The sequence below is a fragment of the Rhinolophus hipposideros genome (assembly GCF_964194185.1).
Source record: "Rhinolophus hipposideros genome assembly, chromosome: 7".
Classification (NCBI taxonomy): domain Eukaryota; kingdom Metazoa; phylum Chordata; class Mammalia; order Chiroptera; family Rhinolophidae; genus Rhinolophus; species Rhinolophus hipposideros.
Genome location: NC_138053.1, coordinates 100,127,014 through 100,196,236, shown reverse-complemented (window position 1 = coordinate 100,196,236; position 69,223 = coordinate 100,127,014). Strand labels below are relative to the sequence as shown.

The 69,223-nt window shown below is 54.4% G+C and overlaps 3 protein-coding genes across 5 annotated transcripts; 2 read left to right on the top strand and 1 right to left on the bottom strand.

Annotated features, from left to right (window-relative positions):
• Positions 1-34,456: 34,456 nt before the first annotated feature.
• MRPL36 (mitochondrial ribosomal protein L36) lies at positions 34,457-36,642 on the bottom strand. 2 transcript variants are annotated; one of them, XM_081053284.1, is made up of 2 exons: positions 35,549-36,642; positions 34,457-34,887 (listed from the first exon to the last, which is right to left on the bottom strand). In XM_081053284.1, the coding sequence occupies exon 2, from the start codon at positions 34,873-34,875 to the stop codon at positions 34,546-34,548; it is 330 nt and encodes a 109-aa protein (XP_080909410.1). In that variant the 5' UTR covers positions 34,876-34,887; positions 35,549-36,642; the 3' UTR covers positions 34,457-34,545. The 2 variants fall into 2 exon arrangements, with proteins under 2 accessions (XP_080909410.1, XP_080909411.1); XM_081053285.1 differs by lacking the exon at positions 35,549-36,642 and adding an exon at positions 35,184-35,542.
• Positions 36,643-36,822: 180 nt separating this feature from the next.
• Positions 36,823-42,427, top strand: NDUFS6 (NADH:ubiquinone oxidoreductase subunit S6). Its single transcript, XM_081053283.1, has 4 exons — positions 36,823-36,980; positions 37,570-37,623; positions 41,506-41,628; positions 42,251-42,427. The coding sequence occupies exons 1-4, from the start codon at positions 36,846-36,848 to the stop codon at positions 42,314-42,316; spliced, it is 378 nt and encodes a 125-aa protein (XP_080909409.1). The 5' UTR covers positions 36,823-36,845; the 3' UTR covers positions 42,317-42,427.
• Positions 42,428-42,477: 50 nt separating this feature from the next.
• LOC308499613 (uncharacterized protein) lies at positions 42,478-61,766 on the top strand. Of its 2 annotated transcripts, XM_081053281.1 has the most exons (6): positions 42,478-42,575; positions 46,069-46,347; positions 51,125-51,186; positions 52,502-52,681; positions 60,715-60,866; positions 61,654-61,766. In XM_081053281.1, exons 2-5 carry the CDS (start codon positions 46,203-46,205, stop codon positions 60,823-60,825), a joined length of 498 nt encoding a protein of 165 aa, XP_080909407.1. In that variant the 5' UTR covers positions 42,478-42,575; positions 46,069-46,202; the 3' UTR covers positions 60,826-60,866; positions 61,654-61,766. The 2 variants fall into 2 exon arrangements, with proteins under 2 accessions (XP_080909407.1, XP_080909408.1); XM_081053282.1 differs by lacking the exons at positions 42,478-42,575; positions 60,715-60,866; positions 61,654-61,766 and adding an exon at positions 55,215-55,347 and having other exon boundaries at positions 45,779-46,347.
• The last annotated feature ends 7,457 nt before the right edge of the window (positions 61,767-69,223 follow it).

Here is a 69,223-nt window from a genome sequence, read left to right as displayed (position 1 = left end):
TCTCTGAGGTCCTGAGGAATGACTCCAGTCACCGCAGGAGTGACTCCAGTCACCCTCTTCAGCCTGCAGCCCTGAGTGCCCCTCCTGGGCCCAGGGACTTGCCCTGAGAAGGGTGTCAACCACTCATCTATACCCACTCACCTTGCGATGCTCAGGAGAAGGAAAGATAAGGCTCTGACACACATCGTGAGCATCTACTTCTAAGCTGGCACAGAGTGGGAGGTCCTGCCCAGCACTTGTTAACTGACTGTGCCTTGGAAAAGACAAAGGAAAAGCTCAGCGTGGAGGCATCTGTTTGCCTGTGAACTGTGACAGAGACACGGAGAAGCATTTCCCTGTAATCATCAGCCCGGGGAGAGCTGTTTGGAGGATGGAAATGCTAGCCATCAATCTCCCTGCGCATGCAGTGTCTCTGTTTAATAGCTGATAGAGCCTCTCCAGCGGGCTATTTTTGCTCTTTGTTTCAAGTGACATGGAATGGGCCTGGACTTATCAGTGTCTCTGAATTTGTTTTCTGTGCTCCGTCCCCACCAGAGGATTTGGTCTATCCTAATGGATGTGCGCAGAATTGATTTTGGGCTTGGTATAATTTAATCCATCAATTTAACATTAAATGAATATGCAAAGGGAGTCTCTTTGTGGATGAAAAACAGAAGAGGGACGTTCTTATTAATTTGAAGTGGACTTGAGAAATGGAAATAGTCTGCTGCTATTAGTATCTGCCATAGGGTCCCACAGGGCGGGGATCAAGGCGTCAGGAGGCTGCGTGACTCCTGAGCAGCTAAACCCGCCGTCAGCCATTCAGATTCCTGCAGCTCAGTGGACGCAAACCCCTCAGGAACGGCGCAGCTGCACCCCAACCAGGAAACCTGAACCCAGAGTGCTTTGCAACATTTAAATCACACCAAATGCCCACGGTTGGACAATAGGGTTAATTCAGACCCTTTGATTCCAAAGGTATGTGAGAGGCTTTGAAGATTGGACCATTGAACAAAGCTGCAGGCGAAACAAAGACCCACATGGCAGTCAAGGAAATGCAGAGGGATTTCCACTGACGCCCCAAGGCCAGAGGGAATCAGAGTGCCCAGGTGAGGCCGTGGAGCTGTGTGGAACCCACGTGGCCTTTGGGAAGCCACGCCTGGCCCTGCAGTGTGGTCACAGACAAAGAGGCAGCCTAGCATCCCTGGGGGACATCGCGGCCTTGCTGGGCGCTGTTGGGATCCCTGACTCCGCTTGGCAGGGACGGGTCTCTGCCTCCGAACCTTCCTCACCCTCTCACTGTGCGTTCACCAGCCAAACCACGGTGGTTTTGTTCACCAGAAACCGGCAAACGTTTCCGCTTGAGTCATTTTCCAACCAGGTCTCACTCCACCTTGTCAGGTGCACCTTGAGCCGCCCATTGTGGGTCGTCTCAAGCGGTGTGTGGCTTTGCTATGGAAACCAAGCATACTCCAGGGGCCTTATTAGCCTCATTGGATGACGACACTTCACACGGACTGAGTCCTGAACAGCCAATAGTAAACAGGAGACAGCCGAACCTGCGATTATACGAACCACTGCTGCACAGGTTACGGAAACCCACAGTAACCTTCAGTCTCCCCAGAGGTACGAGCTCCAGAGCAGGGGCCCCATCCCTTGGTGCAAAACACCGTCCTCTGCACACAAGCTGATCACCGTGCTTGATTGACTACTGCCTTTGCACCAACTAGTGCAGACGTCCTGCGGGTCCCGGCAAAGGTCTGACTGTTACAGCTGGAGACTTAGTCTGAACCATGCAGGGAGAATTTGGGGGGCAGGCGACGTCCTCAGAGACTGAAGAATCGTGTTATAATGACCTTCACACCACACTAAGCAGGTTAGGAACGGGCCATGACAGTGTGCAGGGTCATCATTGCCCCGTCCCCAAATTCCTGCTGAGCAACCCTCGTGAGTGTTACCACTTCTGTCAAAAGCGTCACTTAGCGCAGCCGCTAGCAGAACTGATATGAGCCTGCCTCTCCTTGGAAATCACGATTTCAGTGTTCCCACTCTCTCTTCTCCTGCTCTGTCTTGTCACATCTGTGATCAAGCTCTTTAATCCTCATGGCACAATGTTCACACAGCAGCCCCAGGACCCAGCATGCACGGCCTCCCTCTCGTCACAGTCTGCAGGGCCCTCAGACCAGCCAGGGTCTCCAGGCTCTGTGACTCCCCTGGGGTGCCCTCTTTCCAGGTCTTCGGCCTGGAGGTGAGTTGGACTGTCCACACTTGAGGGACACAGTGCCCTGAGTGTGGCCGACTCATTGTCACATGGGCTGGACCCATCCTGGCTCGAGGATCTTTCCTGGAGACGTGGACAGCTGCAGGCAGTGTGGATGGCGGGGGGCCTCCCCATCCCAGCCATTGCCCCAGGTCAGGCTGCCACAGTGCCTGGAAACTTCAAGTTCAGTCTGTTCGGAAACAATGACACCTAATGGCACAAGCACCCCCTGAACAGCAGTGAACTTTGACCTCCATGAGTGCAGGGAGCTGGCTGGCCTGTGTGGGACAGCAGGGACCCAAGCCTGCCTCCGCCCTATTCAGCACCTGGGACAGCCCCTGCTGAGCTGAAAGCAATCTTTGGAAAACAGGGTCTTTTGCTTCCTACAATTAGTGACCTGGAGCTCTGGCCAGTGGACCCAACAGGGACACTTAGAAGAAACAACAAGTTATCACTGTCATCATTAGAGAGCATGCCCCATGACACTGGAGAGAGGAGGGAGGAGTGCTGACTCATTCCAGTGATTCCCCTTACCGACTGTCAGCAGGGAGGAAGTGGGCAGGGCAGCCCCTCCAGCCTCACTTCCTCCCAGGAAATGTAAACCTGAGTGTCCCTCCCCCGCCCCCGTGCTCTGGTAGCTGAGACTCCTTCTAGGACCAGGGGAGCAGGGTGCGAGGGGAGCCCTACAGACTTAGACCCTCTGTCCCCAGCCCCTGCACCTCTGTCTGGACCCTGGGTCCTGGGCAGACCTAGCCGGCTCCCTCAGAAGCAGCTCTTCCCAGCTCACCACAGAGGAAGAATGGGCCCTGGGCAGACCTTGTCTCCAGGCTGAATTGCATTTTGCAAGGCAGTCAGTGAAGAAACAGGAGAGAAGGGAAAGTCATCCTCCCGCCGTTGCCTTCCTTTTGCTCCTGGTGCATCTCCAGGTGCCAGGCATGCGTGAAATGAGCAGGAGCTTCTCCAGAAAACTGACTGGCACCACATCCTGGTCTCCGAGGTGCCACGACCTTGCTGGGAGTCCCCTCAACTCCTGGGTGTTGCACATTACAGTCCTGGCCTGCAGGCCACTCGTGGGACCTTCCCCACACACAGTGCCTCCCTCCATGGGGACATGATCAGTTCCTGGGGCGAACAGACCCTGGCGGTCAGCCAACTGCCCTTCTCTGGGCCTCGTCTCGTAAGGCAGCGTGGCCCTGGCTGGGCCCAGCGAGATGCCTGCGTACCTCGCAGTGCTTCAACATGAGATGGTTTGTTGTCCAGACACACATGCACAGGTTCTTGGACTATTGATGAAAACATTGTCCAAAGTGATGCTGATTTTTAACTTAGGTAGTGGGTACAGAGGTGTTTGCTTGACATATAAATTCCCAAAACAGAACTATGTTGCCAATACCTGCACAGCAGGAAACCCCAAATACCACCCCCCCCCCAAGTCTGCGGAGAAGAAGTGAACCAGTAAGAGCCCCCTGTCTCGGCAGGTGGTTGTGGGCGGGGACTGAAGATTCTGATGAAGCAAGTGTCGCTGGGAGCTGCACACACCGTATTGGGAACCCTGGTTTTTACTGCGGGTCTCGTGGAACAAGGGGACACAGGGAGAGCTGCCTGGGTCCTCGTTGTGGGTGGGCCAGCGTGTACAAGAAGCCCGTGGGGCTGGCCTCAGCCGGGGTCTCAGCCTGTGTAAATCGGCATTACGAGAGGTGAAGCCAAGGAGACCTCTTCTGCAGAGGGACCCACTTTATGAGCTCTGAGGTCCCGGGAGCTGCCTCATGCCTGTTTGTAGATTCCTGGAGTCTTGTGGCCCCTTACCCGTGTCCCCCTGCCCTGACTGCTGAGTCTTTGCAGGTTTGGCTGTGTAAAGACTAAAGAGACATTGCAAAACCTCTGATTTATTGCTGGTGCTGTAACAAATGGCTCTTCCTCTGCGAGCTACGCTCAAGCAACCATGGAAGACATTTCCTTGTTAGCCCGTCCTGGAAAGTTCCCAGAGCTGACATGGAGACTTGCCCCTTCAATGAGCTGGACCTCTCAAGTCCCTGAGGCCCCAAACACCTGGTGTGTAAGGTGGGACTTGCGCTGGTACAGGGTGTGGGAGGGAAGCTGTTGGACCCTGAGGTGTGACGAGCGACCTGTACGGAGCGGGGTGCAAGGCCTTTCCAGAGGCAGAGTGTCAGGTCTGAGGATCCCAGGAGGGAGACCCCACAGCCTGAGACAAGGGCTCCCCTGTCTGGGGGCACTGGGGCCAGAGCACGATGTGTCCAGCACCCTCAGCCATGTCCTCTGGGCGCAGACATCTGCTGTCCCCACGCCGAGAGGGCACAGGGTACCCTCACTGCTCTCAACAACCCCGGCCTCCTCAGGAGGAGGGGCCTGAGCCCCTTGTGAAGTTTTTTTCTCCTCTTTATGGAGAAAAAAGTGTTTACTTTACATTAATAGGATGTATGGAAAATGCTTTCGGAAAACAAATATATTTGAGGGCTAATGTTTGTAGCTAAGTTTCTCAGAAACAAAGTTTACTCGTTTTATTATCATCTTGCTATGTGCTGCATGTACGTGGTTGGGTGTGTGTGTGCGCGCGTGTGCTGTGCATATGGTGTGTGTGTGATATGTGAGTGTTGTGTGTCCACGTGTCTACGTGGTGTGTCACTGTGTGTCTCCCTACGTGGAGTTGAGTGGGGACTGAAGGAATCAAGTTAATCTGGCCACTCTTGATCCTGAAATGACAACCAGATGTGAAGCTGCGTGGAGATGGAGAGTGTGTCACCGCCTGGCTGGGTTCGCTCGGGTCTCGCCCACCTGGAGAGGGAAAGGCGGCCAGCGTGATTGATGAAACAAGGCTGAGTGTGCTTTCCGCTGACTGCTGTAGTCACGGAATTCATAGTCAGCAAAGACTTGGCGCTTTGTAAGTTCCCCTCCTGTTGTCCCAACCTAATCACTTGTCCCTTCTCGTCAGATGTTAGCACTCGGGAGGTTATCTGAATGGGCTGATTTTCATCTGGAAGAAACAAAAGGCTGCGTCGGGTGGAATTGCCTCCATCCATCCGCGCCCGTCACACCCAGCTCTCCTCCCCTGAGCCCTGTCCAGGTGGCTGCATTCAGACGGGCAGAGGGACCAGGGCATTCGAGGATGACCAGAGGACAGTGGGCCGTGGGGATGACCCCACGCCCCTTGCTGGAATTGTCTCTGCCAAAAGCCAGGTGAGGACCTGCCAGTCATGTCCCCTCTGTCCTCCTGAGTAAGCTCTGTGGTGCCCACAGCGTCCACCCCTGCAGCCCTCACTCTCAGGACCGGCAGGACCTGGGCTTTCCCACTGGCAGCATCCACCGCTTAGTGTGTCACGCCGTTACCTGCAAGATGCTCATGTGTCACAATGTGTCCCCCAAAGCGTATGACAGAAGCCACACTGTTGTCTAAGATTCACATTTGGGGCCCCCTTGGGAAGACCTTTCTGGTCCCTCAGTGAGCCATGAGGATCCAGGATGTCTGCAGGCTGGAGGTCATCTGGCCTGGGGAGGCAAACCTCCTGGAATGAGTACAACTGGTCGACCCCAGTACACGTTTCTCCTCGCCTCCACTAGCTCCATCATCCTTTCTTCGTTTTACCAGCTGGGTTACTCTGTGCAAATGCATAATGGCCACGCTTGCACGTCTGTGTCATTACCAGATAAGCTGGGGACAGAATTCCTTGTCACTGATCTCCAGGTAAGCCGTCAGAGTTCCAAAGATGACTGAAAACTGGAACCAAATCTCACATCCAGAGTCAAAAGGCATGGCCCAGGGCTTAGATGAAGTTGTGTCTTGTTGGGTTTGTGTGCCTCTAGCAACTTCCATCTACTTATTCTATCACTGCTGGGTGGGGTTTCAGAAAGAATTTTAACAGGAGAGTAAAGAACGTAATGGCCCCAGATATCAGACAGTGCAGGACAGCAGTCGTGAGGGGCAACAAGCCAATGAGTTGAGCCCTACCATTTCTCCAGCTTCCTGCCTTGAGACTGCTTGCAGCCGTGATACAGGAAGAGGGAACACAGACACAGCCCAGCAGGCAGGCGTGTAGGACGCAGAGCTAAGAGCTGTGGCAGTGGAGTTTGCAGGGAGAGGCCTGGAGGAAGAGAGACATGGGGAGAGCTCTGAATAGCTGTATGAGGTCTCCACCGGGTGCCCAGCAAAGTACTGAGCAGTGTCTGCGTGTGAGAGTCCTGCATGAGGCCAGGCAAAGAGCCTCCTGAGAGCACTAGAGGGAAAATGTCAGACACGCACACAGGGCTGGGGGATGCCTGCTCCCAGCACGCAAATTCAGAACTGCCAGGTTTCTGGGGCAGAGGGCAGAGCACATGGCATAGAAGAGTGTTACCTCTGCAGTGCAGGGTAACTGGCCCTGGATTGAACACCACTCAGGTCCTGCCAAAACAGTCCCCAAAACAATACCCAAAAAGATCGCTGCCTCAGAGAAACTCCACTTTGTCCTTGAACAAAGCTCAAGAACATTCAGCTAAATACAGAAGTATCTATCACCTCACAAAATAAACTTCTCGATGTCTGGCATTTTATCACAGATTAAATGGTGCCTCTTCCCCATTCATATGTTGAAGTACTGTGCTATCTCTTCTCTGAGTTACTGTGGTGGATTTTTAATGTTAAACTAATCTTGCAGTATTGGCATGAAATTGGTCATGACATATTATCTTTGTTTTATATTACTGGATTTAAGTTGTTTAAATTATTTTAGAAGTTTTGCACCCATATTAATGAGTCTTTTTTCTGTAGTTTTCTTTTCTTGTAAGACTTTGTATGGTTTTGGTAGCAGGTTAATGCTGATCTTGTGAAATGAGTTGGGAGAAAATTCTTTCCTTTTGTGTTTTATAGAACAGTTGTGTAGAAAGAGCATAATTTCTTGCTTGAGATTTGGAAGAACTCACCAGAAGCTACTGTGGAAGTTTATTAAAGAATTAAACATACATTTACCAAATGATGCAACCATTTCACTCCTAGGTATTTATCCAATAGAAAAGAAGGCATAGGTCCACACAGAACTTGTATATAAATGCTTAGAGCAACTTTTTTGGTAATAGCCCAAATTGGAAACAAGCCAAATGTCCATCAGTAAGTGAATGGACAAACTGAAGATATGTTCATTATTTTGATTGTGATAATGGTTTCATGATTGTATACAGCTGTCAATATGTCATGTTGTACACTTAAATACTGTATTTCTTCAAAAATAAGACCTAGCCGGACATTCAGCTCTAATGCGTCCTTTGAAGCAAAAATTAATATAAGACCCGGTATTATATTATATTATGTTATATTATATTATATTGTACCCATTATTATATTATATTATATTACATTAAATTACATTATATCAAATCATACCCGGTCTTATAATAAAGTAAGACCAGGTCTTATATTAATTTTTACTCCAAAAGACACATTAGAGCTGATTGTCCAGCTAGGTCTTATTTTCAGGGAAACATCGTATGTAAAGTTCATTGTAGGTCAACTAAACATCAATAAAGCTGTGACAAAATAAAACATGATAATATAAAACTTATTTTTATAGACGGGAATGGAAAATATATATAGAAGGGAACAGAAAACAAAATAGTCATGTACACTTCCATGAATAGAAAAAATATAACAATAGAAATAAAAACTCCATAGATGAGTTAAATAGCAGAGATGAAACAGATGAAGAGAGAACAAGTGGACCAGAAGATTAATCTGGAAAAATTACCCAGAATGCAACACAGAGACAAATAAATAAATAATGTGAAATAGAGTTTGACAGATATTAAAGATGAAATAAGAAGGCCTAATATGTTATCTGGTTGGAGTTCGCAAAGAAGATAATTGAGAGGATGAAGGAGAATCAACGTACAGGGAATTCATAGCTGAGAATTATCTAAAACTGAGGAGACACATGAATCCTTAAAATCAGAAGCACAAATCCAAATCAAAGTATATAAAAAAGAAATCTGCACCCAAATGCAATATACTGAATTTTAAAACAAATAGATCTTACAAGTATGAAGAAAAGGCAGATAATAAACCAAAGAACTAATACAATTAGACTGACATCTCCCACAGTGAATATGGAAGCCAGGAGACAATGGAATTACATCTTCAAAGTGCTGAGACTAAAATAATTGTCAACCTTTATTTGTACACCCAGAAAAAATGTTCAAGAAGTTTTCAAGTTTCATCTTAAGAGTGAAAGATTTATTTTCAGACAAATGTGAATAATGCGATAAACGGCACAGTTACCTTTTTCGAAATGATTTCTGTCTCTCAAAAGCCACCATTTCAATGTTGTTCTTCAGTCTACCCTGCTGTTCAGAATATCTTTTTTTCTTCTCACTGGATACAGTGCATCCCAAAGACCTTATCCTTTTAATTCACCAATGTATCTCACTTGCATTATTTGTGAGTAAAGAATAAATAGGTTATTGTTTCGAGAATATGCTTGTTGTATTTTGGGTGCTCTTCCTGACCCCCTTACCTCACTACTTCTACTCTTTCCAGAGAAAACTGAGGGTATGAAGTTGGAACTCCCTCAGCCCCCCCAAATGTGCTAGACACACCTAAGTGGTTTTCCATCTGTTTCCTCTCCGTCCCTTCTCCCAGGTGCAGGAAGGAATTGCGGCATGTATGGAAAGTGGCTGCATCCTTCTGGAACTCCAGGCACTTGCTTCTCCTCGCCTCCTGCAGTTCTCAGCTCTTGCTTTACAGAGGAAGTCTCACTTCTCCCTCTGCTGGTGAAGACTTTCCTGCCCGTCCCCCAGGGCCAGCCCTACACATCTGTCAAGATGACATCTGAGGGCCCACTTCCCTGTGAGGGCTTTGGGACCATCTCTCCTCAGGCTGGAGTGCTGACTGCACTGTGGACCCACTGTCCCTTACAGCGCCCGGTCGTGGCCTCTGGGCTCTTGGTTTGAGTGCATGTTTTCACAGGTCCATCTCCTGTCATTCTACTCAGGCTTCCTTTGGGCAAGTGGCATGTGTTTTCTTCTGAGCCCTCGGGGCCTCAGACAACATCTGGTATTGACCAGTCAGTACATAGATGTCTGGGAATATGGGGATGTGGGAATGAGCATTTCTCCCTCCCTCTGTCACATCTAAACTGGACTGATGTATGATGAAGCACCCGGAATGGGTAGCAGGGTGTAGAAGGACCAGGAGACTGTGTCATGGGCGGGGGGCGGGGGAGAGGAGACGCAGGGGCTGTTTAGGCTGAGAGGCTGGAGGTGGCCCAGCCCTGTTGGGTGCTGCGGTGATGCCGTTGTGGCTGGGAGCATTTGTGCAGTCACATGGCAGGAGTGTTGCCAGGAGCTGCTGGCCTGGGTACTTATGGATTAGATGACTTCCAGGGTCTCCATCGGATATCAGAGGGAATGAATCTTCCTCAAACTCTTCCAACATCATTCCACACCATCGCTCCCAAAAGCCTGCATCGCCTTTCACTGAGCCCCGGTTCTATAAACGCCCTCCCCTGGCTCCCCCGTATCTGCATTATCGACACATACGCACGTCCTGGTCTGGGCCCCTCCTGCTCGTGTCCACAGGCCCGACTCTCACGGTGCCCAGGGTGTGCGCCCGGCACCCAGCCATGCTTAGTCGTCCAGTGTGAGTGTGTCCCGAAGTCACCGGGCATTTCCAGGGTGTCGTGTCCAAACTGAAGGCACGCTTTTCAGGCTGTTTAGCTGAGAGGAGACCTGAATCTGTGTCCCCACGTGGAAGGAGAGACTTCACAAAGGGGCAAGGTCTCCACCACTGGAAGTGTCCGAGTAGAGAATAGACAACCATGCTCCAAAAGTGCTTGAGAAAGGCAAGTTTCACCTCACAGAAGCCCTTCCTGATGCCAAGATCCTGGGTTCCTGTTGCTCTCGGCATCTGCCGCTCAGATGAAGCAAGCAGATCCCTGTCTCTTCTGTGTGTCCTCAAATATTCTTCCTCCTTCTCTGGACACCCACTGTGCCGTCGTCACCGCCCCTCCCCTGTGACTACCCACCTGGCAGCCGGTCCTCCAATAGACCTGTGTGGTCTGAGGGAGAGTCGGCGTCTTACTCACCTTTGCACTTCCACCGCCCAGGTCCTCCATAAACACAGGGCCGACTGGAGGGAGGAGAAGGGGGAGGAAGCGAGCCCCAGGCCATGGGCAAACCCCAGGCAGCAGGAAGTAGTAGCTGCTTCTGGTATATCCTTGGCCAACACTTTCCAGAGGGACAGGCTTTGGGGGACAATTATATGAAAGCTTACTTCCTTCTATGTTTCTTTCCTGCCATTCCTAATAAGCATTATTTTAATTTAAAACAGCAATTTACAGTGCAATTCATTTACAATAACACAATCCATTGTGATCACTGTGCCATAAATTTATGTTTTAAGTAATTTTAATGCTTGTAGCAGCTGGGTCTCTGAAGTGTGGAAATAGCTAGCATTTTTCACCTCATGCAGCCAAGGAAAAAAGCCTCTGCCCTTTAATTATATGACTACCGAAGATAGCAGGCAGCGAGCAGAGTGGATATAAGTGCGAAATGAGAAGCGATGGGCTGCAGAACGCAGCCGAAACTCAATGCAAACATGGCTCTTCCAGGATCCAGCCCGCAAAGCTGGAGCAGAATTCGCCTCCTTCTAATTCCCAGGCGCCGCTGTTGTAAGTCAGATTGATCAAAAAGGAAGCGTTTTCAGGAAGATGGAGTGGAAATACAGCCTTGTGACTAAAAAGGCTGCGTCTGAGGCCGCGGGGAGGGTGGTTTGTTTGTGGACCAGGGAAGCGCTAGCACCTGTGCTCAGCCTGGCATGGGCGTCCAGGACACAGGGACACGCCAGGCCTGACTGCACTGACTGGGAGGGTCACCCGTGCCCTCCACCTGTCCCCGACCCTGATCCTCCCTGGGCTGCTTTCTGATCCCACATCTCCCTCATCTGACACCGAAGCTATAAAGGGGCTCCATGCCTGGTGACAAAGTCACCGCAGGCCCCTATGAAGGGTGACTTATGAGCAAGGCCCTGAAGGGGGCTGTGGGGCCGTATGGGATGAGGGCGAGGGAAGCACTTCTGGGAGCAAACCTTGTCCCCTCCTGGAGCCCTGGGTGTGAGCTTTGAGGGCAATTTCCATCCCTCTCTTTCTCTTGGCCTCCTCTGTGCCCATGTTGGGTTTGGGGCACCTCAGTGTTCAGACTCCCCTCTGACTTAGCCCCAGGTTTGGCCGCTGGCCTCCAGCCTGGGTCTGCCCATCCCAGGGGTCTCCCTCCTGCGGTCCCCTCCCGGCCCCTCTCAGATCCTGCCCTGGAGCCAGGAGCCCTTCAGGGGACAGGACAGATGCAAATTCTGCTGCTTGATATCAGCAAGTGAAGGTCTGAGAAATTAGGACAAAGGAGTTGTTCTCAGGAAGGGAACCACGCTCCCTAAGCACTGCTTTCCTTTTTAAATTAAAAAAATCCTCAGTGCTAAGTGTTTGTTGAATGGATGATGGTGAGAGAAATAGGCGTCAGGAATCACTCTGGTGATCAGAGCCACAGCTGTAGACCTGGTGGGGTCTCCAGGGGAACGAGCCGGGACCAAGCAAAGTGGTTTGGGAACGATCCACTCACGGGCCCAGAGCCCTGTCTGAGCTCGGGTGGGTGGGTGGGGAGGGCAGTCTGAAGTTTTGTGTGACGGTGTTTGAACATGACTGTTGTGTCCACAGAACTAGAACCATCATGATGCCCTGATCTTGGGCGTCCTGCCTCCAGAATCATGAGAAGTACATTTCTCTTGACATCTGAGCATGGTGTGAAGGCAGCACAAGAAGGTGCCCCTACCTCTGACGTCTGTGTGAAGGACAGACAGGAAAGGAAGGCACTCCCACTGCTCCGTCCGCCGACCACGGGCCTTGGGTGGGATCTGCCGCTTCTGGTTTGTGCTGGCGAAGGACAGACAGCCTCCTGCCTGGGCCACGTGGAATATATTCTGTTTGATAAATATCCACGTTTCCACTTCTTTCACCTCAATACAGTGCTGGAGAAAACTGCTGAGAGAACGGAGTCGGGGGAGGAAACCAAACGAGCCCTTCATTCAGTGCCGAACTTGCTCCGGACATTCTTCAGAAACAACAAAGACCACTTCTCTGCGGCCTGCCCATCAGTCTGCGCTGCCGGAGTGGCCTCTCTCCCGCCAGCGCACGGACGGGCCGTGAGTTTGGTGCAATCTTCACACGTTGCACTCGGGCGTGGGGGTACCTCCACATGTCTGCGGTAGAACCGTCATAACCACCAGGTAAGTGCTGCTGACACAGCGACAGGTCACGGCACGCGCCGTAGGTGTGTTTTTCCGTCACCTGCCTGGTGCTGTCACCTGCCTATGCAGATGCCGTCTCTGAGAGCCCGCACCACAGCCGGGCATGCTTCTGTAGGCAGCAGGCAGGGAAGACCCGTCTTGGAGGTCTCTCTAGAATGACCTTCGCTCACTAAAAATGGAACAATAAATGGTTTTTAAAGCAGTTTTTCTTTTACTGAAGGACACCATCAGGATACTGAACCTTGAGAAGGGAAAGACCGGGAGGCCTGCTCTGTGTCATTACTGGCCGCTCCGTTCTTCCACCTGTCATTGATCTATGTGGCATGAAAATAAGGGACGCATGCATAACGTAAGGACAGTGTCAATTGCATTAAGGAGAACGGCGGGCGGTTCCCTTATCTGCATTTGCAGGTCGAAAATCCATCAACACAGGGCTCCCAGCTCAGGACGTTCGGCAGGGGCTGGCGGGTGGACGCGATGCCTCGCATGCTGTGTCAAACGCAGCGAGTTCCATTTAGAAATTCCTATTGTGGGGCAGGGGCAAAGTATCTATAATAATTTTAAGGACATTTCCCAAATGTTTATTGAGATAAAAGATGGATAAGAGCAAAACTGCCAAACCTGCTGCCTGATAACTAGGTTTTATTAATGGCCTGCCACACACTAGGGCTGGATAATTAAAGTTTCTCCCCCCAAAGGAAGAGAGTGGACAAATTTATTTGATGGTTTGATAACCGGGGACACTGGTTGAAAACTATTGATGTAATCAGAGCTCATTGGATTTGCCAGGACAGCCACTCCTATCAGCTAATTTCACCTGTGAATACTTAATTATCCTCGGAATGCATATGGGTGAGCCATTAATAAAATTTGACTATGTCATAGTTTCTTTGTCACCCACATGGGCCTTTTATCTCCCACATCTCCTCCTCCTCAGTCTTTCTTTCCTTTTTTATTTTTTTATTCCTTTCAATTCTCTCTTAAAAAACAATAAAGCTAGGGAAGACAGATGTTGGCCGTGTGGTTTTGCAGGCTGCGGCACAGACGGGGTGTGGGGGGGCAGGCTTGCGCTAGCAGGAGCCCAGAATGAGGCCGGGACCAGGGCTGGGCGTGGAAGCTCCTCCGTCCAGCCGGGGCGGAGCAGCCCTGAACGGAAGGAGCCTGCCTGTAGCTGAACCGGGATGGAGCTGACACTGGCTCATGGGGCCTCCCACTGGACTTCTGAGCATTCGGGCCGCTGGGCGCAGTGGTACAGGGCACTATGGTGTGGGTCGGGTGGCCGTCCCACCGCCCCGCTCCATGCAGGCTGCCGCCTGGACCCCAAGCTGCCAGGACGCACTGAGCGTCATCGCCCCACGTGTCCCTTAGCATGTAGGGACCTGGTTGTGTCTCTAGTACGCATGAAATCCTGGGTCCTGACCTGGAGCCATGCCACTAATTTCTTTGACTTTCCGTTTTCTCACATGTGAGATGGGCTTGATAACATCCGCTGGTGAACTATGGGCTTTTGAGGCCCCCTGAACACGCAAGAGGCATCTCAGAAGACACCCTGTGGGTGGGCGGGAGGAGGGGAGCTTCCAGCTCTTTCTCAGCACCTCCTCTCCCCACCACGTCCCCTGCAGTGTCTGGGGGACGGTGGAGGGGGAGAGCGGGAGTGGGGGGGGCAGCTCTGTGTGATCCCTTAGTGATTTCACAGTTGAACTCTTACCTTCACCCACACCTTCCTTTTCAGGGCTATGTATCTTCTGTGACAGTGGTTGTGCTACACTTCTGGAAGGACATGTGTGAGCCCCTGGGGACAGCTTGGAGCTCCCATCCAGGTGAGGGGCAGGGGCTGCAGTGGGCATGTGGAGCCAGCTGGCTGCGCTAACCCCATGTGTGGGCCTCTGATCACCAGTGAGGACCAGGTGCCGAGAAGGGCAAGGGCGCTGGGGGAGGAGGTTCGTGGAAGCTGTGAAGGTGGGGGGGGGAGAATGGGGGGGTGATGGGGGGAGGAGAGGCTTAGGGGGGCTACCCGCCCATGGCTCCCCTGTGGACCAGGAAGTGCCATGTGCTGTCACTTCCTTAGGCTCTTCTCCAGCCACCGGGACCGGGCATCCCAGCACAGTTGGCCACATGTGACTTGGGTGGCAGACCGCACTTTGTGTTCAATAAAAGACATACAAGAGATCGTTAGTGTGACTGCGTCAGGTTAGATGCATTCTGTGGACAGGAGGCGGCCATCAGGAGAACCGGCACATTGCTTTGTCTTGCTGAAAACAACATTTTCCCCCAACACCCACACACGAGGGCCATTACAAAACGTCATTCATATTGCATAAGCTCAGAAGTGTTCCACACGGACGACAAATGGAGGCTTTGGTGAAGAATTCATGCTCTGCTGCGAGCACGGCATCTGTAAGTCGTGGGCCCCGGGGCACTGGCCAGAGGCCCGCCCCATGGCCCAGCCTCCCAGTTAGAGCCGGAGAGAGTCCGGCTCTTCCCGGCACAGGACACTGCTTCTCTGTGACAGCACAGAGCGGCTAGAATTGGGCCAGCCCTGGGCTTCAGGCCAGCCCTCATGGGTCAGTCATCCACCACACTTACTTGTTTGGAGCCAACTTCAGGGCTTATAAAAGGGAGTGACAACAAGAGAAATGAGCCACACTGTGACATAAGCAGACAATAAAGGACTGGGGTTCAGAACACGTAGGAAAAGTATAGACGACCCAATAGAAGGACATGCAAAAGACTCACAGGGTTTGTATAAATGCTGTATGAGCACGCTGTGCCCCTGAAACTAACATGTCAGCCATACGTCAGTTATACCTCCTCAGTAGTAATAACGAGCATGACTCAGGCCGCCGAAGGGACACGGTCCTTCACCGGGGAGATGGGATAAACACACAGACAGGTGGGGGCCCCTGAGAGGACAGGCAGTGCAAATCAGTGTCACAAGGAAACGTCAGACCCACCCACAGGAAAAGCGCCACCCGCTTGGGCCCAGCAGCCAGTAACGCTGTTGGAACTATTTTACCGCTTTGCTGAGGACGCCCGAGTAAGCCACGTCCAGGATGCCAAGATGGGCCCACAGGCCGCGGCTGGTTTACGTGGTGTAGAAAGAGAGCACGTGTATGGGTGACTTTTCAAGCGAGGTTACCAACTTTGGAGCTGAGCCGCCTTCCAGCGGGGAGAAGCCAACCAGCCACAGGAGGAGACGGAGGGTGGGGCGCTCTGGCCACAGCCCCTGGGAGCCCCCCAGGGCTGGGCTTCCAGCAGGGCTGGCTGCGTTCACCTCAGCCCGCACTCAGGGCAATGGGCGACCTGAGTTAGAACAGCAAATGATGTATTTGGGCACGTGCTGAGGAAGGGAGCCCGGGGGTTAGGACAGAAGTCAGCGACAGTCTCCTGGGGGGTGGGGGACGCCTCATTTGTGCTTTATACAAAGGAGGAAGAAAATTAGAGCAAAAGGAAGAAAAATGCAATCCTGAAAATTGAAAACAAGCTAAAACAAAAGGACCTAATTATGTACCAAGCTGGTGACAAGACCCTGGGGAGAAAAACATTATTTCCAGTGACGTGAAAACCTGTTGTGTTTTGACTATCCTCCATGGGAATGTTAGGAACTTCTCCTTAGGGAGGAGCAAGGGAGGCCCGCCAGAACTTTGGAATTGGGAGAGAAGACGCAGGGCGAGGGAGGGAGGGAGGGAAAGACTTAGGGCCAGTGCTGAGGACACTTCTCTCAGCAGAGAAGGCAAAGGGCAATCCAGGGCTGCCCCACCCGCAGGCCCCAGCGTCCTGTCTTCCACCTGGTCTGCAGGACATTCCCATCACAGTGCCCAGAGGGATCCTTGCAGAGCAGGCTGTGTCCCTTTCCTGCCCAGGCTCCAGAGGTGATTGCATACGTAACTTTAGAGCGCACCCCCCAGCCCACAGTGTCTTCCCCTCTGACCTCCTCCCCAGCCCCTGGCCTCATCTGCCAGGAGCCTCTTCCACCCTGTCCTCAGACCCCAGCCCTGGCGTTGCACTTGCTGCTCCCTCCTCCACTCGCGTCCCCTCAAAGGGCACCTTTCCAGGAGCCTGTGCACCCTCCTGACAGTGGAAAATGTCCCATCTCTTTCCTCCTTTGCTCCCTCCAGGGCGCTCATCCCTGTTAAACAGATTCTTTATTTTATTTCTCCCGTCTGCCACCATGGCACAGACTGTGCCGACACAGGCTGTCAGGGGTCCCAGCAGCTCAGCTCCGGCATGATGGGAGTGGGGCCCTTGCTCCTGGGCCTCTCATACCCTGCTCACCTCTGGAGCTCACTTCACTGGCAACAGGGCACCCTGGTCTCTTTTGAATACATAACCCAATTTCACTGCAAACCTTGGAGCCTGAGGTTTCCCCCGCTGGTCTTTGCAGCTGACTCATCCTCTCTGAGGTGCCAGACAGCCCTTGTCTCTCCTGAGATGCCTGCTGTCTTTGTTGGAAGGTTTGTCCCCAAATCAAACTGATACCCCCACCCCCACCCCCCTGGAGGGATTTCTCTGTTTTCCTTAAAGAAAAAAACAAGTCTGCACTCTGCCCTTGGCTTGGACACCACCGCTGACCGAGCAATCTAAACCATTAGGAAGGCTTCCTCACTCCACTTAGTTTTTGTTTTGTTTTGTGTGAGTGGACGTTTTAATTACCAAAGCAGTGTATGTTCACTGTAGCAAGTCCAATATGAAATGAAAAAGTTACCCGTCTGCCTCCCAGCCCCCAAACCTGTCTCCCTGAGGTCCGTCGTTAGAAACCCTTCATTATCTCTCTGCTTTTCTCTGCGCGTGTGCAAACACACGCACGGCTTATATCACACATATGAGTTGGCTTTTTCTGTCTCATTATTTTTAAGCAAAAGCAGGACCCTCACCCCATCCGTGGTTCAGACATTCTTTTCTTTTCTCATCTGGGCTGCTCCTGAGTCGTTGCCTTTCTCTGATGGCTCACAGCTTAGCAGGGCCTTCTGACAATGCCTGTTTCTACATCAAAACCATGAAAATCTGCATTTTCAAGTGGTTTAACCTGATGTTTGGAGAGCTGACTCTACCAGCTCTGTTCTTAGGCTTTACAGGAAAATAGTTACTTCAAGAGTTATTTCAACTTTTTGCTGCTGTAAACAGAGTTCTAAGAGACAGCCTGACACATGTGTGATCACACGCACGTGAGAATGTTCCTGTGTGATAAGACCCCATGTGTGACTGCTGGCTAAAATACATTCACTTTCAATTCAGGGCACGTGGCCCGATTATCGTCTCAAAATGACCTTTCAATGCTCTCTTTGGCCAGAAGTACACACGAGGCCTGACTGCATCCTGCTCAGCACCGGGTGCAGCTTTGTGAGTGTCACCGTCCAGGAGAAGGTGCTGGGTTGTTGGCACTGCATGTCCCTAAGCCGCGTGATGGCCCTTACTCACCATTAGTACCTCCTCTGTGGAGGGTTATCTGTTATTTTCTCACTGGGGTCCCTGTCTTCTTCTAAATAAAAAGTGAGAGGACTTTGCATGTTAAGGAGCCCAACCCTTCGTCCGCCGTAAGATCTGCAGACATTGTTCTCAGTCAAACCGCTCTGCATTTCTATTGTGGGCCCTTACCGCACAAAAACACACAACTCGACAAAGTAAAAGGTTTTGGGTTTTCCGTTCTGGTTAAGAAAAGTCCTCCTAAATTCGAGGTTATAAAGTATTACCGTAAAATGTCCTTCTGGTGCGACTGTTGCTTTGTCTGTGCTCCGGGCAGCCTTGTAGCCCTTACCGCGGGATGAGGGGCAGTCACCATGTCCCTCCCAGAAGGTCGCCTCCCCGCCCCCCTGCCCAGTCCCCAGGGCACCCTCAGTCCACTGCTCAGAGGCCTCCGCACCCAGCTTCCTGCAGCCTCGCGTGTCCTCAGTCCGAGTCAAGCTGGAAGGTTGCATGTGGGCCTGTGCTGCTCCCCACCCCAAATTCCTGCAAATAGTGGGCAATATATTTAGAAAATGGTAAATTTTTAACCACGCTGGAAGGAGTCATGACTTGTTCCTGAACAATGAGGAAAAATGGAGTCAGATGGAGTCGGAGCGGAACACGCAGCCCAGAACCAGGCAGGGAACCCCGGGGAGCCCGGGGCTGGCAGGGGCAAGGGCGGCCTGGAGGCCCCCAGACAACCTCCCAGGCGGGGGTGTTGCCACAGGCACATGGAGGTGTCCCCCTTCCACAAGGGCCCCCGGTGGGAGCGGAGGGCACTCGGGGAGCAGGGCAGCCACATGGAGCTGGTCACTGGCTTTGCTGTAGTCTCAGCGACTGTAATCCCGCGACACAGGAAACGCAGCGGTTCAGGAGGGCAGCGGATGAAGGCCTCTCGCAGAGTCCACCGCGTCACCCCTGATGCGGTCCCTATGGGGGCTGCCTGGTCCCCGCTCAGCGGGCACGCAGACAGAGCGGATGATGTCCTGTCAGTGTCCCCGGCCTGGTTCTCAGTGACAGAGAGTGTGCCTTCGGGAGGCAGCAGAGCCACTGGCGCTGAGACTCAGCCTCCGTCCAACAGCACAAACAGCATCACCACCGCCCGGCTCCACCAGGGGGGCAACACAAAGGGCAGGCGAGAGTTAAAGGCGCAGAGCAGAGGACTCTGCGAAACAAATAACTAGGGGATCTAAGAAACTAGTACAAATATCTTAGAACCTGTGCTGGTATCACAGAGCCCAGTGCACTTATAATCTTTCCCCAAAGGCACCCCAAAAAGAAACAGAACAATGAAAGCCCACGAAACGTTACAAATATGATTTCCCCCACCCCTCCTAACAAAAAAATGCAAGAAGAAGCAGGTCAGCGTATGGACGCGACTCAGGTGGAATTAGTGAACTGCCAGCTGCTGTCACAGGTCCCCTAGGACACACAGGTCTGAGTCAGAAGCCGTGGATGCCCCCGGATGGATCTGCTCTCTGGCCCCTTGAGACCGAGTTCTCTGCCCGCTGGCTTCACCCCTGCCCCTGCCAGGCCTGGCGCGCAGGGAGCCTGGAGCCCGCCTCCCCCTGGCCAGGGGACCTTTGCAAAGAGAAGTGACTGTCTGATGTTTTACACGAGGTGGGCTCTACGGTCCGTTTAATTGTCCAAAGAAACTGGCAAAGCCCCCACTGTTGGTGTCCTGAGCCCTGTCCGTGATTCTGGTGACACTGTGTTTATTCTGAGAAGGGCAAAGTCTTACTGAAAAGTATTAAAAGGCCACATTAGGTTCCAGTCTGAAAGCGATGGGGGGCAGGTGTCTGGTGACACCCTGGGGACCGAGTCCTGGGGGGCAGGTGTCTGGTGGCGGCTGCTGCCTGTTGTTCTCTCTGTCCTGTCTCTCTGCAATCGGGACCCCAAGCCAGACTCCCAGCCTCCTCTTTAAGTGAAGGTCAGGATGACACAAGGTCACTGTGAACTTCCTGCCCAGTCCTTTTGCTAAGTCAGGAGAAGCTGGCCCTTTTCCAGTGGGGCCGATACCACTCATGCAACTGGGGTTAGGTGAGGAACAGCCCCGTCCAGCCTTCCTCGGGCTCAGGAGCCGGGGAGGTGGTTCATGTCACTACCTGAGTGGTCCGACCTGGCTCTCCTGCACTGTGGGGGCCCCGTTCTAAGTTCTGCAAGTCACAGACACTCTGGGGGTACCCTCAGTGTGCAAACGCCACATGTGAAGAGTGTCAAGGTGCAGGCATTTAGTGACAGCCCTGGACACCCCTCGTTGTCCCCTCTGCAAATACAGTGACCCAGTGGCCGTGTCCCCACCCCTGCCCCCGCAGGAAGTCCCAGGGTGCTTACAACCAGGCCCTGCTGCCCAAGGTGTGTTGTGGGTACAGCCTCGCAATGTGTCAGCATGTTTGTGATGACAAGGTCTGTGCCCCAGCACAGAGAGCTGCTCTGGTGACGTCTCCATGGGACTCCCACCCCCTGGGGCTGTCTTGGCTGAGGCCTCCCTTGGAGGGACCTGGGTGGATGGCTCATGTTCCCAGGCCTATCGGTGGGGACGGGGAGGTGGGGACAGAGACCGGAGAGGCCTGGCCAACGTGGGGCCCCAGCGCCCTGGCAAGGAGACTCATGCCAAAGGCCTCTGCTCGGGGCACAAAGCCTTCTCTCCTAGCGTGCGTGCCGCGCTCGCGCCTCTCCTTAGGGACGTTCAAACAGGACAGCCTTGCTCAGTGGTCCCCACAGAGTGTGGCCATCACACAAAGTGTCCGTCCCTACTGCATCCCTCAGGAAACGTGCAACTGGCCAGTGAGAACCTGAGCTGAGTGACGACCTTTAACAAGAGGGACCTGGCTTTCTGGGTCGTTCGGCCATGGACAACGGCCCAGCTTTTCCTCTTTCCCCATGTCAGACCCCTCCTCCCTGCCCTTTTAAGCCAGCACATCGGGGACTCATGCAGGGCCTGTGTCACGATGTTGTCACTGCACAAAGGGGGATTTCTGCTGTAAGTTTTGAGGACAGCGGGAGTCGGCCGCGGAGCAGGGTGCCCGTGCTGGTGCCGAGGGCTGGTCAGCGCACCCCCGGGCCCGTTGCAGCACATTCCCTGCACCATCCTTTGTGGGGATCAGACCGGCAGGAAGCCCGACTGGAGGAAGGGGTGTCACCACGGCCAAGGGGTCGCCCAGGAAGCTGGGCACACGCAGAACAGCCCTGCTGATGGTAGTAGCTCCTACCCGAGGCCTGCATGGAAGCAGAGGCTGCATAGTTACTAGGGAAGGGTTCCCAGGAGCTTTCCCTGATGTTTCCCATCAGGTCACTGGGCCATGTCTTGTCCACGTGGCTGACCATTCGCCCGCACTCAGCAGGCCACACGTGGGCAGGGCTTGGCTCAGCCCTCCAGGTGGCCAGTGGTGAGTATTTGGGCAAAGGGCTGTGCTCAGGGGTCAGGTGGCCCTGACCTGGCCCTCCCTGGAAGGAGATGGGAGCCCGTGGCACAAGGCTCCGGCCCCCACCCACACAGGGTGTCCGTAGCCACAGGCGGTTGTAAGCCAGGCGTGGACCTGAGAGCCAGGGCTGCAGCCTTTGTGTGGCCTCTTGTTCTGTGTCCCTTCGTGTGGCCTCTTGTTTTGTGTCCCTGTGTCTTGTTCTGAACGTCTGTCGAGCACGCCGTGGGCTTTCTGAGCACCATTTGGGTCTGGGCTTGTCCTCCGTGCAGCAAACACTGTGCCCTGGATTCTGATAGGCAGCAGCCTATCGCTGGTGTTTCAGGCCTGGCTGCTCTCGTCTTTTCTTCCCACTGCTTTGTTTCGAATCGAGTTTGCAGACGTGCCGGAAGCTCTGCTCTCTGGCCCATTTCACAGTGTCTGGACAGATCGCCTGCTCCCTGGGTATTGTGGTCCCACAATACCGCGAAGTGTTAAATGGCAGCGCTCAGCAGCTCTGAAAAGCTGCCCATGGCCACTAGCCATCCCACCGCTCGCCGGGTCTCCCTGACTGTGGATGTCTCTTTGGACATGGTGGCCATGTACTACCCAAGCCAGCACCTTTCCACGTGAGGCCGAGAGCCTGGAAACTGCACTCCTGGTTCTATTCTCACAACCCCTATGGCTCTTTCTCTCTGCAGCCTCGCATTTCCAAATTCTGCCTCTTCCTGAGAGTCTGTTGCCCTTTCAGCCTGAGAGCTCCCATGGGATCCGGGAAGTTACAGGCCCCAGGGCCTCAGATGACGGCCTCCATCTGGGGCTCTGGCTCTGATGGGGGCAGGTGGAGAGCTGCTGTGAGAATGGACACAGGAGGGACCATGGCCCCGGCTCAACCCCAGGCGGAAGTTCAGGAAGTACCTTCCCTTCCTGGGGCACCATACCTGGAGGCCGCGGGCTGCGTGCGCGTAAAGCCCCGGTGTCCATAGAGGGCAGTCTTGGCTTACGGAACGATGTTCCCACCCAGACGGCATTTGTTCTCACTTAGCAGAAAAATATGCTATAAATTTGCCATTACAACAAAATCAACATGATTTTTTTTATCAAGAATGTCATAGAGCCGATTATTTGTGTTTATGTCACAGCAGTGTGTTGTTCCTTTTGGAACAAACAACACCCCCGCTTGGTTTGAAATGAACCTGAGTAGCTAAAACGTTGAACATTCCTGGAGGGTGAGCAAACACTGAGTGTAGCCGACTCCACATGAAAGAAAGTGGAGAAACAGCTGTGTCGCCGCCTCTGCTCTCCTGAAGGGAGAGCAAGTCCCCACCTGTAGACACGGACACAGTGGAGGACTCTGTGTCCCCAGGAGTCAGGTAGCAGGTCCTGTCCTGTCCCCTCTCGGCCTCGGGACCAGAGCTCGTCCCTCCTCCGCCACCGCCACTGCCACCACCACGCCGTGCCAGGTCGTGTCACCTGTTCTATCTTTGAGGTGGGGGTAAGGGAGATGGGGATTGAGGGGTCTTCTGTGTTCTCCGCCATGGTCTGCAATCACACGCGAGAGGAACAGAAGGTCCAAACTGTCTCCCCCCCTTCCATGACATGTGTCCGGGCACGGCCCTGCGTGGCGGGATCCCCAGAAATCCGAGGTGACTACTGGACCCCAAGGTACACACTCAGACTTTCTCCCCAAGCTGCTTTGTGTTGGATTGTTTGCAGAGCGCTCAGATAACTGGGGAGAAAACAAGCTTTTCCACTATTTATCAGTCCCCAGAATTCAATTTCTGTTCAATGCCACACGATCTCACCAGGAATGAGGCTGACACAGTTCTGAAATCGTTTTGTTCTCAGTCATCACTTCCCTCCTTATGGCACCAGGTTAGAAGGAACAACAGAACCATGTTAAAAAAGGGAACGATTCTTGGTTGAACTGAAGACTAATTCCTAATTAAATCTGTTATGTTCGTGGATACATAAATGATTTACTCATGTAAATGAAATATAATGTACTTGTAAACAGAATAGGCAAGGTTAATTTAGTATAGTATCACTGATAAACAGAAGGCCCTAGAGCTGGAAACAAATAGAAAATATAGTCTTTTTCAAAATAGGCTCCATGTTACACACATACAACTTAATTAAAATTCTGAAAAATCAGACGGCTTACTACGGCAGCTTTATTTTTTTCTTCTGAAGCAGAAAAATATGTGTCTCAGTTTGGCTAAGAGATTATTTTGGTTGGGAATGAGAGAAAGATGAAAAAACTCCTTTTTAAAGAGTGACAACGCCCATGGAAATGAAACCTTGTAAAAATAGAAGCCACATCTGGACCAACAGCTCAGGAGCCAAGCACATACGTTCGTCTGCCACTGGGCCTGGGGCTTCTCCAGCCACCACATGGCACCACAACCACGCAAGGTCACAGGCTTCACTGCGGTGATTCAGTGCCCACGGGAGGAGCATGGCTCTGGTTTCCACAGCTGCGCCTGTGGGAGGGAGACTGGGGGTGGGGGGAACCCTGGGCCTTGTCCATCCTGCAGCTTGTGTACAAAGTGGGAGCAGAGACCTCACACCCATGGGGCTGGACCCAACGGGAGGGCCTCCCTGAGGCCTCAGGCCATCGTCCCTGCCTCCTGAATCGTCCCGTTGGAGTCCTCACCTCGCACAGGCAGCTCAAAGCGAGAAGACCCTGCTGAGGACTTGGAGAAGTTGGCGTCCTCGTGCATGGCAGGCGGGACTGTAACATGGGGCTGCCACTGCAGAGAAGAGTCTGGTGTGTCCTCAGAAGGTGACACAGAGTTACTGTATGACCCAGCACACAGCCTCGTAGGAGTGGGCCCAAGAAAACTGAACACAGAGCCTTGAACAAGGGGCATGTCTACCTGTGTTCACAGAAGCCAAAAGGTGGAGACAGCCCAGGTGTACATCAAAGGATGAGTAGATAGACAAGTTACAGTGTGTCTGTCCTGTATCCATCATCTGTCTGTCTGTCCGTCCGTCCATCCATCCATCCATCCATCCATCTATCTACCTACCTATCTGTTTACCTATCTGTTTACCTATCTGTTCACCTATCATCTATCTTCTAAAAACTGAAAGTGCTGAGTGAAAGAAGCTGAATGCTAGGTCATTCATACTAAGTGTCACCATTGAGACCACAGTGCCTCGCAGTCCAGAGCCTCAGGACTGAGAAGAGCTGGGCCACTGAGGGCTCTCGGCAAAGCGGATGGACAGTTTGCCTCTGACACGAGCTTGCTGCCAGATGGAAATCACCCCCATTTCCGAAACATCCACATCGGTTTCCTCAGAAGGGTGAGACTACATATAATTTGATTTTATGTTTAATCTGTGATTTTTCTGAATGACTATGAATTGTTTATAATTCAAACCATTAAATAATGCAATGCACTCCAAAAACTAAAAACATGACCTGAGATGATCTAACTTGCAAAGGCTCTGCCAAGAGCCATTTAACGGCTTCTCTCTTCCGAGCTATTTGGAGCGGTCCCTCTGGAAGAGTGACACCCACACCATGAACGTGGTTGAGAGTCGAGAGGGGCCAGGCTGAGGGGGAGAGGCGTGCGGCCCAGGTGGCCATCAGGTCAGCGAGCAGTGGAGCTAACTCCTGCCGGTGTGGGCGCCGTGGGGGCAGGGACTGTGCCAGGCCAGGCCTGGAGGCCCGTGGCCTGCAGGGTCAGCGCCCTCCTGCTTCTCACAGGCCTCGTTGTTTCCGTTCTGTTTCACAGAGAGCTCCGGGGTCACTCCAGCATTAAGTCCTCACATTTCTCCTGGGCGCAGACACACAGGCTCGCCCTGTTTGGGGCACACCGGCTTCCAGGACCTAGTAGTTAGTCCCCTTCCAGGAGAAGCCACTCCCACTCGGCCCATCCCCCAGGCCCCACAGAAAGGGGCTTCGGCTCTGGCCCTGTTCTTTCCCTGGGGTTTCTTGTCAACCTCTGTGGCAACCCAGATGGCGGTTGCTCCCCACTCCCCTCCCTCTCGGTGCCTTCCCTCCTCTGCCTCCACTCTGGACACATCCTGGCCAGACACAGTGGGCAGTGCGGCTATAAGGACCTTTCCCCGGAGCCTCTGAGCACACAGAACCATCTCCTCCACGTCTCTCCCGGGGACCTATGACACGGAGCCCACCGTGAGCACATGCCTTGCCAAGCAGGAGGCGGGAAGACAGCGCCAACCGCACTGAAGACCAACGTCTGTCCATTGCTGTGTGTCACATGCAGTCCCTTTGTCCCCAAGAGGGCAAGGTGCGTGTGTACACACACATAGTGCATGTACAGGTGCGAGTGTGTGTGCATGCATGTGTGCATGTGCATATGATGTGTGGGTGTGCATGCTTGTGTACATGGAGTGTACACACGTGTGTGCACATGAGTGCATATGTACAATGCTTGTGTGTATGTGTGCATGACGTGCTCGCAGTGAGTGTTGTCTGTGTGCACTTTCCCAGGAGGAAGCAGAGGACCAGCTCTTGTCCTCCTGTTCTGAGAGATCCACCTCTGGGGTCATGGAGCGGGACGTTGGCTCCCATCCTGTATGCTCTGGGGACAAATGAGGCCTGCTGCATGGGGGTCACCAGTTCCCCCTATCTCCTTTGTTCTTCTGTTTGTTCCTAATAGGTGGCTTTTCCTAAAGAGAAGCTGCAGTAACAGCGGGCACGTAAGTGGGTTCTGTAAACTTGTAATCACACGTGTCAAACACCAGGCAGCGTTTCCCCTCTAGATGGGAGCAGTGGGAAAGCACACTGAGCGGGCACTGGACACGCTGCTTCCGCTGACAGAAGTTAATTGTAAACCCAGTATTCCCTGAAAGAAAAGCGGGGAACGCTTTTACATGTCTGTCATTTGTCCTTGGAGGACACAAAACAAATGTGTTTTCTAGTGTGTGACACCGGCATCACTCCAGTGGCCGCAGGCTATGGGGGGAACAGCTTTGCATTAAGACGAACACACACTCAGGCCGACACAGCCGCATGGAACCAGGTGCTGCCCAGAGAAGTGGGCCTGGGCGCGGGGAGTCGGGGAGGAAGAGGCCGAGGCAGCAAACGATGGCTGTGCCTCTGGTGGAATGGGGCTGTCACCCACAATGGCACACGTGTGCAAATACGCTGGTGGCCAGAAGCTCCTTTCAGGGCTTCTTGATTGGAGGTGTTGTTACGGATTTCCCAGAGATGTGTGAGTATTGGAGAGAAGCTCCTTTGAAAGGCACGAGGACGTTTCCTGGACAGACCTGCACAGAGTATTTTGTGCAGTCAGATCCGGAGATGCAAACGGCGTCGTCAGAACAGCCACCCCTGGGGGACCTGACACTGCCTGGGCGCCAACCGCCCCTGCCAATCTGGTGAAAGCCGTAATCCTCCCCTGGATTGTGAGCGCAGACGGCAAACACTGCATCACACTCAGGGCGACGGGGCTTGGGGTCCAGAAGGCACGTTTCAGGTGAGCATAGCACCGTCGGTCCTGGGGTACCCGGGAAGCCCTCCTGGGTCCCCTTTTTGAGGTTTCTCAGTGCTGTCCTCTCCAGCTTGACCTGTGGGTGTGTCCCTGTTGGTTCCGGCATGCATGCATGCCCACACCTGCACTTTCCAGACAAGCTGGGTGCCCGAGAGCCACAGTGTGGAACTACTGCCTGGGCTGGAGATGCTCTGACTGGAATCTGACCGTGGGGGGGTCTCCTGTCTTCTCCCTAGCATCTGGATCTCTAAGCCCAGAGCCCCCTCCACCCGTGGCCATTGCTGGGGAGACTCCAGGGGGTCTTCCTAACTCCTCTGGCCAGTCCTCACTGGCTTCCAGCCCCCGCTCCTCCCCCCAGCCCAATCTAGGTGGGAAGGTGGCCTGGAGCTTGTCCTTTCAGGGCCAAGGCCCAGGCCCAGCACAGACAGGCACCCTGCACCCTGGCACGGGGTGGGGGGCCCTCACAGTGTGCACCCATCCCACGGGGCGCGGGGCACTGGAGCCTGAGGGGACGGAGGTCAGGCTCCTTCCCAGCCTGGCCCACTGGCCTCATGTGCAGGCCTCCGCAGACTCTCACATTTTCAGCTGAAGCTGCCACATGGGGCTTACCCTGGTGGGGAGGGGCTCTGGGGCTTCAACCTAAGCTGTACCCACTGCTCCCTCAGAAGGAGCTGGGAAAGTAGCCCAGGAATTTTCCACAGGAACATTCTAGATCTCTGCCCTCCTTCTCCTTTCTTCTTTTCTAGGCAGTGGGCCTTTCTACCAGCCCCTAGCCCCGACTCCACCAAGTAACCCAGATGTCCCAGCAAGCACAGCTCCACACTGGTTCCCAGAGGGGTGATGCCTCTCCCTCTCTCTGTCTCTCTCACATACTCTCTCACACACGTGTGCACACACATGCACACAGCACCTGCATGTGCACACATCGCACAGAGCACACATGTGCATGCTACCTTTGCAAACATACCACGCAGGAGCACACACCACAAAATGTACAACCATATGTGTGCACACATACACACTGCACAACACACACGTGCACTCACACAGGGGCAGGCAGACATACAGGTGCACACGCACACACATGCACACCATACCACAAGACACACACACACGTGTACACACATACGTGCACACATACACATACGTGTACACACATACATGTACACACATACGTGTACACACATACACGTACACACACACACACACACACACACTCTGCCCTTCTACAGATGACCCAGTGGGTCCTTGCCAGCTCGATCCTTTCACTGAGGCTCAGCCCTGCCCCTTGGGGTAATTGGTCCCCGGAAGTCCCTGGAGGACCAGTATGAGCAGTTTATCTGCACCCAGAGCTCCAAGAGGTTCCTGGAGGGGCCGCAGGGACTTGGAGCAGCTCTGCCTGGAAGGACACATGCTTCACGACGAGGGTTTTAAAACGGTCATCCTGTGTGTGGGTCATGACAGCTACAGTCCCTTCATGCCTCCTCATGCAGTGTGAGAGGTGACTTATTAACAGCATTTGGGGGCTTTTGTGCGTGCGGGGCTCTGAGTTTGGCCCAGTGCGCCTGCTCCAGCCGTTCACATGCTCACCTACAAATAACAGTGGTGACAGGTCCCCTGTCACTACCTGCTGATGGACGGTCCCCTCTCCTGCCATTACAGCCTTGCGACTGTGGAAATATTAATTTAAGTGGTAGTTAATTTCTAATGAATTCCACCCAAGCGGTTAATATGGTCCCTCGGTGTTATGGTAACCTTCACGGGTCATTGCATTATGTAAATAAATCCTACTTTATGCTGGTTTATTTAAAAAGAGCACAACTGGGGGGTCTGGCTAAGTGTGGTCAACTCACACCCGGCGAAGACTCGGCAGGGAAACCTTCATGGGGGAGACACAGAACCCGCCAAGTGCCCCCACCAGCAGCGGTCCTCACTGTGGGCTTCCCCGGGCTGACTGACAGGCTCTGGATAAACATCTCCAGATTCGTCCTGTTGTATTCCAAGGAGAAAGGGGAGAGTGTTTGCCCTAAAACCCGTGTGAATTAAAAAAAAACCCACAAAACACCTTAAAGTAGCATCTTCTCTGAAACCTCAGTCTGAGGGCAGGGCCAGGGTGGGGGCCGGGCGGGAGGAGAGGCTGGGCGGGCGGCCTGGGGTCAGCTGTGAGCAGTGACACCACCGTCCAGCCAGGAGACGGTCCAGCCCCAGTCCGCCCCCCACATCTGGGGTAGGTCTGGGTGTTTCCTCGCCATGGCTGTGAAAGATGTGACCACTTGCTGACCCAGGGCTGGTGTGTGTGCAGAGGAGAGGTGCGGTGTGCAGGTGGCTGAGGACACGGTCGGTTAGGAGATGGGGCGGGGGTAGAAGGGAAGCGGATGGCGAACCGACGGCCCCATTCAAGTCCAGAACTGCAGCTGTCATATGACTGGACAGTACACATGGTCAGGGGGACCTCGTCAGGATTTCGGGGGTCTGTGTGGTCACCGATAACTGCAGGTGGCTGCGGTCTCCTTGGCTTGCTGGAAGTGGAGACAACCCAGCTCAGGCAGGTCCATGCCATGGGACCTTCCACAGGCTCCCCCTCTGTCCGATGGGCTGGCCTGTGCTTCTTGTTTTAAAGTGTGTGTCCCCTCGGGCTGAAGAGACCTTATTTTCCTGGATTGCCACAGGGTCCTGACATGGGTGTTTGTTTGATTGATACTCTGCCAGTCACCGTGCGAGCGTGGCTCCGTGCAGCACAGCTCCGGTGTGATGGATGCTGGCCACACTCACCACGCAGCCCCTGCGGGCTGCCCAGACCCCGCTTAGCTACGTTGGGCTTCTCCCCACGTTTCCAGAATCTTGCTTTTGTGCTCAGTGGCCGATGCATGGCCATTCTAATGGTCTTTGTAAGTAAAAGGGCTTGTGACAGGGTCTACTGAGCGTGGCGTCAGTGTCCCGTGGAGCACTTTACCACCACAGCTGGCCACATGTCCTCCCTGGTTGGACGCTGAGGGGCCATCACCCTGTCCTGCAGTGCTCTTTCTCCTCCTCTCAAATTTGGAGGCTGATAACTGACCGTCTGGTCTGTCCCCTCGTCCTCAGCTCAGACTCTGGCCATATCACCTCTCGGGACCAGCCTTGGCTTCCTCCAAGGAGGCCCATCCAGGAGCCTGCATTTCAGCACGTGTCCCAAATACGTGGGACCTGCCCTTCCCTGCGTGACAGCCACCAGCCCTGGAGCCTCTGCCACGACTTCCCCAGCCAGTACACTTCCAGGGCACTCCCTCTGCCTGCATTTTTCTCCAGGCAGTTTTCTCCCTTCGTGTTTCCCGGAGGCTGTGTCTCAGCCTCTGTTGCCTTTCTACCTGGACTCACCCTTGTGCCCTTCTGCGTCTCTCCACTGCCACTAATGCAGCCAGGCGGGCTTCAGCCCCACCCAGGGTAGGGGGAAGCGCTGAGGGTGTGGGGTCCCCTCGAATCACCCAACCTTTCCATGGGGCTGTCACCATTTGCAGCTTGCAGGTGAGCTCACCCCTGTGCAGTCTGGGCAAGTGACAATTCAGAGGAAGGCGGGAGAACACAGCCATAAAGTAGCTTACACATAGATAGAGATGGACTCCAGACACCAAGTTCAGGCATTGAAGGGGAAGGAGGGAGGGAAACAGAGATAAAAGGAGGGAGGGAGAGAGGGAGGTTGGTTCAGCCTTCCTCCAGACACCTTGACCCCATGCTATGGAGTTCTGCAAATCTGGAACTTCAGAAAGATTGTTTTGTTTTCTTTCAATGGCCAGGTTATTCCTGAAGCTGAGATCTGGGAGAACTAAAATGATGTCCAGCCCCCCTTCTCTCCCTCATTTCTAACAATGTCTCCAGACAGTGACGGTGCCATCAGTACCTGGCAGTGACAATGCTGCTGATTTCTTGGCGAGCGGAGCCAGAGCTCAAATGTGGTAAAAGAAAAAGGAAAAGCCTACTTTGGAGGAGCCATAGTAATGCCCCTGACGTCAGCCCATAAGTACACTAAATACTAAAGCAAACAGTAAAATCTGCATTTTCATGAACGAATCCACATCAAATTCTGACAATACTGAGAACCGGAAAACCACATGAAGCTCTTCCAATAAAAAGTATTAGAACATCACAAAATATTACTGAAAGTTATTGGAGAAGGGAGGGGTCCCATCCCAGGGGAGGCATGGAAGATTCTGGATGCAGGTGTGAGTGTTGTGAGCCACCGAGAGCTGGGCATCCGTTTCCTTTCTCCCCGTGCACGTGAGCAGCAGAGCCCTACCCAGCCCTGCACGCAGCTGACAGGCAGTGTTTCTTCTCCTTCCTTCACAGCGAGGGGCAGCCTCTGGCAGATCTTTGGGCCAATCTGGGAGAGCTGCTTCAAAAGATGAGAAGGGTGAGGGGCAGCTGGTATTTGCTTTGTCCTCTAGCCCTTTCCTGTCCGACTGCCTGGAATGTTGGATGTAATAGCTGTGGCTCCAGCCACCATTTTGCGCCATGAGGTTGCCGTGAGAACTGAAACCAGCACCAAGAATTGCTGGTGATGGAGAGGACGGGGACCGGGAAACCCAGACACGGAAAGTGCCATCTGTTGTCCTTCCTTGGCGAAAGTGGGCAACACACTGCGTAGTGTGTTTAAACCACTGCTATTTCCAGCCCCATCTCTTGCAGGGGGCACAATATGTAGCTGATTTTATGTCGTCAGATGATCAGGCAGGACTGTCTTCCTGTATGACTCCATATGCATACACACCATGGGTTTAGCACAGGGCGTGATGCAAAAGAAAAGCTTAATGTGTTTGGGTGAATGGATAAATGAATGAAGAACCACAGAGTGTGATTGACTTGCCAGAGAAGACTCCTTGATCCTAGCTCAAACAACACAAACACGTTAGGTAGAAACTGTTAAAACTTATAAGTGAAAAACTACGGCTTCGGTTTACAATAGGTCACCACATGCTATTAACCACTGAAAGAACAATACACCTTCAGACAGAAATCTTAGGAGAAAGACTCACTCAGACGAACCGCTAGGATTTCTGCACAGCAATTCATGTTATGTTTAGTATAATGGCTTCACTATGTAAGGAAAAACAGGCATCGTTTTCTGAAGAAAAGACAATGAATCTTTCATGGTTCCGGCCAGGCCAGCGGCGGAAATCCGCCTGAACCTCACGCGTGGGAGCTGCTTGGCGGGATCCTGAGGCTGGCAGGGGCTGGCTTCCTGGCAGCTCTGCTCTGAACAGCCACACAGCCAAAGTCAACTAACTTCTCATGCAGGCAATGCGGAACAGCGCTCTTTGTTCTGTACATTTCTCATTTTTTCCATGTTTTTTAAACAGAAAACTGACAAGTAGGAACTTGGGAGAAAAAAACAACTGGCTCTAACTGGGAATCTCAACCACTAATTACGACATAGGAGGAAATGCTTTACAAATCTAAAAAGGAAAGAGAAATTAAAAAAAATTATATAGATGCGAAAAATGTTCTAAGTCAAAACTAATATCCTATTCCAACTTGTTGAAGAAACCTGGGGCAGAGCGACCTGGGGAAAGAATGAAGAGTGCCATGGATACTGGCATGAGCCACCGTGCAGATGCGTCCCAGGTTTAGGACAGTGTGTAAAAAGGAGAGGAGTGGACCGGCAGGGGCTTGTCTGGGGCGCCACCGGGCGTGACTGAAGGGTGTTTTGGGAGCTGAGGATCCTGCTTGCTTCCAGGGAGAGAAACTGGGTCTGGGGCTCAAGAGGGAAACTTCGGCACTTCCAACAGTGAATAGGTCTATTAACAACTGAAATTAAAACGATTTTCAAAACTGTTCTATACCACTTGTAGTGGGTTGACTATCGACACCCTCCCAAATTTATGTCTCAGAACGTGACCTAATTTGGAAGCAGGGTCTTCGCGGATAGTAGGTTAAGGCCCTTGAGATGAGGTCATCCTGGATTAGGTGGGAGAATACATTTTTGTTGCTTTAAGCCACAAATACGTTAATTTGTTATAACAGCTACCGGAAAATAACATACCACTTATTTTTTCTTTCCTAAATTATCTAGTGAAAAGTACACTTGAAATACAATAATGAAACAAGTTAATCTCTTCCTTACTTTCCATCTTAAATTTGTACCCAGATAGTCAATATTGTAGGTTTCTCAGGCCAGAGTCTGACTATTGCAGCTACTCACCCACGTCTGGGTTTGGCAGCTAGGAGGCAGACGCTACGTACAGGAAGGAGACGGCTGTGTTCCAACAAAACCATTTTCAAAATGGGTGTCGAGCTGGACTTGGCTTATGGATCCCAGTCTGCTGCCCCTGCCCCAAACAAATCTTCCGTCATGCTGGAATCGTGGGGCTGTAAATGCTGGCCATCGGGCACTGGGAATGGATGAGCTGGGAGGGCCTGGTTGGCACATACTACATATGACCTTAGATCAAACAGGAGAGAGGAATGGCTTAAAAATCCCTCGACACCGTTAGAATTCCGGTTGCCAGCAGTAGTCACAGGGTCGTGTGGACGTGGCCTCTTCGCTTCACTACATCCAGGACTGCCTGTCCCTCAGGGTCTCGAGTCACCCATGTGGACACATACCACCAGCCCTGTGACCTGTGCAGGGCCAGACCCTCACAGGTGAGGAGAAAATAATCGAGACGTGCATGTTTGTGGTATATGTGTGTGTGTATACACGTGTGCGCACACGTGTGGGCGAGACGGCTCAAGACCTAGACAAATCCAGCATCGACTTCTACATCTGTACTCCAGTGCTGGAAGCATTTGGACTCCTTTGGATGGGACCGGTCAGCCACGTCTTCAGGACAAAATCGTGGGCTTGGTCTTGGAGGGTGGGAGGGTTCTGAATACGGGGAGAAGGGACTGCCCGTGTACAGCAGGCATTATCATTTGAGTCCGGTCATCCCGAGTGCCTACTGTGTACCAGGCCCTGTGGCAGACGCTAAGAGCAAGAGTGTGACCGAGAAATCCGTTCTCAGAACTCTGGGGGGGGGGGGGGTGAGTAGAATCAGCCCCTTTAAACTCCAGGCTTCAATCGAAGCTTCCGGTCCAAGGCCCAATACCAGGACTCTGAAGAGCCAGGACCCCACCAGGGCCTGTGGCTTCGCTTCCCCATGGCTGAGCTCTGCCGTCCTCACAAGAGGGGCCTCATGCAGACACACGCATGTACATGGACCATACCACACATGTGCACACTCATGTCTCACACCAAGGAGGGCAAACATGTGACTGATATCCCAAACACCTGCACATAGAAAGTGTTAAACTGCCCCTGACCTAAGGACTGCTCTGAAGGCCTTTCATCCTCGGCCTGAGAACAGGGACGTGGAGAGGAGTTTGAATCCTAGGAAAGCAGCAGCGTGGCCGACTGCATACCCGGGCTGAGTGCCACCCCACAGGAAGGCCTTCCAGACTGAATCTAGTTCTTTCTAAAGAACCGGCATTCTGATGTTGAGGGATCAACCGGCTTTCCCTCTGTCCTGCCTTTCTGCCCAGCACTAACTCAGCTTCTATGTCACCTAAACCCACGCGTTTCCCACGTGGGGCTCTAGCTGGACAAGATCTGGATACAGAGTGAGATGAATGGAAAGCAGAGTCCACAGACTGTGAAGGTCAACAACGTTAGACCACGGAATATTTACATTTTATTTCCTTTGACAAGGTCATACCATGTCCCAAGGAAATGATGCAGTTTTGCCTACGATTTCACAGACAAGGGCGCTACATCTGCCTCTGCTTGTGCTTCGGATTCGTTTTGCAGTAGACGAACCACCGCCCCCGCCTCTTCACGAGGTAACAGTCCCGGCAGCGCTTCCGGATGACGCCCTTGGTCTTGAAGCCCAGGGCAGGCTGCGGGCCGGGGCCGGGGCCGGGCCGGGGGCGGCAGGACAGCAGGGCGGCCGCGCGGGGCTCTGCACCCGCCGGCCCCGCAGCAGGCAGCGGACGCGGCAGGAGCGTGGAGAGCGCGCGGGGCGCCGCGGAGCAGGGACTCGGACGCAGGAGGGGGCTCACGGCAGACACCACCATTTTCCTGACGAAGGCGGTGGCCATGCTCGGCTGGACCTACGGGACAGCGCTGTCAGGGCTCCTCCGCCGGCCCCACTGCACGCGGCTTTCGCGCACCAGGCCCCGAAGTCCCGGGACCAGCCCGCTCCGCCCGACGACAGGAGCGCCGACCCGGCGGAGCCCTCGGCCAGGCCGCCCTTGGCGCGTGGACGGGATCTCGGCCCCCCACTCGGGAATAATGGAGCCGGCCCCGCCGAGGGACAGCCGCAGGCCCCCGACCCCACCCGAGCTCCTGGTCGGGCCCGAGGGGCTGAAGGCCCGGCGCCCCCGTGGGCGGGGGTGCACGTCCTCACCCGCGAGGTCACCAGTCCCCGTGAACTGCGACCCGCACCGGCCAGGCAGGTTTCGCGGCGGGCGGGCTCGGGCTCGGGGCAGAGGGCGCCGGCATCCGGGAGGCGTCCGCGCGGGGCTGCACGGAACCGCGAGCCTCGGCCCCCACGCCCGCCAGGTTCCTCGTGGCTCGCCCACGCCCGCGCGGCCCGGCGCGGATCCGGCTCCACGCCGCCCTCCGCGCCCTCTGACCGCGGCCCACCCAGGGAAACTGAGGCCGAGGGTCTCGGGGCCGCGCCCTCCCCGAGCCGCTCCGGCGGGCACGAGAACCCCACCGCCCCGCGGCCTCCCGGGCCCCCAGCCCCTGGGGACCCCAAGGACTCCTAACCTGGGAAGACCCCGCTCGGGTCCCTCGGCGGCGCGCCTGGCCTCGCGCCTGCGCAGTGGGGCGGGATGCCGCCGCCAGGAGTCTCCGCCAGAAAGAAAGATGGCGGCGGGGTCACGTGGCCGCTTCCCGATGCTGGGCGCGGGGTGTGAGGGCGCAGGCTGCGTCCCGCACCCTTTCCTTCCCCAGGCCCTGCGCCCCCAGCCCGGAACGCCACCCGCCACCTGGCGCCCACGACTTGGGGGCGTTCTTGGGGGGGTGCAAAAATGGGAACGAAAATATATATCTAGAATGAGAAAGAAGTCACAACCAAGTAGGCGTTTAAAAAAGTGACAAACACTAACGTCAACACAAAATGTAGGAAAACCACTCGCCTGCGTTTCGTGGCATCTCTCGGAAAACTGCGGGGAGGCCCGGGGAAATGGGGGGAAATCCACAACCGTCCTAACTGGTTGCTGTGAACCATCGTTTCCCTCCACCAGAAAAGCTGCGTTTTACGGCGGCCGCGCACGGGCCCCCACGCAGACTGCGCGATGGACGCCCCGCACCCGGCCTTGCGGGGACAGGTCCGCGAAGCCCCGCGTGTGGCTGCGCACCCGGAGGTGCGGGGGCTGCGCACCGCGTGGGCACCTCTTTCCCGGGGTGTCCGGGGCGCCTCGGCCGTGCTCGCCGTGCGGGGAGGGTCCGGGCTGTCGGCGCCCGGGCGCGGGAAGGGGAGGCGGTGGCCACCCGCCCCCGGTTCTGAGCCGGCCCTCGCGGCTGCCGTGGCGCGTCCCCGCAGCTCCGCGCACAGAGGGTCGGAGGATGGGGCGGAGGGCTGTGCAGGGCTGGTGGCGCGGCTGGGGGTCAGTGACAACGGCTGCCGTTTACTGGGGGCCTCGTCGGGGCTCTCCTGCAGAAATCCCTAAGTGGACCGTCCCCGCGGCCACAGAAATGCGCCCCGCGCACCGGGGATGCACTTCCAGGTTCCCCTCTAGGCAGGGACGCTCCAACGAAAACACCTATGTGCCTACGCTGCACGACTGTCGCTTGCCATCGAATGCAAACAGTGCACCTGCACTTCGCACGCCCCTGCCGTCCCCCGGGCGGGAATCGCCGAGCCGCCGGTAAGGGCTGAGGCTGCGCGCAGTTTCGCGCCCTTGCCCGGGGCAGGCCGGGCCCGCAGCCGCGCCTCGCAGGTGGCAGCTGCGCGATTGCAGCGCGCGTGCGCGCCTCGCCCGGCCACCGCGGGCCTGCAGGAGGCTGTGCGCCTGCGCCGGCGCCGGCGCGTCGACGCGTCGGGTCAAGGGTCAGCCGCAAGATGGCGGCGGCAGTGACCTTCCGCCGGCTGCTGTGCAGGAGCGGCGGCGCGGCGGCGCTGAGCCGTCCCCCGGGAGCCAGGGGTTTCGGGGTGCGCACGTCGCCGGCCGGGGAGAAGGTCACGCACACCGGCCAGGTAGCCGCGGCGGCGTGCAGAGCGTCCGAGAGCGGAGCCCGGCCCGGGCCCGTCGTTCCCCTGCGCTCGCGCCGGGCGGCCCTTGCGGGCTCGCCGCCCCGGTCCGTGCCCCGTGGAGGCGCGGAAGCGGCGCCCGGTCGGCGGCGGGGGCGGGTCTGGGCGCGTGGCCGCGCGGCGTCCGCAGGCGGCAGTGGGTCGTCCCCCCGCGGGGCTCCGAGCTCTGGCCCTGGGGGGGGGTCCTGCACGGACGCCCCCAGCGGGCGGGGACGCGGCCGGCGCCCGGTCGCCCAGGGGTCGTCGCCCAAGGGTCGCCCCCAGCGGGCGGGGCGCCCCGGAGCCTCGGCCCCACGCGCACGGGTGGGAGGCGCCGGAATCTGTCCCTGCTGCCCCCCAGCCGGGTCGCCCTGGGCCCCTGCGCGGTCCTGCTGAGAAGGGCCCCTGCTCACGCCGCTGCGTTGTGTCCCTCGCGGGCTCGGTCGCGAGTGGCCCAAATGTCGGGAAAACACTCTCCTGGAGCGATTACGGCTGCTCTTGGGGGACCTCTTTCTGACTTAGTTCGTGACAATCACATCGGCCTTTTTCGTTTCAGGCTTACGACGGCGACGACTACAGGAAAATTCGGTTTGTAGGGCGTCAGAAGGAGGTGAGCGTCCGTGAAACCTCCGCGTCCCCGACGCGAAGTGTCGCCCCGAAAGGCTTAGATAACCCTCCCACGGGGTGAGCACCCCAGGGCCCCGCAGCGCCGCCTGTGCCCCTAACGCTCCACGCGTCTGCTTCTGCTCGGTCCCGGCTGCACTAGTGACCCCAGCGTGCCACCTGCAGTGCTGCTGTGCGTCAACGACAGCAGCCTTCTCTCATTTCTGTGCCGCGTGCTGTTGACACCCTCAGATCGAAGCTTTGTCATCCACAGCCACTTTGAGTCACTCCTTCCCCTGTCAGCCACTTGATTCTCCTTGTTCAGCCTCAGCTTTCCCTAAATTGTGTCCTGCTCCCCCCCACCCCCAATTTGATTGCATCTGCCATTCCCAAAGTCTGATTTTCTACTCCGTTTCTCCTTGTGGGTGTTGTGGGGGCCGGGACAGTCGTGGAGACGGAGTGCAGAGCACTGGGTGGAGCAGCTCGGAGCAAATTACCCTGTGGCTACACGGTGGCCTGGCCCCCAGCGCCCTGCCCCAGCTCTTCTGAGGCCTCAGCAAGCACCTCGGTCTGTCACAGGCTCCTCTCTGCTGCAGATTCTGCGGTGGCTTCTGTGTTCTGCTTGCCGTAGCAGGGGCACCTGGGAGCAACAAAAACAAACAGAATCACAGCTGTTGAAGCTGCTGAAGTACTGGTGGGGTTGCCCCACTCTCTGTGCGCTCGCCGACGCCCAGAGCTGGCCGCAGTCCCTGTCCCCATCCCAGCTTGGGGTCTCTGGGGCCTTCTGCTCAGCATCCTGAGTGTCTAGGGGCACGTCTGCAGGTTGTGGAAGGTGCTCAGCGTGTCTGTAAAAGACTAGGCATGCTACTCTGGCTTTCGTTCTTATGACAGAAATTTGGTATTTAGTAGTATTTTAAAATTAGTGTAGTTTCCAAGAGACGTTCTTGTTTTAGAAGACTTCAGGTACACTGAGATGGCCCCTTGTCCCTGGCACATAGCAACCTATTGTTAACATTGGGCGTTTGTTAACATCTGCTACATTTGTTACAAGTGCTCATTGAAACCCCTGCTGAGGATTGTTACACGAGTGTCATCGCAAGTCAGCAGTTTACCTTAGGGTCACTCTGAGTTGTGTGCTCGCTGGTCTTTACCAGTGCGTGGCTTGTGTCCACCGTTACAGTCATACACGTTACAGTCATACAGGGCAGTTTTCATTGCCCTCAAAACCTTCTGTGCTCCACCCATTCATCCCTCCTTTGAGAATTTTGTCCAAAGTCACTAAGTTTAAAAATTAATTTGGAGGAGAACTTCAGTTTTTATTATGGTTTAAAAATTATACATGTGTGTATAAACAAGTATGTTTAACTAAGTATTATTATTGGTGTCACAGTTAAAAACACCTTGTTTTTTAAAACTGAACTGGGGCTTTTCATTTATTTTAAATTTATAAATTCCATGAACAGGGTCAATATTTTACAAAATACTGATTATTCAACTGGATTATTTCCTTTTCTTTTTTCTTTTTTTTCTTTTTTTAAGGAGGGCACAGCTCGCAGTGGCCCATGTGGGGATCGAACCAACAACCTTAGTGTTATTAGCACCGTGCTCTAACCAACTAAGCTAACTGGCCACCTCGGTTATTTCCTTTTTATACTAGTTTTAATGTTTCATAGAATCATATTTTGTATTTAATGAATTTAATTTCAGTTTGATATTAGGAAATAAACTTTCCAGAGGACTTGTCACTCCCAAAACCATGAGTTTAAAAAAAGTAGAACAGCTTACTGACAGATGAATAATTTAAACCTGAATATCTTTTTGCCCAGATCAATTGATGAAGAGGTAAATAGGTTCATCATCATCATTATTATTGTTGTTGTTATGTTAGTGACGTGTGGAGGCTCGTTTTTACAGCGGTGGGACACTTTAGAGTGTGTGACACACCACGTGCGTATGTGAATACTGCATTTTTAGCTGCTGCAAAGTGTGTGGGCCACTGGCGTGCTTTCTGCACCGATTTTCTCCGGAGGTCCTTTTCCTGTCCTTTCCCGGGGCCTGGCGGCTCGCGCATCCCGTGTCTTAACCGGAATCAGAAGCTGGGCCGGGGCCGGGGTCCTGGGCTCTTGGTTTCCCTGTGGCTGAGCTGGGTCCCGGGAAGGAGGTGTTACTCATGGGCGGTCGGGGTCGCCCTGGAGCTGCAGTCCTGAGTGACGGGCCCTTCCCACAGGAGACAGCCGGGCTCTTGGACTGCATGTGGGCCTTTGTGTCATGTCTGTCACTGAGGCAGACACTGTGTTATTTATACCATGAAGCCTCATTTGTATGGTGCGTGGCTTCGTTGGCAGGGGAGCTGAGCAGGACACCACTGACTGTGTAGCCCGCTGAGAGGCATGGTGGAAGGGCGTGGGGGAGCGTCGGCAGAGAGGCACCGCTCAGAGGAGCTGTCTGCACGCCTGGTGTGCTTGTGTTACGGGCTGCGTTTCCTAGGAACTCCGGCTGTGTTTCTGGAACTAGAACATTAAGGAAAAGCTTTCCAAAATCCGAATCTGTAACTGACAAAGCTTTTGGAAAATACTGAGACCTTTCCAAAATGTCGTCCACATTCTGTGGGTTCAGGGTGTCTGAGTCTGGGGAGGGGTGTTTGGCATCGCCTGTGTTGGTGGCAGGTGAGGCCTTCTCCGTGTGTGAGTGTGAAGGGCTCTGGCACTGCATTGTGTGTCCTCTAGACAGAGGCAGCCGGCTTGGGACAAACAGTTCACTGAGCTTGATTGTGCTCTTGTCATTTTCAAGTTTTATTAAAATTAAACGCCCCCGCCCCTCATGTGCAAAGATTTATGTATGCCTAATCTTTGTTTTCTTGTCTTCCTGAGGGCAGCAGGTCTCTGGTGGAGGTGGGATTTGGGGCACGCGGGGATGGAACCCCATGGCCCTGGATGGCCAGGGCTGAGGGCACAGCGGATCTCACCTGTGCTGACACAGAAGGACTAAGATTGTCCCCAAGCCCAATCTCAGCAACCTCGGGTGATGCTGACGAATGTGCTTCCTAGCCTCAGGCCCCATCTTTCTCCTTTCAGCTGCCCCTACTTGTGGTAGCTTTCCGTGGACCTGGAAGGGAAGAGTGGTGTCCCCCTGACTGTTCTGTGTGGTGTGTTCCATGGCTTTCAGAGATGTGGTCCTGATGTTGTTGTGTCCTCTGGCCGGTTAATGATGGGAAGAGGTGCCGGATTTTAAGAGGCGCCTCAGGCGACATCATCCTTGGGACACGGCCGTGTGTGGGACACAGAGGGCCACTGTGATGGCAGTAGAAGGCTCCAGAAGGGAGAGAGCGTGGGGGAGGCAAGCTGAGCTTCATCACGGGATGTGCAGCACTGAGAGCCACAGCCCCAGGCCTGGGGCTGGTGACCACGTGGCCAAGCCTAGCGGGGCTGTGAGGCCCGCTGGGGACTGCGGCTCCGGCTTCAGTCCTTTCCCTTTACACACACACTGATGCGCCACTTGGACAGTTTCCGTGTCATGTGTTTCGTCTCCTGCAGTCACCGAGGTGAGCTCTAAGCCGGCAGGTACGACCAAGATGTGTCTCCCGTTCAGGGTCCCCAACCTGCCACAGCAGGGCACCGCAAGGGAAGCCATCTGCCAAGCCAGGGTGTTTGAACTGCCGTTTTGAAACTGTCCCAGTGAAAAGTTAAATGTGTGTGTATACACGTGCATTCGTTAAATTGTGTGTTTTGAAGATCTACAGTTCTATTTAAATGAAAATGTATGAGTATAATCCTGCCTTGCTGGCAGTACCTGGATGTGGGCGTGGTCTACCTATATTTGCAGTTCGCACCATTGCCCAGGTTTTGTACTTGTCTGTACTTGTCTGTACCAGACTCGCTTCTTGTTGCAGGTGAATGAGAATTTTGCCATTGACCTGATAGCCGAGCAGCCCGTGAGTGACGTGGGGAGCCGCGTGATAGCGTGTGATGGCGGCGGGGGGGCGCTGGGCCACCCGAAGGTCTACATCAACTTGGTAACGTGACGCGTTGCCTCCCAGCGCTCACCATCTGTCCCGTCCCGGCTGTGCTCGCAGGGTGGCCCTTGCAGTGCTGCTTTGACAGCACCCGCTCGCACTTGACCTCGTCACAAGCCCCCTGGCAGGGATGTCCACGGGCACCACAATATGCTGTGCGGTGTGCTGAGTTGCTGGCGTTCTGAGGCCCTTGTTCACGGATACACACACCCTCAGAGCCCTAGAGGGGAGCACTGCGGGTGTCAGACGGGGGGGGGCTGCCAGCCAAGGCTCAGCTGGGCACATGGTGCATGGGGAAGGGCATGGCCGCACCACCCACGGGCGCCCCTTCTGCTGGTGGCATGAGCGAGCCGGGATGCCCTCCGGGAGGGACCAAGCGAGGGAAGCCGTGACTGTTGTGCCGACAACTTTCTGTGCTCACGGAGGTCCTCTGAGCCGACCCGAGGCTGGGGGAGCAGCTGGAGCTGGGCCGGGCGGGCACTCGCCATCCGGGGCTCAGCCGTGAAGCGTGCGGCGGGCTTCTGGCTGCCGGTGCATGCAGGCTTCCTGCACGCTGTCGGTGTCCCATGGGTAACAGGGTTCAAGTTGAACATGGGAATAAGAGATCTTTTGGATTTTTCAGGACAAAGAAACGAAGACTGGGACGTGCGGTTACTGCGGCCTCCAGTTCCGACAGCAGCACCGCTAGGCAGCTGGTGGCCGGGGCCTCGGCTGCGTCCTTTCACGTGTTAGTGTAAAACAGGCAGCTGCTCGCGCTGTGCAAGCGTGTCCTGGTGCCAATAAAGCGTCTCGTCCAGGACGCCGCCCTCAAGTGTGTTTCTTTCACAGAAGAGACGTTTGAAAACAAGCGTTGCTTAGAAACACACACTGAAGCAGGGTCCCCCTCCCGTGGCGCGTGCCCGAAGCTTCTGTAGCGTGTCCTTTAATCCATGTGACCACCCCAGCAGGTGAGAGAAATGGGAAGAAAACGCTACTATTATCCCTTCAGCGACAGTTTCAATTCCTGTTATTTCCCAAACCTGGCACTGCTGTGTTCACACGCGGTGGCCTCCCACGTCCACCGCCAGACCGCCGTCCTTCAGTCTCTCCTTAGGAACGATAGGTCCAGACGCCGTGTCTGCAGTAAGTGGCCAGGCAGCGGTGGCTGTCAGATCCAGTGGCTGTGACTGGGCTTCCTTCGTGCAGCGGAGCCCCGGCCTCCCCCCTCTGAGCCTCTGCAGGGGTCCGGCATGACGTCACACAGGTGGGGTGAGCTCTGGCCTTCCGCCTCTGAGCATCACTGCTCCCTGAGACTGTTAGGAAATCAAAATGCACTTTCCCACAAAAGAAGGGCTCCAGGCCTCTCCCCTCCACACCCCCACTTTGTGCTTGGTTAGTGGGAGCTGTGGGGGGCTGGAGCAAGGCTCTGTGGCTTTGGGGGTGGGGCGCCTGATGTCAGGGGACTGCTCACATGATGTCACAGATTTGCCCCCACGGGGAGGAGCAGTCCCTCAGCTGCCGGCACTCCACTCTGCGGGTGTGTGGACAGACTGGTGACAGTCCCAGGTGTCACAGCATGAACCGAGGTGGTGAGGTGCTGAGGTCACTGACGGGGAACAGCCTGTGCTCAGTGCCATCCTGAAGGCCACCGCTCATCTGTCTCGTCATGCAGGGGTGCCAGCGGGCCCGCCACGGGGTAAGGGCTCCTGGGCTGACTACTGTGCCTGTTACTGGTTTCACAGTGTTCATAGTTCCTCCGTTCCACAGACGCTGGTAGTTTAGACACCAGGCAGTCTAGGGCCGGCTGTGCGATGCCTGGGGCTGGGCGCTTCTCGCAGAAAGGAACCCCCACACGGGCCAGAGGTCTGAGGTCGTGGGCCACGGTCCCCCGGAGACAGGAAGCGTCTTCCAGGCCTCCCTCCAGCTCCCCACGTGCACACAGCATTGTAGTGTCTCCCTCCATGCTCGCATGGCCTCCCTGTGTCCCTGTCTTCACGTGACCTCCCCCAAATTCACATTCCCGCAGTGGGTGAAACAGAGGCTGGGACTGCATGGCCACTGCCCAGGAGACTCAGGGCGGGGCCTGTTCGGGGGACCTTCACCAGGTGTGCAGCCTGGTGGGCTCCGGCCCCGGGCTGGCCCTTCAGACCAGGTGCCTTGACCTGGGACTGATGCCAAGAGGAAGTGTCACAGCTCACTGCCTCCTCTGGGACTCTGCAGTGTGTGCAGGGGCACAGCTGCCCTCCGGGAGCCAGGACACAAGTGCAGAGCCTTCCTCTTGAAAAAGTCTGAATAGACACAAGAACTTGAGTAATTTGCACAAGAAAGTGGTTTACACCTACCAGTTAATCTTGAGACATAAAAATGAAATAACATTTCTGAAGCCAAATGGAAGCAAATTAACCCATTAGGCTGGGGGCATTCAAATGCGCTATTTCCTCAGCTGGAGGGGACACAGCAGAGGAGATCGGGGGTCCCCCGGCCACGTCTGGGCTCTGCCCCAGAGGTGGTCCCACCTCGGGGGTGTGGTGCCATCCTGCAGCTCTGAGGGACAATGTCTGAGTCCAGCGAGGCCCTGACCTGGGGACTGCCGGCAGGCACTTGGTGTCCCCCACTGTGTCCCCACGAGCCTGCAGGCCATGTTATTTCTGGTGTACAGGTGGGCAAACGGGGAGGCCTGGTCGGGTGCAGCTCCGGAGCCTGTATTAATGGCATGGCCGTCGGGACCCCTGGGACCTCAGCAGGATTGTTCTCAGCGCTGACCTATGCCCCCCAGACCACGTGGGCTCACTTTCCTCTTCAGGGTTCGCTGAAAATAGAAGTGAAAATTTTAACCACTTGACTTTTACAAAGAAGTGCATTATTATTGCATCAAAAAGGACCAGCCTCAAATGCACCAGTCTGTGCCCACTAAGGGAGATGTCCCAGGTGCATGGTCACCCAGGAAGCCTGCCTGCAGTCACAGGGCCATTGGCAACGGACTGCACCGCGGTCCAGGTAGTCAGGCACTCTTCTCCCTCCGTCCCCGCACCTGCTACCTGTGCCCCGGGCCTCCCAGGGGAGGGCGGCTTTGCCTCAGCTCCTGGAGATCCTGGGGGACCAGCAACATTCTCCAATCACAAGTGTCCCTATGAAAGTACTGGCAGCTGAGAGGAAGACAGTGTGTCTGCTCTGAGCTGGTCAGGGCCATGGACACAGCCATCAGGGGCGTCCCCGCATGTAGCGGCTGCTCAGACGGGGCTGCATGTGTCTGCAGATGTCCAGTGACGGCTGCATTGTAACAAACACGCACAGGTGGCAGGAGAGCGTTCTCGACCGATGGATCCTGCCAAAGGATCGTTTTTATAGCAAGCCTTTTAGCAAAGTGAATCTCTACCCCACCTAATCTGTTTTCTCCAGGAAATCAATAATAACGCTGAGGAGGGGAGAGGGAGAGGACACGTCCTTCAGGGGTGAGCTAACTGGCCAGCAGCGTCATCGTTCTCCATGTATGTCCAGGCACAGACGCTTGTGGTTTCCAGACTCTGGACGTCAGGAGGGGCCAGCAATGAGGGTGGCGGGCAGCGTTGGGATGTGAGCAGCCTGGGGGGCAGCATCCGGAGGGGCGGCGTGTCCTCCCAGTTGCCCATGCCTGAAGCCTGGGAAGCCACTGGGGACAGATAATGAATTGGGAAACGCGCCCAACACTCCTGCTCATTTCTCCTTTGGGCATCGAGTACAGACATCATTACAGACCATGAATGGACGGGGTACGGAAGCATGAGCGTGGACAGGAGAAAGCTGGGTGTGCAGGGGGGCCAGCTTGTGAGGTGAAATCCGTCCCTGTCAGGACCTCTCCACTTGGTGGGGTGCAGGGGGTGCCCTGGAGTCCAGGAGAAGGGGACAAAGGCCACCCAAGTTGTTTCAGGGCAGACACAGAGAGGAAGGGCACCGAGTGGGAAGAGGTGTGGGAGTGGGGGCTCCTTTGAGGGGCAGGTGGTCCCTGGAGGGGTGGGAAGGACTGGGAGTGCTGAGTCTCGGGGCTGCTCTCGGGCCAAACCCAGGCATAGCCGTGGGGGCGTGGAGGTGAGGGGCCTGGGCCCCACCCCAGACGTTTCTGTGCGGGGCTGGGTGGCTGGGATGAGCAGACCTTGCCTCCCCCATCTCCGCTGAGAGCCCCTCCTCATGTCTTCTTACTCTGTGACCAGAAGTGGGGAAGACCAAAACACACAACTGCCTCCTCTGGGACTCGAGCGGTTTCGCAGGAGGAGAAAAGCTTTTTTATTAGTATTAGTTTCAGGTGTACAAAACCATGTAATAGACATTTACACTCCTCAGAAAGTGATACCCCCCGCATCCCTCCCCCTGCGACATCACAGGCAGCCGTTACAGGTCCACTGTCTATTCCTTACGCTGGTCTCGGCTTCTTGTGACCATATATGTATGTATAAAATTATAATTGACTTTCATTATTAATTTCAGGTCTTTCTTGGACCCACGTGGTGCAGCTGTTTTGCCTTTTATCCGGGACAGTCCGTCACACTGGCAGCCTCGTGACAGTGCCAGTCCTGGAGAGCCTTATCTGAAACGCGCATTAATCTCACTGTGATAACGTAATGCAGTGCACACGTGTGGTCTGCCGGTTTCTGGAGAGGATGCAGAGAGCACCTGGACGCCGCCAGAGGGTCAGCCTGCGCGCCTGCCCGTGGGGGGAAGAGTCGTCGAGGGCTGATGGGAGGGGAGCATTCCGCTTCACACTGGGTGAGACGCCCCCGCCAGCAGCTCCGGTGACAGGGCCACACCTGCTGTGGGCGGCGCTGGCCGCCCTCTGGGGTCTCTCCTGGTCTCCCCAGATTCGCCCCTCCACCCAACAGCCAGAGCGGCTTTGTGAACGTCTGACCTGGGGTTCTGACATAACGTAGGGACGGAGCAGTACAAACCCATCGTCGCCCGAAGGGCAGGCGCAGGGGACGCCCCACTGCGCAGGGACCGGCTCCCTGGCCCTGGCCTGCGCCCCGCGCGGCCTACCTGGGCCGGGGTCTGAGTGTGGGCGCCGCCAGCCCCGGCCTATCCACCAGAGGGCAGTGGTGCATAACCGAGCCCGGGTCCCCGCGGGTCGCTGACACCCGACGCATCTGTGACAGGGAGGCCACGCCATGTGGAAATAGTGCTTCCGCTCAAAGCTGCCCCGGGAAAGGGAGGGCAGGTTGGGGAGACTCAAGTCGCAGCAGCTCCATTGCAGCCGAGAACAGCGGGAGGCCACTGCAGGAGGCTGGCCCTGGCCTTGACCCAACGCAGGCCTGGAGTCCTAGCCCCCCTCGCCCCCACACCCCCAGCCCCCTTCTCCAAGTGTCCCTCAATGGGACACCCTGCGGGCCGCCATCTGGCAGTACTTGCCGCCTCCCCTCCCACCCGAGGTGTTTCCTTTGGCCAGCAGAGCAGCACGTCCAGTCCGGGTCACCGACGGGGAGGCCTGCGCAGAGGAGGTGACTGAAGACTGGGCCCCGCTACTCCCTGCCCACAGGGCTCCACGGCCACAGGGGTGCTGGGTTCCACGAGGACACGGCCTCCGGCAGATTGGGCATGTCCCAGGCCGATTCTCAGGAAGCACCTCCTTACCTGGGGAAGGTCGGCCTGGCCAGAGGCCCCCACAGCGAGGGGACCCTCCTGGATGGGCCTGCCTGCGCCTGACTTGCATAGCTAGGCAGCGTTTTCTTTCGGCATTTCTCATAAAACGGAGCCACTGGTGCTCTGGGTCGTCAGGGGGTCTGACTGTCAGCTGACAGCACAGCCCTGGCGTCCCTGCCTGACTGATGGCCGGACCCCGCTGGCAGCCCCTCTTACTCATGCTGAATGGTTCCTCAGAGGCTAATATCAGTATCATAGTACTAATATATTAGACACGGGGAGATTTTAAATTTCATTTTTGTGCAGTTATTTAAAATTTAAAATGATAACGTCTAAGCCAATTAAATTTCAGTTGATCATTCTCCAAGTGCACAGAGTCTTATAAAATATGAATTAGGGGTCTTAAGAACTCTTATAACAACTTAATCTCCACGTAGCTGGTCTGCTGTGGGGGCTGTCATGTCACCGTGTAGACCTTAGGAAATAAAAAAGGGAAGACAGACACCGGGCAGATGCAATATTGAAAATTATCTCAGCCGTCTGCCTTCAAGTTCTGGGCTTTTTTACGCACATTCAATTCCTTCTCCTGTTTTGCAGTAATTATTGGACCTCTCTCTTTGGGGATTTCTGGCATTTTCATAATTTAGTGACTCCAGTGAAGAGAGCCTGTTTGCAGCCTTGAAAGACGTGCTGCGTCCGGGGAGGCCTGGGGGCATGTAGCCCATATCCTGGCACCTTCTTGTCCATGGCTGTTGTCACACTAACCGTGTGCAGCACAGCAGTCAGTGGTGCAGCCTGCTTCTTTTCCAGGAACACTCAGAGCACACATGGCTCCTGGCCAGATGGCCTTAAAACCCACCTCTCCCACCAGGGAGGGAGGCTGGCCCAGGAGCGCCACCTCAACTTCTGACTGGGGCCCTGGACGACACGCAACACCACGGCAGAGCTTGGCTTACTGGTGACCAGTGTGACGGTCATCATGTCTGTGGGTCCCAGTTCCTGGTCTAACATGTGGATCATAAACACCTCTCCTCTGAGGGTGCTGTGGGCATAACATTGTCTGTGGGCTGATCCCAGTGCCTGATGGGCGTGGACGAGGGGCAGACGGGCAGGACCACAGGACCTTTGCTCATCACGTCTGCAGCAGGACGTGGGGAGGCCGAGGGAGTCAGGTCACACGGTGGGCGATTGGATTGTCTCAACTGTGAAATCAGAAATAGCAGAGTCAGAAGTAGGCCCACGATCTCCAGATGGTGGTTTGGTCCAAACACTCAGGGAACTTGGCGCAGTCAGTGAAAGGTTGGGAAATGAGTCACCGCCAGGAGTGAGGCCACAGAGGAAAGCTGTGGCCGGGGCAGGGCATTGCCCCTAGTGTCCTGGGGCCTCTGCTCTGGCTTTTCCCTTTGGGGCTCCTTGGCAGAGTCAGATAGCAGTGCAGTCGACATCTACTTACTTTCCTTGACGTGTGACATTATTGTGTCCCTCTGATTTTATATGTAGGTCTTGGGTTTGGCTGGAACAGAGCTGCCACGGCCAGGAGCAGAGTGCTGAGGACTGACTCTGGGACAGCCGTGCTTTTGAACAGTGTGTGTCAGCCTAAGGTCACCTTCCAGGTGCGGTGATTGTGTCCACGGGAAGGTGCTGTCTGGCACCTGGGCCACAAGCTGCCACCACCTCCTGCCCAGCAGTGTATGGCAGCCCTGGACGTGCTTCTCTCTGTCCTGTGATCCCGGCACCCTGTGACCCGTCGTCCTTGGCAGCCATCATGGGGTCTGTGCAGTGCACCCCACTGGGGCCACAACCCCTTCTTTGTCTTCTTGGACACACTGAATCTTTTTTTTCAAGATTTTTATTAAAACATAGCTCACATAAATATTACGTTTCAGGGGTACACCATAGTCATTCAACATTTCTATGCCTAAAAAAGTGATCATCGTGCTAAGTCCAGCAACCATCTGACCCCACACCACGCTGTCATGATATTGTTGACCGTCTTCCCCATGCTGTGCATTACATCCCCAGGACTTACTTGTTTTATACCTGGAAATTTGGGTCTCTTATTTCTCTTCACCTTTCTCCCCTTTTTAATTTTTCAATTATGGTAGACGATCAATATTATTTTTTATTAATTTCAGGTATACAGCATAGTGGTTGGACATTTACATAATTTGAAACGTGATCTCCCTGACTAGTACCCACCTGGCACTATTCATAGTTATTTCTTATTATTGACTATTATTGTTGAGAAATCAGCTGACGGTCTTATGGAAGCTTCCTTGTAGGTAACTAACTTCTTTTCTTTTGCTGCTTTTAAGATTCTCTCTTTGTTTTTAAACTTTGGCATTTTAATTGTGATGTGTCTTAGTATGGGCCTGTTTGGGTTCATCTTGTTTGGGATTCTCTACACTTCCTGGGCTTGAATGTCTATTTCCTTCACCAGGTTAGGGAAGTTTTCAGTCATTATTTCTTCAAATAGGTTTTCAGTTCTTTGTTCTCTTTCTTCTCCTTCTGGTACCCCTATAAGGCAAATGTTGGTATAATTGATGTTGTCTCATAAGCTCCTTGAACTGTCCTCATATTCTTTCTTTTTTTTCCCTTTTTTTTTTTTTTTTGCGCTGTTCTGTTTGGGTGTTTCATCCTATCTTATCTTTTAAATCACTGATTCAGTCCTCTGCTTCCCCTAATCTATATTGATTCCCTGTATAGTCTTCATTCCCATTATTATATACTTTATTTCTGAATGGTTCTTTTTTTTTTTCTATCTCCATTTTTATGTTTCGTATCTCTTTTTTGAAGTTCTCCCTGAGAGCATTCTTATAACCAGTGTTTGGAACTCTGCATCTGGTAGATCACTTATCTCCATTTTCTTTAGTTCTTTTTCTGGAGCTTTGTTCTGTTCTTTTATTTGGAACATATTTCTTTGTCTCCCCATTTTTGCTGCCTCCCTGTGTTTGTTTCTATGTATTACGTTGAGTTGCTATATCTCCTGGTCTTAGTACAGTTGCCTTATGTAGTGGGTGTGCTGTGGGGCTCAGTGGCTCAGTCTCCCTTGTCACCTAAGCCAGGTGCTCCAGGAGTGTCCTTTGTGTGGGTTGTGTATGCCCTCCTGTTGTAGTTGAGCTTTGGTTGCTGTTTGCATGTCAATGGGAGGGATTGACCCTCAGGCCAATTGGTTGAGGATAGGCTGTGACTACAGTATAGGAGCTATTGTGCAAAGGCTGACCTGACAGAGCAGGATTCACTGTAACAGAGCTCTGGTGCCTGTCCAGTCTGTCCTTTGGACGTGTCTTCCTCGGAGGTGGCTGGGTGATGTTCTGGCTTGGACTGAAGCTTGCCACTGGGTATGCCAGGCCTGGGGCCTCCTGGGAGGGACCTTACCTCAGGCCAAGTTCAGCTGCAGCCTGTGCCCCGCCTGGCCCCACCTGGCATGTGCCACAAGCAATCCGCAGACGGCCACTGCCTGCGCTGGTCTTGGAACTGTCTCAAGAGGCCAAATGTGAACTGAGGCCAACTGTTGCTAGATCCAGGCTTAGGGCTGCTCAGCTGTATGTGTGGGACATGCCAGAGCCAGATGCTGCTTGTTTGAGGTTTGTGAACCTTTGAGAGATTTGGGGAAAGTCTGCAGCATGAGCCAAGGCAGGCCATTTGTTTGGAAAAACCACTGGAAGCGGCTTGAGTGTTCCTGAATGATGGGTGGAGTGGGGTCTCCAGGAATCACCAGGGTGGGGTGAACTGTGTTAGTCAGGTTGATGGAAACTCAGATATAATGCCCACCTTCGTCTGTACGCAGGGGGAGGGAGGGCTCAACAAAGGAACAATGGCTCTCACCAGCTCCTACATCCAGAGGAAAGCTGCTCCATCAGCTCTTGCCCTGCATCCAGACAGCTCAGTTTCTCTTTCTATTTTGAAGGAAAACGAAGGAAAACAAAGAAGCATTTCGAGCTGCTGCCCCAGCACTGGAGCTCAGAGAAAGTGAGTCCATCAGTGAGTAAGTCCGGGCTTGGGCCCTGGGACACTAGCTGTCCTCCATCGCACCCAGTCACAATCTCTGCTGGATTTTACAGCCAGAAGTTATGAGGACTTCTCTCCCCGGCACTGGAATTCTGGGCTGAGGAGCCTAGTGTGGGGCTGGGACCTCTCACTCCTCAGGGGGGACCTCCGCAGCTGAGATATAACCTTCTAATTTTTAATGGTCATGTGCTGGTGTGGGACTAGCCTGTTCTGTGTCTCTGTCCCTACCCCTAGTCTCAAGGTGGCTTCTGTATGTCTGCAGTTGTAGGGCTTTGGTTCTGCTAGACTTCAAGTGATTCTCAGTGATGGTTGTTCTGTGGTTTAGTTGTAATTGTTGTGGTCCTGAGAGGAGGTGAGCACAGTGTTTATCTACTTCACCATCTTGACCGGAAATAATCACACTGAATCTTTTGAAGAAACAGTTCCTCTGCTAAAGGGCTGGTGGGAGAGCTGTGTTTTACATTCCATTTTGCCTTTATTGTTTATGAAACTAAAAATATATTGTTGAGACTGGTGATCTTCAGTGGTGCCAGTCTTGAACTCAATGTTCAGACGAAGCCAAGCAGGATGGTGGGCATTATCCTTGGTCGGTTTCCATGGGCGTGTATTGATCAAACAACACAGTGACACGAGTAAACAACACAGGGCCAGATATCTGGAGAACGCCGATTGTGATACAAGGTCCTGACACACTGGGGAGGCATCTCCTGCCCAATGGAGATTGCAGTCAGTGAGGTGAGCAGAGATCAGACAAGTCATTCCACAAACAAACATCTGAGAAACTTGGGCCCCAGGCTCCTGAGTTTGGGTGATGTGTTTTGATTTAAATGAAGAAGCAGCCTCTAATCCTGGTCCTGCCCTCTGGAGTCTCTGACAGATGGGAGACTATGTTTTTTGCCTCCTCTGTGAGGGGAGGGCTCCTGTGCAATTCGAGGAAATGCTCTATAAAGAGAGGAGAGGCTGTGGAGGGTGGGGCAGGAGCCTCTGCCTTCGTGTACCCAGGCTTCATGCACTGCACAGACGTTACTAACTGACCTCACAAAATGCTTATCTCAGCTGTGCTGTTCAGCAGATCTGAGGGCTAATTCATAATGTTTTATTTTACTTGAGTTCCACAAAAAACAAATGAAGTCAACACTTCCCATCATAGTCACTGACCTTAAAAATCCCAAACAATGTCCTTTATCATTCTTATTATCTGTGTTTTCTCAGGCTCATAGCAAGTGTGGCTTTTATAAAGAACTTGCATAACTGTAGGAGTGTCTTCACTTTACAGATGAGGGAGCTGCAGTACCCAAGGAATCCCCCATGTGTCCAGAGGCATGGGGACAGATTTCCAACGCCCAGCTGGCATGGCGGGCTGTCCCTGAGCTGCTGGCTGGAGTCATCTCCCGGCGTCAGTCTCAGCAGTGCCCTTTCTGCGGCCAGCATACCCCCATGTGCCCCACGCAGCATGGTGAGTTCTGGGGGCCTCGTTTGCCTGAGTGTGTGGAGGGCTCATACATGAACAGCCAGAGTGTAAATATGGTAAATGGCACTGAAGATCACTAGTATCAAACAATCAGCTTGAGGGCTGATTTAAAATTTCTCCCTGTTACTCTCCCTCTGTGTTACACACACCACACAGCAGCCACACACACACACACACACACACACACACACACACACAGTGTGCACACACACAGCACACACATGTATACATGCCATATTCACACACACCCTCAATGGTCTCCGAACAAGGATTTTGTAATTTGCATCACCTTCCTCGGCTGACACTAAAAACACCTTTGCAACCTGAGCTGCCAGCCCCATGACAGCAAGCTTCCTCCAGAAATGTTCCAGAAATCTCTCTGGAAACCACTGCTCCTGGCTGACCTTGCTGACCACTAGGCCAGGGGCTGAAGGGCTGCGGCTTCTGAGGGTCCCAGAGCCCGTGGGGCCTGGCCCTAGGGGCCAGTAGTTGGTGATACACCACGGAAGGTGCCAGAAGCCATGGGGCCAACAGCGGCTGGGGCCCCACAGGGCCGGGCATTTGCTGTCACCATTGGTACCTGAAGCACTGCTCTGCTCCCCAGAGAGCGCATGATGGACAAGTGTTCATTTCAATGCCCTGGGAGGATCCAGCCTCTTGAAAACGGGCGCGTTACCCACCATCATACCCTCAGAAGGTGGCTGCCCTCAGGGGAGCTGCGATGTCAGCTCACATCTCCTTACTGTGGCTCAGAAAGTGAAGCAGTCTGGAAACTTACTCTGGCATAGCAGTGAGGCCAGGAGAAGATGAAGCAAAGCACTCAAGATCAGAAGGAGAAAAGTCTTTGAGAAAAGACCTCATGTCATTTAAATTGCCACTCAAGCCCTAAAAAAACAAAAACAAGCAAAACTCCGAATCCTTGAAGTCCCTGATTGTTTTGTGCATTTACAAGGACTCTCTTTCCCAGTTACCTGAATGAATTAACACCTACTCAGTGCTTAGAGGAGCACCTGGCCGTAGTGACCAAAACAGCGTGTTACCCAGGAGAGCACATGCTCTCTGAAAGCAAGTGTGCAGTGACACCCGGGCACGCCGTGCCCTCCTCACAGGAGAACGCCAGTCCGTCCTCTGAACTCAGGGTGATGGTGGGGTTTCACTGTGTTCACACGAAGCACATTGATAAGGTCTCCGTACGTGACAGAATCAAAGGACACATCCACTCGCTGTCCACCTACAAACCAGAGGACAGCCGTCATGCTCTCTAAGCCTGTGTTTGGCCAGCACCTTCAGCCATCACCTTCCAGTACGTCCCCACATTCTCACTAACGTGGTTATTTGGTTAGCACTTCGCCATGCGGTCATTTACTTAACGTAAATGTAATGATCATAAAGCTTCTAATTTATGTCCCCAAAAGCACTTTGCTGCGATTTCATAGGTCTGGTCCTGGTCCTGGGTGACTCTGCTTGGCCTGGGCACACTCTATTTACTGTGGCCAGTACCTGCCTTCATCAACAACACCTCCTGTGGGAATTAATAAGCGAAGTCCCCTTGAAGTGCAACGGAAGGGTCACAGGAGTGCACTTCCCCGCAGGGCCAGAGTCAGTGTCATGACACTCGGCCTCCCGGCCTCTTTCCCGCCCTGAGCAGCCTGCTGCCCTGTCGGCTGAGTGTGGGCTGGGCCAGCATCTTCTGTGAAGGAGAACATCCTTTGAAATAGTGTATCAGCTCTCAATTCCTGGGTCCGCACCATAATGCTGTGTGACAAACACTCCCACTACAGTAGCCTGGGGCCATGTTTGGGTAGCAATGGGCGGGGCTCAGCGGGCGTCCTCCAGGCGGCCCTGCCCAGATCTGGGTGCCCTGCTGGCTGTTGGCTAATCCAAGGTCTGCGCCCTACGTCACGAGCTCCTGAGGCCAGCCTACCTGCACCAGTGTCTGCTCCTCTCCGAATTGAAATTCTCCCCCTGTGTTGGCAGCTTGGTCAGGCCGTTGGCAGGAGGAGGCCATCACTCAGCTGGTGTCCCACTCAGAGTCCAGTGAAAATCCAACCCACCCTGAGATTCCAAAGGGAGACATGCAAGACGAGGAACTGATCGCAGATGGTGGTGGGAGGGCTGAGACCGGACAAGGAGGCGGCACGTGCTCCGCCCAGGCCCACCCGCCACCCTGGGCCCCTATGGGAGAAGCTGCAGCCTGGGAGGAGCTGACGCCCCAGACAGGGAGAGGGGGAAATAGCCCGTCTCTCTCCCTGTCGCCCAGCAGCAAAGCACTGGCCAGGGCAGCTCCACCCCAGATAGTGCAGGATGGGGGTGTGTGAGGGTCTGAGGGCAGACAGGATGGTGCCCTCACCATCGCAGGGACAGCTAAGAGAGCCTGGCTCCTGGGCTGCCGGAAAGGGCATCTGGACACAGCTGCTCCTGCATTCCTGTCCAGGCTTGGAAGGGGTGGGCGAGGCTGTCCCCAGGGCAGCAGGAGGGACCCAGGCTTGCAGGTACAGTCCCATCTCTCCGGGTGCAGACAGTCTGCTGCTTTGGCCAACGAGAACGTCTCTGAAGCATGTGGCCTGAGTTGAGAGAGCTGAAGGAGGCACTGGGGACCAGGACCCTGTGTTTGGGTCCCTGCCACCCCTCCTGTTCGGAGCCTCACCTCGCAGGAAGCGGCCTTTCCCCGTCCAGATGACGACTCGTGGCTGTAACCCTCGAGGGCCACCCGCTCCTCCTCTCACTTCTTCACATCCTCTCACGTTGGAAGGAGTTAACCGTCCAGCACAGCCGTGGTGTGGGCGCCGCGCTTCTTGAACAGGTTTCTGTCTCACCGCTCATGGGCTGTGGGCGGTGATGCGAGGCCCGGCGCTGTCCTCTCCCCCAGACAGGCCCTGCCTGCACTGATGCCCCTGCTGATTTAGTTGCATTGTAAAGTGTGGGTGCGCCGCGCCTTCTGCGTGCTCAGGCTGAGTTATGGTGGCTTCGTTAATGAGCCGACTTGTTCTGCAGCGCGAATGGCCATTGTGAGCTCTGGAGGCAGCGCGACCGACCGCGAGGGGGCTGATTCCCAATGGTTGTCTGCTGTGTCAGCAGGTACCTGGCGCGTGTTCTCTGCGGGAGACCAGGCGGCTGAGGGCTCAGCCCCACGGCCCCAGGGCTTCCATGGGGAAACCTCCCGGAAAAGCTCTCCTGGGTAAAACCCACTCCCTTGTCTCGCTGAAAATCCCGGAAATGCTTCTCTCCCAATGCTGCGGTGGCTGGGGCCTCACTGTGTCCTGGGAGAGGGGAAGAGGGCTGGTAGGTGTGGCGCTGGGGTACTCGTTGGGGTCACTAGCTGGAACACAGAAGCAAGTGGTCAGCGAAGGGCTGCAGACCACAGGCCCTGTCCAGGCCCCTGCCAGGCCCCTCCCTCTCTGCTGCCCCCCAGCCTCGGCTTCTGACCCAGAGAGATCTGCCTGGGCTTGCCTTTCACCTCATCCCCCCAGAAGCCCCTCCGCCTGCAGCTATGGCTCAGGGTCTCCTGCTTCCTTAGGAAACTGCCTGAGGGTAAGTGGGAGCTCACAGCCTTTCATTGTCACTGGCCTGTTTCCTAAGGGACATGTGCCCTGAGCATGAGTGTCATTGGCCCTTTGGCTGTGCCTTCTGCTCCTCTGTCAGCGACGTGGCCTGTCCCTATGCTCACTCTGACCCCGCTGACCGGGACTGACCACATGGACGTCCTGTCTCTGGGTGCCGGCTGCCCATCTCTCTCTGTCCCCTTACTTGGGGTCCTCCTGAGTCTCCAGGCTGCCAGACTGGCTTCCTGCTAAGGGCATGTCTCCAGAAGTGTGGTGGGCACCCTGCCCTCCTGTCCCGAAAGCTGATTCCTGCAGATTCTGGTCTCGGTTCCTCTCGGGACGTTGACTGAAATGGTTTCTCCTAGAGCGGTCACAAGCTGCAGCCCAGCTGTGACTGTCGGCAGGTCTCCCTCTGAAGGAAGCAGTGGGGTTTCATGTATCCTGGTCAGTGTGGCTCGGGACAAGACGTCTAAAGGGGACCTTTGTCACTGTCTTCTCCTCCTTTCCCTTACAAGGCACCTGCTGCTCTGAGAGGCTAACCAAACTGTACCGGCCAAATCAGTGATTTCTGTAAAAAGAAAAAAAAAATTACAATCTTCTAAAGCCCTGGTTACAAATGCTTAAAGTATATCCCTAAGAGCAAACTCAAGCGAGAGATCGGTGTCACCTGTCCCGGTTTAGAGTAAATAGTTCAGATCCCACCTAGCGTGGATTAGCTCTTCTCTGCGTGAGCCCCCACCCGCCCTGTTCATGTTCAAGCCACGGGCTCGACAGCGTGTGAGAACCGAGCCAAGAGGTCAGTGACTAGACTTAAGGAGGCGTGTGCGAGCCTGAGCAGCACCAACCCTGCCAACCACGGTGACAAAACACTCAGAGCCCGGGTCCAGGGCGTGCGGCAGGCTGACCACGGGAGAGGCGGCGCCCTCCCACGCAGGACCTGCTGTGAGGGCTGGATGCAATGAAGCCGGGCAACACCTGAACGAAGCGTGGGGCAGGCAGAGGCCCAGGGGGACCCTCGTCCTGGCTCCCACCCCTCCTGGGCATGACTGCACAGGAGGGGGCAGCAGAGGCCTGCCCGTCCATGTCCCTCTGCCCCCCTCATTGTGCTGGCTGCAAAGGACTTCTGGGGGGTCCTTGAAGCAGGGTGTGGGGGCCAGACCCTGCTCTGAGGGCCCCTGGGACTCATTTGCATGGGTAAAAAGCCGGACTTAGAGAGAAGAGTGAGGCACCCTCGGCGACCCCCCAGTTCAGGGAAAGGCAGCTGCCCTGGGGGCAGCCCGCTTTGTGCTTCCTGACGGCAACCTGACCCTGCGCCCAGGGGGCAGCTCAGGCCGTCCAGCATCTGGGTTCCAGAGCCGGGGCCGAGGGGGACCATGTGTGGAGGCCGTCAACACCCACAGCACGGCCCACCCCGGGGGCTGTTCTGATGCACCTGAGACCCTGAGGGTAGAAGTGGGGGCTGGAGTGCTCAGTGACCCTCACGTGTCCATTTCTAAGATTCTAAGATTCACACGAGGTTTTATCCTTCAGAGTTGTGCTTCTCTTTCATAGTTACAGGATCTGACAGGAGGCGGTACCTCCTCAGGGTGTTTGCAGTGGGCCAGACAGTGGTGGCCAGTGGCATCTGTTAGGGAGGAACTGTGTTTCCCAAATTTATGTAGTTGAAGTCCTGACCCCAGCACCTCTGAATGTTACTGTGTTTGGAGACGGGCTGTTTATAAAGGTAACTAAAGCTAAATGAGGTCATCAGTGTGGGTCCTAATCCAGTAAGATTGGTGTCCTCATGAGAAGGGGAGATGAGACCCAGACACACAGAGGACGACCATGTGACGACCCAGGGAGAACCTGCTCACACGCCCAGGAGAGAGGCTGCAGGAGGAGCCAGCCCTCAGGACCACCAGCCTCCAGGATGAGAGACAGCAAACGTGTGCTGTTAAAGTGGCTTCACCTGTGCTGCTAGCCCTGGGCAGCTGGTAACCGGGAGCCCTGGCAGTGCAGCCCGTGGCTCGGCCCAGCCTCTCGAGATTCAGGAGCCTCCAGCTCCTGGCCCACGCTCAGAGCCTGGTTCCCAGATGGGGAGGCCCTTTCCCACTTTCTTCTGCTTGGCCATCTGAGGACATGATGGGGACAGACGGCTCGCTAAGTAGCCACAGGCAGGCTGGTCAGTCCTGCCCTCTGTCTCCCGCAGGCCCTTCCCCACCCGCCCTGCTGCTGCCCACCTGTCGGTGCCCGGGCCAGGCTGCGATGGTGTGGGTGGGATCAGGAAGCTTCCCTCACCAGCCCCATGGTCCCTCCTGGTCTCCAGTATTCTCCCTAGGAGCTGACCCTACCCAGACCCACCAGCCCACCTCCTCACATGACTTCCCCCTCCCCTCTGTGCACTCTTGGGAACAGCTAGGTGTGGGGACAAAGCCCCCAAAAGTAGTTTCCAGGCTCTCGGCCTCACATAGAAAGGTGCTGGCTCGGGTAGTAAATGGCCATCAACTGTGATCAGATGGCCAGCAGCTGTGGCTAGTTGGCCGTCAGCTGTAACCCGTAAGCCACTGGCCACTAATATAACTGCTGTGGCTACGCTAGCAGAAGGGAATGGGGGCTAGCAAGAAGATGGTGGCTGGCAAGCGCGGACTGCTGTTAGGCAGATTATGTAGATCCTGCTTCCTGTGTCTCCAGCCCAGCCGCCAGCGAGAATATATTGGTTTTTTTTTTTTTTTTTTTTTTTTGGTTGTTGAGAGCCCACTGGCCCATGTGGGAATCGAACCGGCAGCCTTCGGAGTTAGGAGCATGGAGCTCTAACCGCCTGCGCCACCCGGCCGGCCCCGAGAATATATTGGTTTGACTTCCCTACCTATGGCTCCGTGGGTGTTCCTTTTTGGCCTTACCGTGTCCTGCGTTCTTGGGCGGGGAGTGGGAGTTGAGACACTGCACGACAAGTGGCGCAGTGAGCAGGGTCCCCTGCATGACACTAGGAAAGGACGCCCATGAACCCAAGAGCCTTAGCACATCCAGGAAATCAGGAAATGGCTCTAGGCAGGAAGGGGACACATAGCTCATTGTGGGAACAGAGCCGGGAGAGCAGTTTCCAGGCTCTCGGCCTCACGTGGAAAGGTGGTGTCTTGGGTAGCAGATGGCCATCAGCTGTGACTAGTTGGCCGTCAGCTGTTACCGGTTAGCCATTAGCCACTGATATAACTGCCCGTGGCTAAGCTAGCAAGCGCTGATTATGGATTGCAGATTGCAGAAGGCGGATTGCAGTCAGCACGGTGGGTTGCAGTTAACAAGTGAGGTCAGTTGGCAGAGAAGCGGACTGCGGGTTGCAGATCCTATCGCTCCTGCTTCCTGTGTCTCTGGCCCAGCCGCCAGCGGGAATAGAGTGGTATGACTCCTCTACCTATGGCTCCGTGGGTGTTCCTTTTTGGCTTCACCATGTCCTGCACTCTTATGTGGGGAGCCAGACCAGAGACCGCGCATGACACCCTGCATGACACCCGTCCTGTTCTGGGATCCTCTGTTCCTCAGGATTGGCCCGACCCCACGGGCTCCATCCATCCATACTCGGGTCCTGTAAGCCTCTCAGGTCGCTGCCACCTGGGTGCCCTTAGGCCCGGACTCCGTTTCTCCTCTGTCCATCACCCTTGCTCCCGCCTCAGCCCCAGCGAAATCTGTGCAGTGGTCCCATGGTTCTGGAGCCCCATGCAGAACATGGTCGTGCTTTTCTCCAGGCAGATGGCAGATGGTGTTCTCCACTCATGTCATGGGTGTTGGGTTTGTCACTGGAAGGGCCACACGGCCCTGGGTTCCTCTCATTATGGCACCGGGTCCCAGACACTTACTTGTCCTGCAGCCATCAGAGGAATTAAAATGAACAGCAGCCCTGATGGGGGAGCTCTGCAGAGCAACGCTGGATGGTTACTTACTTCACAGCAGGAAACGCGCAATCAAATTCTAACAAAAGGTCACATTTGCAATAAGTAAAAAGGAAGTGTAGGTAATTGGTTCTGGAGCCCGTTAATACCTCTTCAGGCCTTGAGAGGCAATCTGATGCACTGGAAACCTTTTTGTTCAGGTGATTAAAAATGAGATTTCATTAGATCATTAAAAATAAGGGTGCACAATCTGTTTTCTTAGATTCTATAATGTTATCAAAAGAGGAAAGTAAATCCAGCCAGGCAGGCACTTGGGTTTGTGAATAAATAGAACGTAAATCAGGCTTACAGAGTCCCCAAACAGTCCTGGCTGGACAGGAGGCGGCTCAATGGGACAGTGGGGACACCTTTGGGTTGGGGGTGGGGGGAGGGGAGGTTGTTGAGAGTCAGACCCCATCTCGGGGTCTGGGGGAAATTGGCCGTTGGGAGTCTAATCAAGTCGTGAGCTGCGTCTTTTCCAACATGAGAAATTATTTGCAGACCCGCTTACAAGGAAAGGGGAGGGACATAAAGAGGTCTGCTCCCTGGGCCCCATCCCTCTGTCCTTCTCTAGGCCACTGTGGCTGCAGACTACGAGGGGATGGCTCGATTGCATCGGCAGGCCTGGAAGGTGCTGGGACAGGCGCTCCAGTGTCATGACATGTCCTGCAGAAAATCAAGATGAAACCTTTGTGTCATGAAATCTCACCGTTTACATCACCCAAGGTGAAATGTCACATCTAAAAATAGAATGCAGCCATTAATAGGAATTCTGTTTATTTGTGTGTTTTTCTTTTTTCCTTCAATCCCAACTATGAAATGTGTGCTGGCCTTCTCCTCAGACCCTAATGTGGCAGCTTTGTGGGAATTTAGTCACGTCTGATCAGTGTTAGACTTTAGCATCCCTTCAATGTCCCATAATTGTGAACAAAGCTCCTGATTCTGGCTGGCTGCTGAGAGCGAATGGTGGGCACTGGGACGCTTACAGGGCCCCTTCGTGCTCTGGTGGCCTCTGTCATTCACACCTTAGTCACAGGAGGTCCTGCCTGCATCCTAAAGACCAGGAGTGGGACTTCCGCATAAACTGCCTCACAAACCCAATCATCATCTTTCATGTGAATTTTTTTTGCTTAAAAGAAGGAAAATCATGACATACCAGACCTTTATTTTTTTTAAGGCACATTTTCTTGGCAAACATAATTATTTGTGAGACCCATTTAGTTTGTAAATAGAACAATTTGTTCTTTTCTAATCCATCGAATTTTAGGATTCAGAAAAAATTCTGAAGATTTTTTTTTGGCTTGAACAAAAATATTTATCAACTAAATTCCGATTTTATATAAATAAAATGCTGTGCCAGAGACACTGTCGTCATTTCCTTGTATTTTTATATTCATAATTTGGATTTCTAGGATTCAATTTTACTTTTAACCAAAAGAAGAAGAAAAAAGAAAAAAGAAACAGTCAATTTAAAGTTTTCTCCTTTTACTTACAAATTGTTTTCTTTAACCAGTGGGTGAAATAAGCTGTGAAGTTCTAAGAAGACAAACCTGTGGAGACTTTTTGTCATTAAAGACCCCACACAAGTGAGTCACAATTTCCCGGCTGGCCATTTCCATGGCCTGGTCCCACAGAAATTTGGTCTTCACACTAATACTATTTGCTCCACGGACTTCGATAACCTGCTGAGCCAGGTAGGCTTTGATGGCCAAGGACCTGATAACCCCGTTTCTTACCCTAAAAACAGGCACCCCACAAAAGCCAGCACTTTTGAGGACTGTGAGCCCCTCGCCACCCCTAACCCTGCACGTCCTGTTTTAGGGCTTTTCATCCTGTCCTCAGGGCAGCAGGTGACAGATGCCATCCTACGATTCTGCCGTGTGAAAAGCCCTCCTGTCTGCACAGAGGGGCCCCCTCTGGGCCCCAGGCTGCACAGCTGGCACACTGCGCTTCTGGTTGTCCGCACGCCGCAGCTCTTCCCTGTCCCAAAGGCCGGGTCTCTGCCTCCTGGGCCTTCTGTGGGTCCCCTCTGGGGTGCTCTGTCCCTGCTGTGCCCCGGCAGGTCCCACTGTGCCCCCTGCTGTGCCCTGCGCAGGCCCCCTGCCCTTGCCCATGTGGCTTTGGGGGTTGTGCTTCCCGGTGGGGTCTCCGGGGCAGGAGCTGGCTCTTCATCAACTTTCGACCCAGGCTCATGGCATCGGCGGATGTCAGGTGACCCCTGAGGACCATTTCCGTGCAGCGTGACCCCGGGTTCACGTGGTGGTTTGGTGGGCTGTAACATCTACATAATTAACAAAGCGTATGATTGCTCAGCTTCTCCGCGAGCCATTCTGGAGAAGCCTGAGGGGCTCGCCTCAGCCCGCGGGACGCAGGGACGATGGCGGATGTCCCAGGAGCTGTTGTGTGCAACGTCGCTCAACCCTCAAGACCTGAAAGAAATGGTACGTTCACGAGGTTCACACCTGGCTTAGCTAAACGAAGCGGAATTTGTCCTGTAATGATCATTTGCAAGAAACAAAAAACTAGGGGTGTTTTTTTCAGACTCACAGTTATTGCACCAGATTCCACATAGTGACTTAGAGCCCAGAGCCCATTGCACCCACGAGTTAATTATGGATGGAGAGAGGTCCATGCTTCTTGCTAAAGCCAAGCGTCCAGCCCGGAACGAGTAGCCTACCTGACACAAAGGCGCTAGCTATCAAGACTCCATCCCACCGAACCTTGGTGACCACCCCTCCCTCGCTTGGGCGATTGGCCGCCCCGTCACTCACGCTCCATCTTATGTGGTCACTTCATGCTGTTACTCTGTGGACCCATGTCTCCCACTCGCTGTCCTGCTTTATCAGAGGGTCACGCACTCAGGCCTGCACCTAGGCACTGCCCTTCACCTCCTGGGCTCACAGCCTGCATTTCACTTTCCCATGGAGAGACTGGGCCCAGACCCCAGGGTGACAGAGGCCCAGGAGTGCCAAGGCGTTTGGTTGTGCCCTTTGCTCCAGCCCGGGGGCTTCCATGCAGGCAGGGACTCTCTGCCCATCCGTACATGGGCCTGAGCGCTCTGTCCCCTGGAAGTAAGGGGTGCCCTTTCAAATTCACCCACAGGAGCCAAAGGCGTAGGACACCAGCCTGTCACACAGCCAGTTTCTATGTTGCATTAGTTGTCACTCATAAGATCTATAGAAATCCAAGTCTTTTTCATATCAGGGAAATTATTTTTATTTTATTGTGACTCACAAAGACTGTTAAAATCAATTCTCATGATTCGTGTCCTTGTCGTCTTACCAAGGAGGCTTTGGGGACAGCAGCCTGAAGACAGAGAGCCTGGCCGAGCGAACCATGGACCCAGGACTCAGAACTTAGAACCAACGTGTGCGAGTACGCTGATGAAATAAGGAGGTCCCTGGGTCCCGGAGTCATCTAACACGGGACTGTCAAAGTCCTTTCAGGGTTTGAAGCCAAATCTGTCTGAATCGAATCTGGTTTGGTTTGGAGACTTCCCTTCAGCCCATGAGTGGTGCCATCCTGAAGGCGTCAGATTTTCCTCCCCCGGTGGGGCCTTCCTCTCGGCTCATAGGTAGTATTTTGAACAGTGACCTAAACAGTTTCTCAGATGGAAAAGGTGTGATCTGATTACCTGTGGTAACCGTGGTGCTGGCTGATGACCCCACTCACAAAGGCAGGGAGCTTGCGTGTGACACTCACGTGAGTGTGACATTGGCGTGCGTGGGACACTCGTGTGCGTGATGGCGGCTGGCTTCGTAGAACTGCCTGGTCAGGTTTTAGGACGGATAGTGCAGCCGTCCTGTCTGTGCCACTGGTGGCGATGACAGACCATTTTTAGGTGGTGACTTCCTTTTCAAGGGGATGGCGTTCTCCCATGTCTGATTAGAGGGAAAACTCCCTCTTCCTATTTTCAAATGAAATAGATTTTGAGGAAGATTTCAGCTCACAGGGGGTTTGCATCAGAAAAATTCTGTGGCTTATAAAGTCATTTGTTCTTTGGCTGTGATTGTGTACAGGGCAGAGGGTGAGGGAAAGGTCAGCCATAACTCTGCTGTTGCATTTTAGCCTGGAAAAATGTAATATTGATCGATACGAAGATGGGAGGCATGAGTGTTAAGCCTCACTTGATGTTCTGCGACCTTTCCCCCACCATGTTGATTTTACACTTAAATGTTATGTCTCCCGTTCAAAAGGTTTGTCCTGTTTAGTCTCCTCTTTAATTAATACATGATCGCCCTTACTCTCTCTAATGTGGCAACAAGACGTTCACTTGGTTCCTTGTTGAACCATTGTCCTTGCTCCATGTCTTCTCTGCCACCCAAACCGGCTGGTACAGAATGACATCAGGGGTGCACTTAGCGCCTGTCTTCCTGCAGGTCATTGGAAAGAAACACTGTTTAGGACTAGACAACCCTGTGTGGATGAGGGCCCGTGGGGAGGCCGGCGGGTGTGCGGGGGACGCGTCTCATGGGATGGTGGGAGTTGCCTCCTCGGTGCGAAAGGTGGAGCAGGAGACACAGACCTGGTGCCGACTCCTGCCGCAGCGTGTACAACCCCCTGAGGGGCTCCAGGATCGTAGCACATGAACCCTGAGAGGTCACACAGTTCTGGATTGTGTCCAGACTGAAGCCTGGGGATGAGCTAAGTGCAGCCCACCCCATGGGCACCACCTCCTGCCCCTCCCAAGGCCTCAGCAGGGGTGAAGTGCACCCACCCTGCTGAGGCCGTAGGAGGGGCAGGAGGTGGTGCCCACGTGGGGTGTGGAGAGGAGGGCCTGAGGCTGAGCATGAGCTGAGCTCAGGGCCTCAAGGGCTTGGCAGGGCTTCAGGCAAGTTGGCTGGGTTCAACAGTGACCTCCAAACTCATGTCCACGTGAAGCCTGTGACTGTGACCTTACTTGGAAATGGGGTTTTAGCAGACATAATCAAGTTCCAGTTAGGCCCCAGTGGATTAGAGGAGGCCCTAAGGTCAATGTGACTCGTGTCCTTATCCAGAGAATCTGGAAGCCATGTGAGACAGAGGCAGTCTGCAGTGAGCCAAGAATCACCCAGGACTGCAGGGAACCACCCGCCACCAGCAGAGGTCTGGATGGGACCCTCGCCTGGAGCCTTGGAGGGAACCAACCCTGCTGACCCCTTGATCTTGGACTTCCGGCATCCAAAACTGAAGGAATACATTTCTGTTGTTTTAAGCCCCCCTGTTTGCGGATTCTAATACCAGCCCAGAGAGCAGAGGGAGCATTGGGCTGTGTCCATGGTAATGGGAGTGAGGGAGGCCCTCTTCTCCTGCCGCCCCTCAAGCCCTTCTCCCCCTCCCACCCCCCACCCCCGCTGTGGTCACACACGGCACTGAGAGCTCTGGTCATAGGTCACACGCGGGAGCTGAGGGCTGAGGGCTGACCTGTCACCAGGCTGGGCACATGCTCAATGCCCCTCCCGGCATGCAAGGCCTGGACACCAAGGGCTGCCCTGGGAGGGACCCTGCCCAGTGCGGATCAGGGAATGTCAGGTGCAGTGTCGGAATCCTGCACATGGGTGTGGGGGAGCCACGCAGGCCGCGGGGTGGGCGGGACAGCTGAGCCCTGCAGGGTCTCCTCACCGCTGGGGACGGCTGAGGTCCCCTGAGCAGGTCGTTTGTCATTTCCAGGAAATCGTCCTGTTTGTCATCCTGACAGATCCAAGACCTGGTGTGAAGTGCGAATGAATGATGGGGACAAGGGTGTGGGCAGCAGGAGGGCAGGGCAGGCCGGCGGGCTCAGTGGGCACAGAGGACCTCGTGGACAATGGCCTGAAGCCCCCTCTCCCACACAGGCTCCTCCTCACCCCCCGCACCCGGCTTTCTTTTGTGGGCCCTTCGGGTTCTGTCCCTTCTCAGGGGACAGCAGGGGAGGAAGGACAAAGATAAGGCCTCTTGGGACGGGTTATCTGGCTGACCCTTGGAGAGGCTGAAAGGGGAGTGTTGTCATCCAGAGGGCACAGAGGGGTCGCTGGGCGGGCGGCAGGCAGGGCCCCAAGAAGACAGCCCGACAGGGCCTGACCCGCTGTCAGCGCCGTCAGCGCCACCGCGGCTCCCAGACACGCAGACACGCAGCCACCGGCATGCATGAGTGCGCGCCTGAATCTGCCTGCAAAGGGGCTCGGAGCAGCCACTGAGGGCGCCGAGCAGCCGGGCAGGCACGCCACAGCGCGCCCGGGGGTGGGGGGTTCCGGGGTGGGGGACAACAGGAGCTGTTTTCTCTAGATGTGGGGGCATGCCAAATAATGACCGGGACGGGAAGCCACGTTGCAGGGTGATCCACGAGTAGACTTCCCCCTGGGTTCCTTTAAACCCGTGCCCTCGCATTTTCCAGACAACACCTAGAATACTGGAAGGGCAAATGCGACTTCTGTGTCTGAAAAAGCGCAGGCTTCTGACTTTAGGGTGGCCTCTGCATTCATTTGTAAATAAACAGCCTCCTGCATATGAAAGACGTGAGAATAACTCCGTTTATTCACCCCACACGCTGCCCCAGCACGTCCCAGAAACACCAGAAGGCCGGTTCTGCGCTCCTTTCAAGTCCGGGACTGAGTTAAGCGTCCCCAGAGCACGAGTCGGTGCCACCGGGCAGTCTTGCTCTCAAAGGGGACTGCCACAGTTTGCTCTTACCGCGCACAGGTACCCACGCCCCGCCGAGGCCCGCTGCACGGAGTGCGGTGCAAAGCTTCCACCTGTCCAGGATCCCAGGCAGCTCTGAAGCCGGGAAAACGCTTTGTGTTTTATTAAGCAACCTGCACTGTGCACATAATTAATCCCTGGACACCAGTAACAATGAAAATGACGTAGGTTGCTAGTGGTTTTTATATCATTATAAAGGTACCTTGATGGTATTTTATAAGGTAGCTTTTATTGTTTATACCTTACACATGTGTTGCCAAAGCAAAAACAATTTTTCAGGGTAGAAGAGGTGTGATTTACAATCTTTTAAAGAGAAGTTTTCTAGATTATAAATTCCATTATGGCTTAAAAATTTATCAAAATGATTTTAAAAAGTGATATCCTGATATGCAACTGAGGAGGAAAATGTGTTCTTACTAATATAAATCCTTAAATTACGTTCTGTAAATTCCAGTCAAAAAAGTAACAAATTTCAGTGAACCAGGAAATGTATTTGCTATGTGCACGTTGTGTCAACCAAGCCCTGGAACATTGCGGGAACCATGGCATAAATCCTTAACTATTGTAGGAACAATAGTGAGAAATTTAAAAAGAATAAAAACTAGCTTCTGTTATGTAGGGGTGGGTGGGAGTAAACAAGTGAGAAAAACAGACTGAACGTTGACAGACATGCAAACCCACGTGAACACAGAACACATCTGGTGCAGAGTCCAACCGGAAATGCTTGCTTTCTTCTCTCTGAAGGCTGCATTTGACAATTCTGTGCTATGAGCCCTTAAAGTGGTATTTTGTATTTGCCCGTTTTCACTGAGAATCCTTGCTTTTACAATGATTTCTCAGTTGAAAAACTGGCATTCCTGTGTCCAAACGGAGATGTTAGGCCTCAGGGAACGTTTTCTGCCCTTCTGACTACAATCCTCTGGTGAATCTCTTTCTCCTCCCCAGAGTCTTTTGGGTTTTCAATGTGTCTTTTCCAGGGGGAAGCTCCTGAGATTCTCCTGACAGCTGTAGGTGCAGGTACACAGAAGTCCCACGTCTTCTGCTGGATGACACACCTGGTCAGAACCCTGAAGGGTCCTGGAGCCAGTGCCCTCCATGCTGGCGTCAGTGCCCCGGTGCCCTGCTGGCTCTGATCCGAGGGACAAATAATGAACAGGGGTCCCTTCCCCGCCAGGTGCTGCTGGCCCAACATCACTGTTTCTTGAAAAGCCATGGACAGTGTTCCCACCCGGGAGAAGACGACTACCCTGGTAACTGGGTCTCGACAGACGGCCGCGTTGCTCTAGCTTATTGATGACTACCCCATAATACCGTCGTGGATCGGAGCCCCCACACACGTATGAGATCTCTCCAACCCAGCTTTCGCAGTCATTCCCACCACACACAGCTTTAGGCGGCTGACTAAACGATGGGACCACGCCCAGCAGAAGTCCCAGGTCCTTGAGGAGTGAAGATGGTGACTGCACCGTCGGCAACGACAGGGCCGTCTGTTCTCTGACGCGGAAGCGGGGATGAGTGCAGGTGTGAGACGGAAGGCCGGCCCGCACGAGGCATTCAGCATTGCCGTCTGTGAACTGCACTGAACCTTCGGGAGGATGGACAGCCACCCCCTCCCGTGCTTCCCAGGGCCTTCCGGCTCCTGGCGGCCAGAGCGGGGCAGGCCCTCCCACAGTGGCTCTTCATCCTGCTCACCAAGCCTCTCTGCTTGACCAGGCCAGCGGCCAGCGGTGGCATGTGTGTGTGACGCGGGGCCCAGCCGGAGGACACCTGTGTAAGGGGGAAGTGGGAACTGTCCCCAAGTGTGGGAAGCGCAGTGGCGTCCACGGACATCCCCAGATTGGACAGGCCCATGAGTGGCTGGTGCCGATCGGACGGGTCTTGTCTTTCTCAGTGGTTCAGAAGGAGTGACAGCTGATGGCTCGCACTGTTGGTCTGGAGCCCGAATGGCAGAATTTGGGATCAGTCCGGACGGGAGCCTCCCCTCCACCCCCGGGCAGAGCCCATTCTGGGCCCGCTTTGCCAGCGTTTCCTTTTGATAAACATGCTGAGCGACTTGACCTGTGTCTGCTCGAATCCCTGAAATGAAATGCGGGGCTGCAGCCCATGTGAAAAAGCAGCATTTCCAGTGTTGCTCGCCTCCCGGGTGGCAATTTCTCGGTTTCCGTCACAGGGAGGCCTGTCTGTTTACACGCCCTGAGCTCAGATCATGAGGTGCTGCAGGTGTTGAGCCAACGATTGGGGGGACGACCACGTGCCAGAGCGCAGTGGCGTACTGGGCCGTAAAGACACGTGCAGATTGAGGGAACCGCCAGTAGGGCCGCTTACCAAGACCTTGGGGAGGTAGAGCGGAGGGCGTGAGTGTGCCCGCGGCCCAGGGGCCGGAGACCTGTCAGGCCATCCTCAGGGATGACCAATCCTCAGCTTGG

What these genes read in the sequence shown, in the direction of transcription:
- MRPL36 (XM_081053284.1), bottom strand. Translation starts at nt 34,875, where the DNA reads ATGGCCACCGCCTTCGTCAGGAAAATGGTGGTGTCTGCCGTGAGCCCC.
- NDUFS6 (XM_081053283.1), top strand. Translation starts at nt 36,846, where the DNA reads ATGGCGGCGGCAGTGACCTTCCGCCGGCTGCTGTGCAGGAGCGGCGGC. An exon ending in TTGTAGGGCGTCAGAAGGAG is followed by an intron (nt 37,624 to 41,505) that starts GTGAGCGTCCGT and finishes TTCTTGTTGCAG; the next exon opens with GTGAATGAGAATTTTGCCAT. An exon ending in CGAAGGTCTACATCAACTTG is followed by an intron (nt 41,629 to 42,250) that starts GTAACGTGACGC and finishes TGGATTTTTCAG; the next exon opens with GACAAAGAAACGAAGACTGG.
- LOC308499613 (XM_081053281.1), top strand. Translation starts at nt 46,203, where the DNA reads ATGCAGTGCACACGTGTGGTCTGCCGGTTTCTGGAGAGGATGCAGAGA. An exon ending in AGCATTCCGCTTCACACTGG is followed by an intron (nt 46,348 to 51,124) that starts GTGAGACGCCCC and finishes TCTATTTTGAAG; the next exon opens with GAAAACGAAGGAAAACAAAG. An exon ending in CATGTGCCCCACGCAGCATG is followed by an intron (nt 52,682 to 60,714) that starts GTGAGTTCTGGG and finishes GTCCTTCTCTAG; the next exon opens with GCCACTGTGGCTGCAGACTA.